Source organism: Macrobrachium nipponense, chromosome 13 (genome assembly GCF_015104395.2).
Source record: "Macrobrachium nipponense isolate FS-2020 chromosome 13, ASM1510439v2, whole genome shotgun sequence".
Taxonomy (NCBI): domain Eukaryota; kingdom Metazoa; phylum Arthropoda; class Malacostraca; order Decapoda; family Palaemonidae; genus Macrobrachium; species Macrobrachium nipponense.
This window is the reverse complement of record NC_087206.1, coordinates 42,974,160-43,043,149: the sequence shown is the minus strand read 5'-3', so window position 1 is coordinate 43,043,149 and position 68,990 is coordinate 42,974,160. Positions and strand designations below refer to the sequence as shown.

The 68,990-nt window shown below is 39.3% G+C and overlaps 1 protein-coding gene across 1 annotated transcript; it reads left to right on the top strand.

Annotated features, from left to right (window-relative positions):
* Positions 1–10,060: 10,060 nt before the first annotated feature.
* On the top strand, positions 10,061–46,395 carry LOC135225758 (uncharacterized). Its single transcript, XM_064265206.1, has 3 exons — positions 10,061–10,189; positions 24,536–24,661; positions 45,999–46,395. The coding sequence occupies exons 1-3, from the start codon at positions 10,091–10,093 to the stop codon at positions 46,143–46,145; spliced, it is 372 nt and encodes a 123-aa protein (XP_064121276.1). The 5' UTR covers positions 10,061–10,090; the 3' UTR covers positions 46,146–46,395.
* Positions 46,396–68,990: the final 22,595 nt, after the last annotated feature.

Here is a 68,990-nt window from a genome sequence, read left to right as displayed (position 1 = left end):
ATTCAGTCTCGCTCCGGCCTACGAACTAAAGTCGCGCTAGACCTATTTATTTGGAAAATGTTTTACCAAAGAAATACCGTTACTGGCCGCTTAACGACTGCACCAGGAGTGCAGACTCCATCTGTAAGTGTTTTTAATAGTAAATGTCACTGATTACCGGTAGAGGCCATTCGTAGTAGGATCATTTCGTATCACAGCTGATTGCGTCATTTTAAAAATAGGTTAGGAATGGCCTTATCATTCTGATCTAGTACCCCAAGTTACGACCAATATTGAGTATCTTTGTAAGGCTATAACTCCGAATGTGGACTTTTAATCGAAATAACGTTTACTACCTTTTTGGGATTTGTTAGTAGTAGCTTACAGTAGGCACGCCGTTAGGCCTAACATTGGTAGTAGCTTAGTTTAGGCTAGCTTGTTCAGATTAGGGCAGTGGCTTTGACATCCTATGTTTTATCGTAGCGTTATCCTTAACTCAAGGCAGATTAGTTAGGTATATACGATAGAGTATTCGCGGGAAATGAATTTTGGTGGAATAAAGAAACCCTACTTAACCTAGCGTATAGGCTAGGTACAAGATTAGCTATTTGGGCAGTGGTTTCATGAACTTTTATATTTTTTATGGTTATTCGACCATGAGTTTCATTATTACATGAGTTGCATCATTTGTAGACATGCAGGTGTTTTACAGTGAGTTCTTAAATAACAGTACACATAGCCTAACCCCATCCCATATGCTGTGTACTAGCCTAGGTAGGCTATAACATTCTGTGTATGACTAGCAACCACCCTAAACATTTCTTTTAGTGCTGTCATTTTTTGGGGTCATTTCTTCAGAAATGCTGTCAGAGATTTTTAAAGCTGAGAGGACCATTGCTTAGGCAGTTGTCTTTGTGACACAAGGGCACTTACTACTATATCTTAGGCCTAGTTGCTGAAAAAGGGTAGAAGAATATAATGGAGAACGCTAACCTCATGCATTACAAAACTGCGTCAAGCCTTTACCACATTAAAATAGCTTGCTTTTGCATGGATGCATAAGTCCGAAAATTAAATAACTATGCGTGGATTCTGGCAAGAAAGGCATAATAACAAAAGGATGTTTGCCGTGTCCCTATGGACCCTAGCTGTACGCACTTTTCAGCCTTTTGCTTCAACTCTTCTGTAATCATGCTGCCCATCCTTTGTAACTGTTACTTCTAAGTGCAGCTGTGGGTTTTCCCCCAGTTCCACTTTTAGATCTTTTAACTTCATCTCCTTATTTTCTGAATCTCTGTATCTTGCTGTCCAACCTCTCCTGTTCCATGAATGGCCAAAAGTGCCCCAGAGCTTGGCTTATCGGCCCAAATTTAATAAATCAATTTAATACTGATGTGAAGTAAATCAATAATGTATCCTTTGACAGTGTAAATTTTTTTTAGTTTATAGGAAAATTTAGCTAAACCCACAGTAACCAAGGGCATTTGTAGATTGAACCTCAGTGCAGCCTTGTACTAAATCATATAGTATTTTATTATCTGTGATCACTAATTAGAATATGCTTATTTAAAGAAAAAATTACATACTCATCCATGTGAAAAAGAAAATGTTTGTTGTATTATAGTTTTCATAATTAAATGCCAAAAATTGTCTATATGATTAATTTGATGACATTATCGTTTTGCATATAAAGGGGAAAATTTAGTTTGCAGTCATCAACCATAATTAATTTCGAATTCTCTTTATTTCATGGCATGACAGATATTGTTAAGGAAAATAACTTCATCTTCAGAAAATGTCACATGGATAAAGTGATAAATGTTTGAACATCGTAGTAATAAGAATGTACAGTATTTTGTTTCAAGAACTTATTTGTAAGGAGAAGTGACAGAAAATTATGATGCTTTAAAAAAAATGTCCCCCACTGATATAAAAAAAAAATATTTTTCCAGTGTGTTATGAAATGAATGATAAATACTGTTTAAAAGTACATATTGCTTTTTCTTATGGTTTCTTACTCAAAGTTTTGCACTCATTAAAGACTTAAATGTAATTAATTCAAAGCTTTCAGTACAAGGCAGACATGGAGGTTCATTCTATATGTGCTCATAATTATCATTTGCAGAATTGTCATATGTGAATATAAAAAAAATCATATTGAAAGGCAGCTTACATACTTGTACAACATACTTTTTCACACTCACAGGAATTAATGGTCATTTGGCCATAGAAATGTAAAACCATATCTTGGCAGAATTCTGCCGTCTATGGCTCTAGCCAAAGCATAATTTCACCATAAAGTAAATTGGGCATTGCTTTTGGTTGATAATAATGAAAATCAAGTAAATTTGGTAATATGTGTCAGAAATATAAAAACCTAACATTGTGGATGCCATATATAATAAAAGTTATGGTATGAAAAGTTCATTATTCCTATGGGATTACAAACCAAAACCTTGTTTGTATGAGTATTTTTCAGAGCTAGTTGGAATAATTGTCGAAACTTGGTAACACAGTACTGGTTAAATATCGGTAACACTTACTTTTGTAATGGTAATGGTCGAGTTAAGACTTCTTGTTGCTCTCTGACCAACCATTACAGTGGTCCCCCCGTATTCGCGGGGGATGCGTACCAGACCCCCCCCCGTGAATAGTTAGAACCCGCGAATGTTTGGAACCCCTATAAAAATGCTAAAAACAGCCTATTTTGTTAGTTAAAACTCAAGAAAAACCCACTAAAAATTTTCCTTCATGGTTTTTTTAATAGTTTTATCACAAAAAGTGCATTTTATGATGAAATTCATCAAAAAAAAACCAGGAATTTGTGGATATTTATCATAGAAAAATACCGCGAATGCGCGAATTTTCCGCGAATAATGCAGGGAAATGTTCCCGAGAGAAATCCGCGAATGTGTGAGTCCGCGAATCTGGAGAACGCGAATACGGGGGGTCCACTGTATATATATATATATATATATAAAATATATATTTTATATCTATTATAAGATATAATATCATATATATATATATATATAGAGATTCTATATATATATATATATATATATATATCTATATACTATATATACTACATATTTTTTTTTTTTTATGCATGGTGTTTGTCTATTTTGCTCAACATATATTTCAAGATGAAAAATGAATAACAAAAGGTTTGAAGGATGTAAGCAGGCATTTGGTTGATGTATGTCTACGGTTTTAGTATAACTACATGTTGTCTGGCACTGATAGTAACTAGAAGCATGTGTTGGCTGGTCTTTGCTATGAAGAGTTTTGGCAGCACGAGAGGAAGTCCAAAATATGTTTGCCAGTTCCTTTGATGAGGATTTCTCCGATTTTGAGACTCAGATTTCTATAAGTCCTTCCTCCTAAACTGCCCATTCTGTCTCCTTACCATCTGTTCATTCTCATCTGGCTTGCTGAGGAGGTTATGGGCTTGAGGGTAGGCAGAGCTCTTCCCAGCTGAGACAGCAGCACATGTTTGCAATTCACCACTGCCTATCAATACCTTGCTTGGAGTACTGAAAGACATTCTGTTCCTCAGCATTCTGAGAGAATTGCCACTGCTGTTTCAGCTAAGGAACTCAATGCTGTCGAGCCCCCATTAATGATTGTCTACCCTGTGGAGATACCCATAGAGTATTTAGCACAGGCTGTACCTGTCCAATGCTACAGTATACTTGCCTCAACATATCTTCTGTTGTATCCAAGGAAAGTAAGACTTGTGAATTGATGAAGGTAAAGAAACACAAGCACATATCTTCATCCTTCCCTTGCCATTGCCAAGCTGCTCCTCCTTTCCTTTTCTTCCTGAAGAATGCCCTCTCTGAAGAAGACTTGATTGAGTCTTTAAGTGTACTTGTGAACCTTCTTTTGAGAGACTGGTTCACATGTCTTTCCCAGTTTCCTTTCAAGATGCGAGGACTATCCCACTCTTCCCCTGTTCATACTCCTGCCAAGGTACTAGAAAAGCATTACCTTTACTGGTCTATTGCATGATTGTGCAGACCCCCAGGTGGTGCTTGGTCCATCCAGAACTATCGATGTGCAATGGATAATCATCAGATATTTCACATAAAGGCAGATTGTTCACGTTTAGCATCACCACATTATGATGTCACTGGATATCATGATGATCTGTATGTACCTGATTGTGCAGACTTCAGACAGGACCTGGTTTTTCCAGAATACCCATTGTGCTTGTACACAATCCATAGATCATGCTCTTGCAACAGAGGGTTCATACACACAAAAGGTTGTCACATTATGCTACTGTTGAGCCTCACAGGTTGCAGGAGATATTTCATACACTTGGGGTGTCCTTCATTTGTCAAAAATTCTTGATATGCATGTGAACATTCATCCATAGCAAAGAGTACTAATAGCAAGAGCGAAATATGCTTTAAAGGCAAGAGAAACAGATGGAAAAATGTACAGTTATGTCTAATAACTTAAAATCCCAAGGAAAAAATTAAAAAGGTTAATTATAGAGTTACATTTTAACCTAACACAATCTTACATAACCTAGAATGCATTGTTTTATTATGAAGGAGGACTTTGGAGGACCCATTTAACTTTGTGTACATTTAGCATGTTCCTTAATAAATTGTTTACCTGTTAACTAAAGGCTTCTTTTTCTGGTCTTGCCTTACTGAAGCCACTTTGCCGACCCAGGAATTTGTCAAATAAACTGAAATTATGTTCTGACGTGAACACAAACTACAGCCTTTTATATATGTGCATTCACAGCACAAGCTGTAAATGGTAACAAACCAGTTACCTGGTGGTAGATAGGTGAATTGCTGAGCATCACCCACTCGCTCTTTAGTAACCCAGGACTTTTTCTTCAGCCTTCGTCAAGTGAAGATGTCTTTTCATTTTGGTATGCTATTAATATGGATACTAGAATAATTACGTATATGAACCTTATATTAACCCTTCAGGGTTTCCATTTTAGGATAAACACAAGTACATATTTATATGTACATCATCAGTTTTTTGTTTTCACTTTAGAATATTGTGAATGTTAATAATAACACCCACCAAGTCGGTGGGCATTCAATTCTACGCATTTTACCTTTTGACCCATGTAAGAGAGTGAGGGGTGGGGCCTTTATGTAAAGACCACAGGTCTTTACGTCCATCTTTTTTCATGCCAACTACTCCATCTCCTGTATCAACATTTGTCATGGATATGCCTTCTAACCCCTCAAATGTGCCTTAGATGGTTTTATCCTCTTCAGCCAAGAAGACCTTTAAAGAGATTGATGCATGGGTTGCAGAAAAGAGAACAAGGGAGGACCTATTTTAGTTTCCTGCCTTCTCGAATGTCCAGGTGGAGATATTTGTTACACGTCACAAAAGAAGCTCCTTTCGGTATTTGCGCCTCTTCACAAGGAGATTCCTCAGGTTTGGTTGATGCAGTCAGGCGCTCGGGATTTTCTTCAGTGAAGATTTTGCTCTCTGCCTCAGTTGGCACATCTTTTGAAGAGCATTTTTAAAATCTTTGAGGTTTTTAATTTTCTTGACTGGTCCGTTGACACCTGGCCCACAAGATTAGGTCTTGCCCTTCAGTCCCGGAGAACTTCTTGTTGGATTGGATGGGAATTCTTTCATGTATTGATAAAGAGGTTAGAGATGCTTCCCATGAGTGGCCTCTCTCTACACGATGGAAACACTCAAAGAGGGAGCTTTGGTGCTCTTACATGTGTAAAGGAATTACTTCCTCTCAGAGGTCAGAACTGTTGCAGTCCCCTTTGGATAAAAGGCATTTATTTCCTCAAACTATGGTTTTAGCCATTGCCTTGGATCTGGAGAAGAAGAGTACACAAGATCTCACTGAGCCTCTAAAAGGCATAGAGATCCTCCAGTGGTAGTCTTGAGGCAACATCTGCCTTCAATAGCTCACACCTTTCAGGCCAGACAGAGATCCCTCTCCAGATTGAGAGGAAGTACAAGTCCATTAAGAAAACGTCTTTGAAAGGTTCCTCTCGCAAGTGAGGACACCATTCTCTGCATGCGTAGGTGCCAGACTTCTCATGTTTTGGAAGTTTGGCAAAAGAAAGGGGCAGAACCATGGCTTCTCAAGGTTCTGAAAGAGGGCTACACTAACCCCTTAGTCAGCACGCCAGTCATCTTGACGGCTTATTCAAGAGGATCAGAGAGGTTTTCTGCTCTGGCAGACAAAGTAATCTCTTGAAGGAAAGGGAGCAAAGAGCTTGTTCAAGACCTTCACTCTCCAGGGTTCTACTACAGTTGTCTCTTCATAGTCCCCAAGTCATCGGGGGGCTGGAGCCCGTCCTGGATGTCAGCGCCCTGAATGCCTTTGTCTTTAAGACAAGGTTCAGGAAGGCAACAAACCAGACAGTCCTGTCATCTATTCTCCCAGGAGATTGGATTACGTCCAGGTCAAGGAAATACATATCTAAGGTTTGTTTCCAAAGGGAGGGTATATAAATTTTGTTCCCTTTGCTTCGGACTGGCTTTGACACCTCAAGTATTTACCAGTGATGGTTCCCATAGCGAAGTGGCCTCAAGAAGACTCTTTTTAGATCAAGAGTTAGGAGTCCTTATAAGCTCCCAAAAATCTCAAATTGTTCCCACTCAGAAGATTCGGTATTTGGGAATGATTATAGTTTCTCAGAGTTATCGGGTTTTCCCGACCCAGAAAAGGATAGAATCGTGCCTGAAAAATATTCAAGAAGTGCTTGCCTTAAACGAGTGGTCAGCCAACAGATGGATGAGTCTGCTGGGGTTCCTTTCGTTGATGGAACAGTTTGTGTCTCTCGGCAGGCTTCATCTCAGACCCCTGCAGTTCTTTTTGAAAGCATGCTAGAACAGGAAGGTTTCCAGACTCACATGTATTTCCAATAACACAAGAAATGAAAATGAAAGAACCCCGTCCTGAACCTCTTTTCAGACGTGTCGGACCAAGGATGGGGAGCTCTTTAGGAGAAAAGCAAAATCTCAGGAGTGTGGTCACAAGAACAAAGGTCCTTGCATATAAATATGAGGGAACTAAAGGCAATTCATCTGGGCCTTCAGTCCTTCACATCAGAAGTGCAGAACAAGACAATAGCAGTCTACTCAGACAACACAACCACTCTATCATATGTCAAGAAGCAAGGAGGGACTCTGTCTTTCTCTCTTTACGAGGCCACAAAACTCTTTACGAGGCCACAAAACAATACCAGATTCATCCAAGGGAAACTAAACCTTTTAGCAGATGAGCTAAGTCATCACAAACAGGTCCTTCTAACAGAATGGACACTGGCCCCTCAGGTCTGCTTAGACCTTTGGAAACTGGGGGAAAACCAATGATAGACTTGCTCTCTACGTCTTGGAACCATCGTCTCCCTCGGTTTAGTTTGCCAATTCCAGACCCACAGGGGTGGGCGGTGGATGCATTTCTTCTGAACTGGTCGGACAAGGAGCTGTATGCCTTCCTCCCATTCATCCTAATAAGGCAGGTATTGAACAAATTCCTGATGCACAGCAATATCTCTTATCCTGGTAGCTCCCTTCTGGCTATCGAAGGAATGGTTTCCCAATTTAGTAGATATATTAGTGGACTTCCAAGGCTGCTTCCTCAAAAGAAGCAGCTACTCAGACAACCACACTTCCAGAGATTCCACAAAAACATCTTCTCTGGACCTGACAGGATTCAAACTGTCACGAAACTCCTTAGAAAGAAAGGGTTTTCTAAGGGAGCTTCGGATGTTATCCCCATGTGTAGGAGAAGATCCTCTAACAATGTTTATCAGAACAAGTGGAGAATCTTCAGGGAATAGTGTAAGAATACCAACATCTCTTCTTCTAAAGCCACTGTAATGCAAATAGCTGATTTTTTGCTTCATTTAAGGTCAGTGAAAAACTTTTCAACCTCTACCACTAAAGGGCTATAGGGCTATGTTTGCCTCAATTTTTTGTCATAGAGGCTTGGATTTGTCTTCCAACTCAGACATTTCAGATCTCATTAGATCGTTTAATACCTCAAAACTTGAAGATTCTCATATGGTACCGTGGAATCTTGATATTGTATGAAAGTGGTTGTCTGGGCCTCGTTTTGAGCCTATGCATGAGCTTAGTCTGAGGGACTTAACTAGGAAAACCCCCTTCCTAGTGTCCTTGGTGACCACTAAAAGGATTAGTGATTCATGTGCTAGATAAGAGAGTAGAGCTTTCAAAAGGGAATGGTATTTGTTCCTATTCCCTTGGTTTTTTAGCCAAGAAAGAGTCCCCATCTAATCCTTGGCCTCATTCTTTCTCGATCCCTAATTTGACAGATGTCCTGGGTAGGGACAATGCAGAGAGGACTTTGTGCCCTGTGAGTCCTAAAGTATCACCGTCACAGAATGAAAGACATTCGTTGAAACTTTGTTGGTCTGGTGTTCGGTTAAAAACCCCCTTCAGACCGCCGTCCAAGAATGCATTAGCTCTTTTCTTGAAGGATGTTATCCAAGAAGCGCACTCATCACTCCAGGACGCTTTCCCCAGTTTGCAAGGCTAAAGCTCATGAAATTAGAGCAATAGCCACAGCTCTTGCTTTAAGAGAAATTGATCCCTCGCAACTGTTATTAGTTTAACATTTTGTAAGTGTAAATCTATGTTTACATCGCATAATCTCCATGATGTGGAGACAATGTATGAAGATTGCAGTACTTTGGGTCTGTTTCTTGCAGCTGGTGTGGTGTTGAGAAAGGGAGTGTAGGAAGTAACCCTTCCTAAATTCTTATTCTCCTTGATATAAGGTGTAATATTTTTTATGAGAAGGCTGGAGGTACGGAGTACCTGGAATACCCTCCAGTTGTTTGGTAGGGTGGTGGCGATTATTTAGCAATTGTTTTTGGATATAGGTAACAATTGTTTTCTGGTGATTGGTTGGTAATGAGCCCTGGGCAGGCACAATTATTTTGATCCTTCGTTAGCTGGCTCGAGACAAGTGCCATAAAACCGGATCGCTGATAACCAGGGGCTGCCTGTAATAGGCACTACGTACAGGGCTTTGCTGCCATGCTGTTACATGATAAGATAAGTGGCAACCAGAGACAGTATTTTCCTACTACAACTCTCTTATCAGGTACAGAATCGGCAAACATTTTAATTAATGATGGCAAAGTTTATCTATTCTTGATCTTATGTTTTTCAAAAAATGTTGAGATAGAATTATCCATGCTTCCCTCCATCCCACAATGTGGAAATCAGATATATAATTACTGGGGAAGTTGTATAATTAAATATGACATGTGTATGATAAAATAAACTTTTAATTATACTTACCCAGTAGTTATATAATCGGAGCCTGCCCTCCATCCCCTAGCATGGATTTATTTTGAGGTATAAACAAACTGAGCTCTTTGCCAAGTTGTCCATGTCTCTTGCCCCAAAAGTGGGCGGGGCAGTGTTACCTATTCAAAAGAAATAGAAAAGTTCCAGTTGAGTGGAAGAGAGTCATGAACCACCATGTAGAGAATGGTCAGGCATGTATCCTCTACTAATCAGGACATCCATCAGTAGATAGTATTCCTCTTCTGTAATACCACACCTTCAGATTCTTTGGAATCATTTTATTTTTGGGCTTGAGGTCTTCTTCCTATCATGTAATAACTGCATTTACTTGTCCATTCCCATAACCTACTCATGCTCATCTACACAATTGTTGGTGCCCAACTGTTACAACCATGTACACATACATACATGGTTGCTTTTATATATGAAACTAACCAAGTAATTACATTGCTATTAGCTCCTACTTTCACGATAGCTTAAGTTTAAAAATTCGTGGTGCCCTCCGTTGTTTTGGTCATCGACTGAACATCGGTTATTGGGTAGCTTTTTAGTTTTGGCTTCATCGGTTGATTGGAGAGTTCTCTGACTATTGGTGAAGTACTCCTTGTGATTTGGTATCACCAATTTTATTTGCTTAGCTAGTATTTTTTCACTTTTCCCAATTGTGTCTTACTATGCCAGACTCTAGTTCACGAACATATGTATTGCAGCAAGGGCTGCAAGACCCGACTGACTTCAGTCGAGTATGATACTCATACAAGTTGTGATTTTTGCAGAGGACAGACTTGTTCTTCTGACATTAATTGAGATGAGTGTAGAGACTGGGCTGAGGGGAGGTGGAAAACTGAATTCTCATTTAGCAAAGCTGAAAAGAGATAGAGAGAGGAAGGTGGCTGCCAAACCTAAGGTAAGGATATCTCATTCTCCTGATGTACGAGTCCTTTCAATACCTGTGACTAGTTCCTCATTGGATGAGTGGGTTATGTGCTTGCCTATCAATTTAGTAGTCTAACTTCGCTTCCCACAATAAGCTGTAGGTCTCATTGCTAAGTAACCAGTTAGTTTCTAGCCCCACAAAAATATCTAATCCTTTGGGCCAGCCCTAGTAGATCTGTTAATCTGCTCAGTGGTCTGGTTAAACTAAGATATACTTGATGTTTAACACCTGTGACTACCTTTGCCCGTATCCAAAAGCCTCCTACTTTTCCATCAACTCCATTACCTCGCTCCCCAACTTCCAAGCCCAATGCCATTGCCAGTCTCAAAGCCTATGTGGATAAGAAGTTTGGCTTCCTAGTAGATACTGTAACCCAGCTTGGTGTGTCTGTTAAGATTATATTGGATTAGTTAAGTGCAAATGATATTGGTGCAAGTGTTGTGTCAGTGGAGGAGGTGGCTACTCGTCCCACCAATACTCCTAGAATTAGGTCCCTGCCAAACTCCCCTAACCCTGGGAGGAGGCAAACCAAAGGTTTTGTACATGAACTTCCCTGCCAGATATATACTTAGCTTAGGTCTCTGACGTCACGACAGAAAATTCAAAACTCACGGCACACGCTACAGGTAGGTCAGGTGATCTACCTTACCCGCCGCTGGGAGGCGGATGTAAGAACCAGTCCCCCTTTCTTGTCAGATTATTTTCTGTCGCCGGCTGGACAACACCTGTTGTTCAGTCCTTACGATAGTTAAATTCGTTCTCGTTGCCGACGATTTGGATTTTGGTGAAGTACCCTTTGTTTGTTGGCTTGGCATACGCTTTTTGGACTGTTTTTTGGATTTTTCTTTTGGATTTCTCTTACAATATCTATAATCATGGATGATTCTGAAGTTAAGAAACCTAGTTTATTTAGGGTTTGTTCAGTGAAGGAATGTAAAGTTAGGCTTCATAAAGCTGCATTAAATCCTCACTCTGTATGTACGTCTTGTAGAGGGAATGTATGCTCTTTTATTAACCCTTGCAAAGAGTGTGAGAATTTGGATGAGGATGGTTGGAAGGCTCTTTCTTCTTATGTGAGGAAGTTAGAGAAGGATAGGGTGCACAAGGCTTCTTCAAGGAGCTCTAGTAGATCGAGGGTGAGTGAAGTTGACGCTGAGAATCCTGTAGTAGAAGTAGTTCCTTCTCCAGTTTCAGCCCCTGCGCCCAGCTTTGAACCCGAAGATTCGTTTTCGGAAGTTGCTTCTGGGAGAGCCTCGTTCAGGAGTAAGGAGAGCCTCGCTCGCTCTCGACAAGGTAAGAGTGATGATAGTGCAAGTGATCAGTGCAGTGCCCCTAGTGCAGTGGAGGGTGCGTCTGACCGGCTCACTAACGCTTCCAGGCCTAGACCTCTTCCAGACTCCCAGACCCAGTGGAGGAGGAAAGTCGAAAGCCGCAGGAAGGTTACGGAGAACTCCCACCGGTCAGGCGTCCCCTCGGCAGTTCCTGTTGCTCGTTCCCAGGCTGCCTTGGATCGAACCAAGAAGGATTTATTGCGCCAGTGCTTCTCGTCATCTTCGTCGCCTTCTCCTCAGCGTAGATGGAGCGCCTCGGAGTCGTCTCGCCCTCTCAAGAGGCCCTGGAAGGCTCCTTGTGCCCTTCCTTCCAGCCCCGAATCCTTCGCGGAAGAACCAGAAGTGGAACGCAAGAGAACCAAGTTTTCGTCCGTTTACGCTTCTGTTCGCTCTCGGACTTCGTCCCCTGTAGAGGAGTTTAAGAGATCTCCTGCGCGTATCCTGGCGGGTCTGCAGGCGCAGATTGCGGCTTTAGCGGAGTCTATTGCCGGGACTTCTCATCGTCGGAAGGACGCCTCACTTCCGGTGAAGAAGTCTAAGAACGTTCCTTCGGCTAAATCTCCTCTGGCTAGAGAAGCTTTGAGCCTGTTAGTAGGAGGTCAGAAGTGCGGCTGAAGCTCGGGATCTTTCTCCGAGTAGGCTCTCCTCTCTTCCCAGCAAGAGTTGTGAGCATGTCAGGCGTAAGGAGCCGGACAGGCTCTCTCCTCAGGATTTCCGATCCTCTTCAGTTAGGCGTCAAGAGCTTGACAGACGTCAAGAGCCTCGTGTTCGTCAGGAGCGAAGGAAGAGTTCTTCGCCTGGTGGCCACTCTCCTTTTGACGGACACTCGGAGCCTAGTAGGCGTCAAGAGCCTAGTAGGCGCCAAGAGCCTAGTAGGAGCCAAGAGCCTTGTAGGCGGCAACGGAAGCTTTCTCCTCCGTTGGATCACTCCCGATTGGATAGGCGCTCAGAGCCTTGTAAGCGCCGCGCTTCTGACAGGGAATCCTCTGTGGATGTTTTCTCTCCCCATGGCAGGCATCAAGAGCCTGGCAGGGGTTTTGAGCCCGATAGGCACCAAGAGCCTGGCAGGCGTATTGAGGATGGCAGGCGCCAAGAGCCTAGCAGGCGCAGAGAGCCTGATAGGCGCTCTCCCTTATCCAGACGCTCTTCTGTGGAGTTAGAATTTGTTTCTGACAGACAAGCCTCCACTTGTAGGCGCTCTCCTAGTAGGTGCTCCCCAAGTAGGCGCTCTCCTAGCAGGCGCTCCCCAAGTAGGCTCTCTCCTGGGAGGCGCTCTCAAAGTAGGCGCTCTCCAACTAGGCGCTCCCCTAGTAGGCTCTCCCTCCTTGGGAGGTCGCTCTCTAAAGTTAGGCGCTCCGTCCTGGTAGGCCGCTCTGCCATTGGTAGGCGCTCCCCGTGTAAGCGCTCTCCCAGTGGTTTTTCTCCCAGTAGGCGCTCTCCGAACAGGCGCTCTCCAAGGATTAGCTCTCCTCCGGGCAGTAGAGCTTCTAGACGTCATTCTTCGGAAGAATTTATTGGGGATTCTGAGGAAGATTTGCCCAAGGATGCTTCGGTTTCTTCATATAAGAGACTAACAGACCTCCTCTTGCAAGATTTTGGGGAGTCTCTTTCGGCCGTTGCTCCTCCGTCCTTATTTTCAACGACCAATACGGCTAAGAAGTCTTCAGTCGTTAAGATGAAGCCTATAGTGTCTATGAAGAAGGCTCTGAAGAACTTTGACGACTGGTTGGTTTCAAAAGAAGAGAAAGGCAAGACAGTTTTTTCTTTTCCCCCGTCCAAGCTGACGGGTAAGATGGGGTTCTGGTACGAGTCAGGAGAGCCCTTGGGTCTGACTCTTCCCTCTTCTGCAGACTCGGACTTCTCTTCGTTGGTTGATTCCGCACGTCGCTCGGCGCTGAATTCTGCGAAGACGACGTGGGGTATGAGCGAGTTGGATCACCTTCTGAAGGGAATGTTCCGAGTCTTAGAAGTTTTTAACTTTCTTGACTGGACCCTTGGAGTGTTGGCTAAGAGGACTCAAGAGCAAGACACTCTTTCGCCTGAAGACCTCCACTCAGTTCTATCTTGTATGGACAAGGCAGTGAGAGACGGTTCCGGGGAAATTGCTTCACTTTTTGGTGCAGGAGTAGTAAAGAAGAGGGCCGTTTTCTGCTCTTTTCTTACCAAGGCGGTTTCTCACGCACAGAGAGCTTCCTTGCTGTATTCACAACTTTCCCCGCAACTCTCCCCCAAGAAGACTATTAATGATATCTCCAGCTCGTTATCAGCAAAAGCGACGCAGGATATGCTGGCTCGCTCTGCTAGAATCCCGAAACCTTCGTTTCAACAGAAGACGAAGAAGGAGGCTCAAAGTAGGCAAGAACCCTTTCGAGGAGGACCTTCGTCTCGCTCTTCTTCCTCCAGAGGTTCGAGACCACCTAGAAGAGGAAGGACCTTCTCTCGGTCTATTAGGGCCAAGAAGTAGTTCGTGTGTCCTCCAGACAACTGTGGGTGCCAGACTTCTGAACTTTGCAGATGTCTGGGCACGAAAGGGGGCGGACAACTGGTCCCTCGCGATCATCAAGAGGGGATACCTCATTCCCTTTATCTCGAGACCACCCTTGACCACCACTCCAAGGGCACTGGTGGCCAAATACAAAGACCCACTAATGAATCAAGCCCTCGCTCTAGCGGTAGAGCTGATGTTAGAGAAAGAGGCAATAGAGATGGTTCAGGACCCTCTTTCAGCGGGGTTCTACAACCATCTGTTCCTAGTTCCCAAGAACTCAGGAGGATGGAGAACCCGGAAACGAACAAACGGGTTCTGGACGAATGAGCGCCCTGAATGTCTTTGTGAAGAAGAGGAAGTTCGCTATGGAGACAACGTCATCAGTCTTAGCAGCTCTTCGTCCCGGGGACTGGATGGTGTCGCTGGACCTTCAGGACGCTTACTTCCATGTCCCGATCCATCCTTCTTCTCGCAAATTTCTCAGATTCATGTGGGGAGGGAACGTTTTTCAGTTCAGGGCCCTATGCTTCGGCCTTTCCACGGCCCCCCAAGTATTCACAGGACTGATGAAGAACGTTGCCCAGTGGCTTCATCTCGAGGGAGTGAGGATTTCCCTCTACTTGGACGATTGGCTTATCAGGGCCAAATCCAAGGAGAAATGTCTGGAGGACTTACGAGTGACGTTGGATCTAGCAGCTTCTCTGGGTTTGCTAGTGAATTTCGAGAAGTCACAGCTAATCCCCAGTCAAGAGCGTATCTATCTGGGGATTCTGATGGCTTCTCAGGTTTTTCGGGCGTATCCGTCCCCAGAGAGGATAACCCGAGGTTTGGAGAAGGTAGCAATCTTTCTAGAGAAAGATGTATGCACAGCGAGGGAGTGGATGAGTCTGTTGGGGACACTCCTCGCTGGAGCAATTCGTTTCTCTAGGAAGGTTGCACCTCAGACCCCTACAGTTCTTCCTGACGAGAACTGGGATCGAAAATCTCAAGGTCTGGACTTTGCGTTCAAGATTTCGCAAGAGATAAAGGAGGATCTACGTTGGTGGCTAGACCCTCTATTGTTCAAGGAAGGCCTTTCCTTGCAGGTTCGGAACCCCAACCTAGTGTTATATGCAGACGCTTTGGACATAGGTTGGGGAGCTACTCTCGGGTCGAGAGAAGTGTCAGGCACCTGGATGGGGGATCAGGTGTCCTGGCACATCAACAAGAAGGAGCTAACAGCGATTTGGTTAGCTCTCAAGACCTTCGAACCCCTCGTAAAAGGGAAATATGTTCAGATCAACTCGGACAACACCACAGCCCTGGCTTACATTCGGAAACAGGGGGGGACTCACTCTTTCTCCCTGTACGAGACAGCGAGAGCGCTCCTCCTGTGGTCAGAGGAAAGGAAGATAAGGCTTCTCACCAGGTTCGTACAGGGAGAAAGAAATGTCAGAGCGGATCTGCTAAGCAGAAGGAATCAAGTCCTTCCCTCAGAGTGGACTCTGCACACGGACGTATGCCAGGAGCTGTGGAGGACATGGGGCAGGCCCCATCTCGATCTATTTGCGACCTCCAGGAATGCGAGGATAGATCTATACTGCTCCCCTATTGCAGACCCAAGAGCAGTGGCAATAGATGCATTCCTGATGGATTGGAGGAATCTGGATCTTTACGCGTTCCCGCCTTTCAAGATTCTAGGGGAAACGTTAAGGAAGTTCGCAGCTTCAGAGGGAGCAAGGATGACTTTGATAGCTCCGTTCTGGCCCGCCCACGACTGGTTCACAGAGGTACTGGAATGGCTGGTGGATGTCCCAAGATCCCTACCACTAAGAGTCGATCTGCTCAAACAGCCCCACTTCGACAGGTTTCACAAAAACCTCCCCGCTCTCAGTCTGACTGGATTCAGACTATCAAGAGTCTCGTCAGAGCTAAGGGCTTTTCGGCAAAGTCTGCAAGGGCTATTGCCAATGCACGTAGACCTTCCACATCTAGAGTCTACCAGTCGAAGTGGGATGTTTTTCGACGTTGGTGCAGGACTCATAAAGTTTCCTCCTCCAGTACCTCTGTGACTCAGATAGCAGATTTCCTTATCTTCCTGAGGGGAAAATGCGGGTTAGTTGTCTCCACCATCAAGGGATACAGGAGCATGCTTTCCTCAGTTTTTCGTCATAGAGGATTAAACATATCTGAAGACAAGGACCTCCATGATTTAATCAGATCGTTTGAAAAGGTTAAAAGAACCTCCTCCTTAGTTCCTAGCTGGAATCTAGATGTCGTGCTGCTCTTCCTGAGGTCCTCAAGGTTCGAACCTCCCCATACAGCTTCGTTCAGAGACCTTTCGATGAAGACTCTTTTTCTCTGTGCGTTAGCGTCAGCGAAGAGGGTCAGCGAGCTGCAGGCTCTAGAAGGTGAGGTAGGTTTCCAAGGAGGCTCCGCGGTTTGCTCTTTTCTTCCGGCTTTCCTAGCCAAGAATGAAAACCCTTCTTCACCGTGGCCCAGGAGCTTCAAAATCAAAAGCTTATCCTCCTTAGTTGGGACAGAAGAGGAGAGATCTCTTTGCCCGGTGAGAAGCCTGAAATTTTATCTTCAGAGGAAGAAAAGACTTGCTGCTAATGAAAGCAATCTCTGGTGCTCTGTAAGGGACCCCAGTAGGCCCTTATCTAAAAATGCACTCTCATTCTTTATCAGGAATGTTATTAGAGAAGCACACACTTCTTGCAATCAGCAACAGTTTAGCCTTCTGAAAGTCAAGGCGCACGAAGTACGGGCCATCGCGACGTCTTTGGCTTTCAAGAAGAATTGTCATTACAAAACCTTATGAAGGCCACTTTTTGGAGGTGTGAATCAGTCTTCTCCAATCACTACCTAAAGGACGTATCGATTACGTACGAAAAGTGTTTTGGGCTAGGCCCTTACGTATCGGCGGATTCAGTGCTGGGGCAGGGAGCTGAAACACATCCTTTTTAATCCTTTTCCCTGTTAGTTTTAAGTTTGAGTTTTTTGGTTGTACGAAGGAGGTTGCAGGAGGCAACTCCTTCTTTCGTATACTAATGTTAGTATTTGGTTAGGTGATCGGTTGTGCTTGAGGCTCCTTGCAATTGGTAGTGATAGGCTCTGGCATGTAAGCGGGTTCATCCCCATTGACCAGATCCTGCTTGGATTCTGCCAAGTAAGTGGACTCAGTTCCCATTGGTAGACCCAAAGAGTTCTTCAGCCATAGGTCACGCCCTCGCTGAGACTCTTTAGGAAAAACAACGCAGACTAATCAACAGTAACTATCAAGTCTTCTGCCTAAATCAGGTAAGAACCAGAGGTTTATATTTTTTATTCCTTTAACATGTGTTGTCCCCACTTTCTAAGTAAGTATGTGTCTCTTTCCCTCCACCAAGGGTGTCAATCAGCTAAGTATATATCTGGCAGGGAAGTTCATGTACAAAAATGATATTGTTAGTATACAATAAAGTTTTGTACATACTTACCTGGCAGATATATACGATTGATGGCCCGCCCAGCCTCCCCTCAGGAGACAGGTGGAAGAAAATAACCTGACAAGAAAGGGGGACTGGTTCTTACATCCGCCTCCCAGCGGCGGGTAAGGTAGATCACCTGACCTACCTGTAGCGTGTGCCGCGAGTTTTGAATTTTCTGTCGTGACGTCAGAGACCTAAGCTAAGTATATATCTGCCAGGTAAGTATGTACAAAACTTTATTGTATACTAACAATATCATTTTAAGGGAGGTCGGTGGGGTTTACCCACAGGTTGTTGCCCCTTCAACTGACCCTTTGCATTCCCAGGACTTGATGGACAGCCACTGAGAAGGTGTCCAAGTGGATGTACATGTCTTGTCATCCAGTGGCTCAGATTCCAACTCAAGCAGAAGGCAACGTTGGCGTTTTCCCCAGTTTTCAAGGCTGTTGAAAAGACCTGCAGCCCCTGAGCATGCTCCCCCGCTTCCTTGTAAGCATGCCAGCAATCTGGACTGCAGTCCACAACCTTCATGTAGTTTCTGGCACTAGAAATATGCCCTGACATCTCCCGAATATTTTGTGCACAAGTGCTAAGCTGAGATGGGTTCTCTTCTCTGGGGAGAGAAGAGAGTACAGTGCACTATATTGCTAAGTGCCCAGCTGGTGCCAAACGCTCAGTAGGAGAGCCTACAGTGCATTTTAAGCATCCAGTATGCTCCAGGTATCCAGCGGAAGCTGAGCGCTCATTAGTAGGCGACTAGCGTTCAGTGGTAGTTCAGCATCCAGTCAGCTCCATGTGTAATGGATCGCAAGTGCCTCAGGGGAGCCGAGCACTCTGAGATTATGTTGGCACTAAGGCGTTCTATTTCTGAATATTCGGCTAGTGCTAAGCACTCCTCTTCTAAGAAGCGATCAGTGTTAGATCAGCCATTACCTGAGTGTTCTCCAGTGTTGAATGTTCCTCATTCTCAATTACTTCACCTGTGACTTCTCACCCTCCTGCAATGGCTTATTCTCCTCTTTAGCACCACTGTCTGTCAATCCTTTGGTGCCATGTACTGCTCGCAATGAGCATTCCTTGCAATTGGATTTGTCGAGTTTGAATGTTCCTGCAGTGCAGAACTCTGTCTTGGACCCGATCCAGCATCACTTGAACAGTATTTTAGACTTTTTGAAGAAGCAACTGGACTTAGCTCCTTCTGTTTCATCCTTAGAGGAAGACAGAGCAAGATCAACCAATGTTGGTTATGCTTCATTATTGAAGTATTTCTTATTCTGCCATCCAACGATCTCTCTCTTGGCTCCACCATCTCCAGGCCCTGCTTTTATGATGAGGCAACCTACAGGCATCTCCAAGCACCTTGATGGCATGATTGGTATGGTCTTGACCTGACACCTCGGTGGCCGCAAGTTCAATTCTCGGGCATTCCATTGAGGTGTTAGAGATGAGTATTTCTGGTGATAGAAGTTCACTCTCGACGTGGTTCGGAAGTCAATTCACGCAAAGCCATTGGCACCTCAGTGACGTGATTGGTATGGTCTTGGCCTGCCACCACTTGCTATTCTTGAAGTCTTCCCGAGGACTAGCGACTTCAACAATCAAGGTTTATGGAGTCATGCTGAATTCAGCGTTTAGGCATAAAGGCCTGGACCCTGCAGCAAGTCAGGATATTAGCGACTTGAGTAAATCCTTTGAAACTTCAAAACAGGGTAAACCTGCTTCTGTATCTTGGAACTTAGATGTTGTACTTTGATGGCTTTCAGGTTCTCCTTTTGAACCCCTACATGCCTCATCTCTTTGAGACTTGACAAGGAAAACCTTGTTTTTAGTTGCTTCGGCCACAGCCAAAAGAATTAGCAAATTGCTGGCCTTGGACAAACAAGGCTGCTTTTCACTAGGGGATGCGATTGCATGTTTACTCTTGGGTTCTTAGCTAAAAATGTAACCTCATCCAGTACCTGGCCTCGCTCTTTCTCTATCAAAAATCTGACTAGTATCCTCAGACCAACAGACCAGGAGAGAGTTCTTTGTCCAGTTAGAGCCCTTAAGTATTATCTTGAGAGAACTAAGGGAATCAGGGGTCCCAGTTGTAATCTTTGCTGTTCAGTGAAGAACCTTTCGTATTCTATGTCCAAGAACGCATTGTCCTTCTTTCTAAGAGATGTACTAATTTCTGAGTCTCATAGTGATATTCAAGACGAGGCAATATCCTTTTGTATTGAAAGATAAAGCCCATGAAATTGGGGCAGTAGCCACTTCATTAACATTTAATTGCAATTTGTCACTCTCCTAAATTCTTCAATCTTATGTATTGGAAATGCAGATCCGTTTTTGCTTCTCATTACTTACGAGATGTGCAGGTTGTATATGAAAACTGCAGTACATAAGGTCTAATTTCCATGGTTGGCATGGTATTGGGATAGGAAGGATAGGAGTTTTATCTTCAATTTCTCTATCTCCTCAACTTGGTTTTAGGTGATTGAGTTATGGGAAGCCTGGAGTACCCACCAGTCATTGGCTTCTAATGTATGGGTAGTGGTTATTTAATGGTATGTAGGTAACAAAGTGATCTAGTTGATTTTCTTGTACTGTGCACAGGGCAAGGGCATTTCTTTGTTTAGTATGCTTTGGCAACCTACGGAGTACTTCTTGGTTACAAAGCACCTACTGAGTAGAGGTGACCCTCAGCTTTACTGCTAAGCCACGACAGATTGAAGATGAGCACTGACTAGATATAGTATCCATGTGCTGTAGCTCTCTCACCAGGTAGGGTTACAACAAGCATTGTACCAATGCCGGCTAATTTTGCTATGTCAGATTCATCTCCATTAATGAGTATGGTTTGAGTAGTTTTTAGCCATGAATCCCACCTTCTGCATTGTGGGATTCAGCAATGTAATTACTTGGTAAGTTACGTACTTATATAAAAATGACATTTATAATAAAATAAGGTTTTATATATATTTACCAAGTAATTACATGATCAGCACCCTCCCAGCTCCATTCTCATGGACATAGAGCATGAACAAATAGATCCCCTTTGCCGTGTTATACCTATTCCTCCCCAAAAGTGGGTAGGGTCAGTTACCTACACCAAAACAATGGAACACTACTGCGAATTTTTAAACTTAAGCTGCCTCGAAAGTAGGAACTATAGTAGCAGTACAATTATTTGGTAAGTATATACTGTATAAAACATCCTATGATGCTCCCTCTTCTTGTAGAAGTTCTTCCACTTCATAACAGGCTTGGAACGACACTCTGGGCATGGATTGGTTACATTATAAAAATTAGCATTACAACTACTGCAAGTTGGATGGGGGTCAGTCAAGGTGGAGGCTAAGAAGTGTGAGCATGGGAATCCTGGAAGGCTGGGACACATGTGCTGATGCACCTGCAACTTCTTAAAATTGATGGAGGCATCCATTAAATCACACAAAGCACACATAGAACCCAAAAACACAAAAAAGCAGGAAGGAATCATGGGCTATCCCCCCAAATAAAATAAATGCTTGGGAGGAGGAAAGCGAAAGCAAGCATCCATCTCCAAGGCAGTTGAAGAAAGACTAAATGGGTCACAGGGTTCATGTATGGTCAGTGGCCTCTCTCCAGGTCTTCTACACACTAATGCCAGCTGGTGCCACAAGATTTATCCTATTATTAAGACCTCAGGTTTGTTTGTTAGCTATGAAAAATACAAATTGATTAAAAAAAAATTCATTTTTCAGAACAATAGCTCATATCATTTGAGATCTGCTTCATCATACCTAGATCTAAGTGGTAGTGTCCACAATCCTAGGAGCAATGCAGGGCAGGCTGGTTAGTTGGTATCTTCTTCTCAGGGAGAGGACCCTTCTAGATATGCAGCAAGGGATCAGATATAATCTTAGGATTCTTCATCATCAAAAGAATGCGTAGGATTCTTCATCGTCAAAAGAATGCAGGCAGAGATAGAAGGTTGATTGCTGGTTCGCATCATTCTTTCGATGGTTCTATATGCTCAGTATAAATCAGTATGATTGTTTGTTAGCACACAGGCAGCAGTCTTGCATGTACCTCCACAATATTCTAATTTCCAGGTGCCCATTGTCCACAAATAGTCATAGACCATGGGGATCTTGGATTAAAGACTTGAATGGTTATGTTGGCTATACTACAAAACAAATATCTTTTCAGTGATACAATATAAACCAGTCATGTCCACATTAAAGGTAACCATGATTTGTTAATTGCATGCACAACCCTATTCATGTGTGTCAGTTCCCAGCTCCATTTAGATGAGAGAGATGCCTTGGAGGTAAGTCTCCTCTGCCTTTGAGCTTATTCCAGCTCTGAACAGTCCAATTCATGAGCTCATGCTGGTCTGGGAAATGAAGGAGAGTTACACAACTAACCACCAACCAAAAGACCTAAGTCAATATGTTCTCTTGTCACCTTATTAACATGATGGGCCCAGGTGAAGAGTACTATCATTCATCCTTGGATGTTGATATTGCTACTTATTCACTTTTTCCCCCCATTCCTTAAGCCAGAAAAAAAGGCTACAGGACTCAGCTCAACCTGCTCATGTATACGAGGGAATCTGACAATTCCATGTGGGTTTGACTGTCCCTTCAGTTTTTTAAATACGTGCAGACTTAAGATGCATGAGAAAGGTTTGTAAATTCATGTTTCTCAAGTTTGTGAAACAGTGCCAGTCAAGGAGCACATTGCATATTGCATGTTACTTATCAAATCCCCAATCTCTTTACACTCCACCAACAAGAAATATTGGTTCTATTTAATAGTCTTGATGTCTTCATCCAAGGTCATGTACAGTACCTTATTCAATTTTATTCACTCAGTTATAAAAAAATTTAAGACAGTCATATAGTCATCATTTGAATTTAAGCTACAGTACTACTGACTATATAGAAATGAGTATCAAATGCCATTTCATCTACGTATTAACTCGGATTTACCCTTTGTCATTATCTACTGACAAAGTGACTGTTTGCTAAACCACGATGCAATGCATTACTGGTTATATCAGTGATAATTATTGGTGTTTTTGGTGTTTTGCCTTGGTAATCCTTACTGATTGGTTACATTGTCAGCAGTTTTTTAGAGGCATTTTGTATAGACTTACAACTGTCACTAGATCTGGTACTGAAACTGCAATGCAGTGTTTATTTAACTGGAACCAAGAAGGCTGCTTGAAACTGAATGTTGGGTAGTGAAAAATGGGCATTCTGAAAACATCTGGAATTTTAACCATGAGGAATTAAGATTTTATTGATAAAAACATTGCAAAAGTATTATGCATGAGATGAGATTCTCCCGTGGTTAGAGAGAGAAATAGTCACATGCACTAAGTTCTCCCAAGATTTTTAAAAGGACCTGGGAGAGGAATGTTAACAAGATCCAAGATGATTTTGTAAATTTATGAAGTTTTCATACACTGACTTGCACCTCACACTATATGGAAATTATCACAATCACCATTCACGCATTGGCAAAATTTAATTCAGTCTTTGTGAGATATTAAGTCTGATATGCTTTAGTTTACGCTACATATTGGCTGAGCCTAGGATTACCCATGTGACAGAATGGTATAGGCTAGTTTGGTTTAATTTCTGTACTTAATTTAACATAGCCTAGTCTATCATGTTGTGCTATGTGAGACCTGCAAGTCTCAGAATAATTTGGTGTAGTGTATCGTATTGCTTGATTGATCACAAGGGACTGCAACTACATATGCTACCTAGCCTTTCGGTTGGAAGAAAACTACTAGGACATGAATAAGCCTGGTAATTGCAGTTCAGAAGCATCAGTAAAGGAGCCAGACAAACAATATCAAGTTGTGTGCCGGTGAAAGTGCAACAGTCAGACGATTTGAGACAATGTAGGACTTTCCTAAAAATGCATAATTGCCAGGCAAATGCAAGAGATCATTCTTTCAAAAATGCAGAACACCCCGATATGCTTAGCTTAATTCAGAAATTCTAGATCCTTCGCAGTATTTGCTTAGGAAAATTGTTAAGAATTACTTACCTAAGTGAATGGGCTAATACTAATTTTACCTTTTTGATGGATTTTGGTAGATTCTTTTAATGATTTTGACTATGTACTGTTATTGGTAATGAAAATCTTTTGTAAATGAATAGGTAAATTTTCAGCTAAAATTATATGAGATATTGATTGCCATTTCACGTGTCAGTAATGGCAAATGCATAGTTGCCCCTAAGGTTATGACAGTCTGTGACAGGTAGGATACACTACCCTATGATGGATTAGGATTAAAAGATGAATCTACAGTTCAAGAACCATGCATAGAACTCTCATCAAATTATATACTATTTGGATGTAACAAGAGATGACTACAGGATGTTACTTTTTGATATGGTGAAGGGTTATCGAAGGTCTAGAATTTCCGTGACTTTTTTAAAGGAAATTTATTGGAGGGTCTTATTGAAAAGTAAATAATTTCTTTATTAACATTGATCTAGATCTAACTGCCCTCTCTCATGATATATCACCACAAAATTACCAAACAAAAAGAGAGTGAGAGAGAGAGAGATATGACTTGTTTGCATACAGATAACACCTATGAGCTAAGGGTCAAAGTAGCATAAAATAGCCAAGTTTTATATAAATTAAGAATACATATGATTAATCATACTAATATATTTTCATACGCTTATGTTGAAGAGCTTTCAGTAGTAATTTAATTGGAGAAAATTATAAATTTTTTGCATAAATTTTTCACATTTTTGCTTCTGGAACTATCGGATGAACTTCAACCTTACTTGACATAAAGTGTCCCTGACTAATGGGGATTCACATTTGATCCAGTGGCAATCCATGCCCCATTCCAGGGGGAGATAATTAAGAAACTTGGAACAAAAATTTTATAAAATTTTAGTATTTTTCTTTTTCCATACCTACTGATCAACAATCTATTGGTTATGGTTACTTTATTTTAGACTTGATACTGTTTTAATAGCTGTTATTGTTTTTTTTAGTATTGGTAGTGACTAATTAGAATACATTTTCATTTATCTAGACCCTTGGAGCAGTTGCAGAAGGCCCTACCATCACATACCCAGCTGGGACATCATTTCCCAAAGATCTTCCTCCCCGAAAAGGTGGTGTTCCTTTATTTTTAGCAGAGAAAATGAGGCTGTTTCAGGTAAGGAAAGTTAGTTAGGACTCCCTTATTTATAAATATAATTAGTAGCAGTTCAGCTTTATATTGATTTTTCTACTTCCTCTCTTTGTAGCACCTCAGACTCACAGTCATTTGTTGGGGGGTGGTGGGGAATTTTATGGCAACCTGTTGGGTCCAAAACTTTTGCTTTATTGCTTGCTGTAAGTTTACTTTTTATGATACAATGGCTTTTATGTTACTTTTTAAGCAGAAAGATCGTACTTTATTTTTGCATTTACATGTAGCGTGGGAAAATGAAAAACAACAAAAATATAAGCTCAGACATATGCATTAAAGTTAGCTAAGAACAGAGCCTAGTTTACTTTTGTAAATAAATGTACTTAAAAAAAGATAACTTACAATTGATTTCATTTCCACTAATATAGAGGCAGTCCCCGGTTATCGGCAGGGGTTCCCTTCTTGAGGGTGTGCTGATGAGCGAAAACCGCCATTAACCGAAACTCTGCGATTTATAGCGCCAAAATAGTGCTTATTGCGTCGATAACCAGTTATCGGGGCCATAAGCACCCTTATGGCACACCATAAGCACCCTACTGGCATGCCATGAGGATCCTTATGGCGCCATAAATTGCTGATTTCATGGCACTTGGAAGCGCCATAAAACCGGATCCCAGATAACTGAGTCTGCCAATAACCGGGGACTGCCTGTTATATGAAAATATTAGAAATTTTCTTGGTTGAGAGATTTTTGACCAAGTCTTTGAACTGCCCCAAAATTTAAGGGAGAAGGAGTTAAACCATCCTTCACCACCCTCCAGTTGTTGTCACATTGTGATCCAGTGTCAAGATATCCATTTTTGTTTTACTTTTCTGCTGTGATGTCATAAAAGTTGTATGACATTTTTAGATAATCAGAGTTGCAAAGAGTTAAGATGGTTGCTCCAGCTGAATTAATGAGGCTTTTATGTTTGGTATCTTTATTTTCTACTTTTATTTAATGTTTGGATTGTTCACAATGAGATAAAGTGTAGAGGGAGTTAAAAGCCAAACCCTGCCCTCAATGTTGGCCCAGGTCATCCCTGACTAGTAATGTTCCAAGTTAGTCTCCTACCTCATTAACATAAAATGGCTTAACCTTCATTAAACTTGCCCTAAGAATATTGTATGTATTCCGTGATATATTTTAATATTTCCTAAAGAAAAAAAAACTGAACATTGAACCTACCAAAATATAGAAATGGCCAAGTATAGTCCACTAAGTAAGGTAAGTCTTATTTTGGGTTAGGTTGAGATTGATTAGATAATTTTTAAGAGTGTTACTAAAAATGTGATGACAATGTTTTATCAGAAGTATAGGCTGTCCATTTCTCTCAAGCCCACTGCAGTTGTTGTTTAGCGTGTTTAAAGGTTCTTTATGTTTATTTTTTTAAACATGCTTTTAGCCCCGCGTAGAAAACTATTTCCTTAATTTCTTCAGTGTTAAACTTTAAATGCAATGCACCAGATCTTTTACCAGAAGGAGTAAATCCATGAATTTTCCTGTTTTGCCATGAATAGAAAATAGACTTGAGTGAAACCTTTAATTATTTTGATAGATATAATTTTGTAGAATTAAGAATGCAGGAAATCCCCAGTCAAAGACGTTTTCAGTGTTACGGCACTTGGCTAACAACGACGAACCAGATTTTTTGCCCCAGTAAGCAGTTTGTAGGCACTGTTAACCAGTTAACAGCACCATTAAGAGGATCATAGGCACTTTTGCAGTCATAAATGCCATTTATTCGGTTAACAGCAATTTTCGACTAACCGAACACACACACAGCCCAACTGAGGACTTCCTGTACAGCCTAATACTATTTCCATCTCTGCTTGCTGTAAATGACATAATGCGAAAACAGAAGACAAGCACAATATACCATACAGGTGAAAATTAGTCAGATATATTTAGAATTATTGCAAGCAGTACTGGTTATCGGCGATCCGGTTATAGTGCTTAACACCAAAATGCACTGATTTCCGATTATCGGCACTGATAAGCGCAGAAAAATTACAAATTTTTAATCAATGTGTAATTTTCATAGCTAAAAACCTGAGATCTTAACAATAGGATAATCTCCAGACGCCAGCTGGTAACCGGTTAAAACAATCAAAGATTGTAAAGCAAGGAATCTGTGAGATCTGGCAACTCCTGCACATATGATGTAAGAGCTGGTCAGATACCTCACATCGCACTCTATGACAAGTTTAGACTTTTCTTCAACCTCCTTGGAGAGTAGACACTATCACTTTTGCTCTCCTTCCAAGCCAGTTGTTTTGTGCCCGTGTTTCCTTTCTTTTTTAGGTTATCGGCGATTTTTGCTTATCATCATGCCATTTTGTTAATGTATTTTAATGTCCGTATGTATATCTCATTCAGGTAACTAAGTTACTTGATGTAGATATGAATTCATGACTTACAAATTGTAAGTTGAATACACATTTTATTGTACTATTTTAAAGGCCAAAAATTAGTATGTATTAGGTGAAAGAACATATATCAATCTCTTCATGTGACACTTCTATTATGAATTTAAGAAAGGGGGAGTTTAAAATTACATGGAAAAAATGCATAATATATGAGATTTTGTTACATTATTTTATTATGCTACAAGTGTGTTTGCGGTGCTCTCCTTTCAGCTAGCTTCTCAACAGGCTTCAGTCCCTATCCAGAAGTCATTTCTTCTGGAAGCTGGACTGGTGGGTAGGCCCCCAGCCAGTCTAGGATGTCTTGTACCTCCCTCCAAGTATGAGTCTATCCTAATATTAAGACCGAAGGTTTGTTCGCCTATGAACAAATGATAAATTTTTTAAGACAATTTGTATTTTTCATAGCTACAAACCTGAGGTCTTAACATTTTACTGCCCGCCTCTAGCCTCCCCTCTGTATGTTAAGACATCCTGAGTTGGGAAAGACTGATGTGTGATCGTAGGTGAAATGTCTTCGACCATCCTTCACCCGATCTATGCATGCCTTGTCGGATATCACAAGATTCCTTGCTTTCATCTGTTTTTTAACCGGATCCAGCTAGGCACTAGAAATTATCCTATTGTTAAGACCTCAGGTTTGTAGCTATGAAAAATACAAATTGTCTCAGAAAATTTGTCATTTTTCAATCTTACGAATACTGATAGTAGTTGTGAACCATTTCAAACTATTAATAGGTTGCAAACATTGGTTGTAGATAGATACTTAGTGACTGGAGAAATTTTATTTTCTGTGTTCCCAAAGGTAGTGTTCTTGTCCAACTATTTTTTGTATATATATGATATATGGTTTTGCCTTGGAAACAAACAATACATACTTATGTAGATGATACTTTCTTTGCGTTTATCCAGATTGTAGACAAATGGTGGGCAAATCTCTCAACAATGCATTATGCAAACTATGGAGATGATGTTAAATCCTACCAAAATTCAAAGTATCATTGTTAGGTCTTGGACACTGGAGCATCCCCAGCCAAATCTTGACAATAGCAGTGTTTCTTGAACTACACACAACTTATTTAATGGTAAGATTCATACGACAAAATTACCATTTATACTCGTGTAACACGCGATCTCGTATATCATGCGACCCCCAAATTTTCACCCTAAAACAATTATTTGATCATGTATACCATGTAACATGCGAGTTCAGTTTTTGAGACCAAACTACAGTAGGCAAATCTCTTTTTCCTCCTGTATATCTATCCCATTTTCTAGTTAGGCTAACCCCTCTCCACACACGCAGCTCACTTTTCGAGCTACAAATGACTATTATCGTGCATCGGCAACAAGGATATAACTTCAGTAAACTTATGCCATCAAGCACAACCGTAGATAAAATTGAGAGAAAATCTTTTTAAACAAAACTTCAGGTCTAGAAGAACACATTTTACTGTTGTTTTCATGCTGATAAAAGAAAAGTCATGTAACAGTAAAGTTCATACTACAATAAAATGAAGTGAAAATAGCGAACGGAATCACGTAACATTTTTGCACAATAAACATGCCCACAATGCAATCTATTTGAATACAGTAAGATTCACGGAAAAGATGCATGTTCATTGTGTTTTTATTTTATAAATATACATAGCCGACAGCAGCCTGACATTGCTCAATTAGGTATGTCGATGTCAATCCAAATCTGATTCTCGTTTCATGTCCAATTTTTTTTTCTACTAATATATCATAGTCAGAATGCATTGAACCTCCAAAATTGGCTCATATTAAAGAATTACTAAATTATATCGTATGTGTATTATACAGTATACATACTGTAGGCTAGGCTACTGTATTCATATATAGGCAGTCCTTGGCGTACGACGTTCTGAGGTTACCATGCTTTTCAGTTATATTATCAGAAGTTATTTCCAGGTTTACGACACGTTTCAGGGTTACGACATTTACAACGCTGATCTGGCAAAAGAAATATGACTCCAAAAATGCAAAATAATAAGTTTTTGAAGGTTTTGTTGATGAAAAATGCAATAAGAATGCAGTTTGCATAGTTTATAATACACCCAAAGCATTAAAAGTAAGGTTTTTATAGGATTTTTGACGATGTTCCGGCTTAAACGTATCTCAAGAACGGAACCCCTGTTGTAACCCGGGGACTGCCTGTAGTATATACAATATATGTTCCATGATAACATCATTATCATATAGGCAAGTCTAACTTGTTAAATTTTATTCAGTTTCTCTTTATAGTACTGAATTATCATAAGCCAATTTGCATTGAACCTAGAAAATTAGCTGAAATTAATGATATCTATGCCATGTATGTGTAAAGTACCCTATGGAAAGATGGTACTGATTACCCTAGTGTAGGCTAGGCTAGTATAATATTCTTATGGTAAATTAACATGGGCCGACTTACGTCCAAATCGATTTGCGACCAGTTGGTCGTAACCAATTGTGTCGTAAGTCAACAGCTAACAAACGACGTCAAGTAGAATAGGACTGATATATTTCTACATTACCATATCCTCATTCGCTATGGAGAAAAGATCAGCAAGAGCGTATACTGCTGAATTTAAGCTGCTGGTTGTAGCTGAAGCTGAGGAAAGAATGTCCATCTGCTAACAACTATTATCGTGCATTGGCAACATGGAAACTTCGGTATAGCACCATCAAACTCAACCGTAAACAAAATTCGACATAAATGTATTTTAATCAAAACTATTTGGCATGAAAGAACACATTTTACTGTGTTCACTCCGATAAACAATAAATATGTGAAGCTCGTAGTATTCTGATGAAATCAAGTGAAAATATTGAAGGCAATCTGTTGATGTTTTTACACAGTAAACATCCCCTCAGCGCCATTTACTAACGAAAAAATAACTAAATTTTGTTCACAACGATATGAACTTAAGTAATATTTTGACTTGAAAACACTTTGTATAACCTAAAATAACCTTGACCCATATCAATAGAGTGTCTTGAGATTCATTTACGTTGACTAGAAGCAAGAAAGCTGCTTTGGTTTGACTTTTAATACAGTAAAATAAACTTACCTCACAATTGTCCTCGGCTGATTTCCAAACCAAAACATTGATTGCTATTTTTGTATTTTATAATACAACAGTAGTAATATGAAAATATATACAAGATTATTGGATGCAATGAAGAAAGCATAACTTATTAAAAGATCCATGGAAAAGATGCATATTCACTATGTTTGTATTTTATCAAATGATGCTAGTATGTGAATATTATACACACTAATTTTATATCTCATGTATGATGCGACCCCCTTAAAATTATCTCCAAAATTAGGTCGTCAAAAATTGCATGATATGCGAGTATATACGGCACATATGAAAAAATATTCAATTCTTCATTTGCACAGAAATTGGGTTTACTGAGAGTTTTTCAAGATTTTTGGAGACCTATCTATCCTGGATGTTTTCCTGTATTCTACTATGTTCTGAATATTATTTCCGTTATTTGAGCATCAGAAGCTGACTTGCATCTTAAACAAAAACCTGAGTTCTGTATTTTATTATCCCTGATCTTCATTGTTCAGCTAACTCATTATCAATACTGTACAAGATAGTATTTCATAATTCTGATCATCCTTGGCATTCAGATCTTTCCAGGCTATACCATCCATCATGTAGAAATGGAGTTAATTCTAACAGTCTTGACTTGCCTCCTTGAGGTTCATTACCATGCAATTTTCAAGAAAATTTCCTGTTCTCACTAGATTGTGGAATGATCTTCCTAATCCAGCCTATGGAACTTACAGCTGTTTATTTATTTATGTAGTTTTCGAGCTGGCTGACGTGTCAAAGCATATTTTGTTAGTTGTCTAATTTATTGTCCATCATTATTTGTCTAAGTTTGTTGTTATATTTCTTTTATGTTTTTGTCGTTACATAGTTTATTCTTGACTTCTCAATTTCATTATCTGTATTTGGCTACTTGTAATACTTTACTTAGTTGAAATAAAAGAAGTGGACAGCAGTATACTGCTAACTTTAACCAACAAAATTTCCTGTATTTATAAGTATATTCCAGAAAACAGATCTGGAATTAATGTTTAAAACAGTCAATGATAGACCCTACTCAGGGTAACTTTTCCCACATGAAGGCATGGAAAAGTAGCAACCCTAACATTGAAAACTAAAAAGCAAATATGAAAATTACCAGAACTAGGACTTCTTACTGTATTTTCAAAAGTTATATTGTAGAATGAAAAGGCAGAATATAAAACCAAAACAGCAAATACAGTTAATAAAATAAACATAATGAATATTAAGTACAAGTTGGCAGACTCAAATCTGTCTATCTTTGAAAATGAATTAACTGATGTACAATGTCCCCCCCTTTGCAGGGATGGGTACCAGACCCCCTGAAAATAGTTGAAACTCCTTTAGAAACACTTAAAACTGCTGATTTTGATAGTTAAAACTCAAGAAAAACTTGCTAAGAATGTTTATACCTGGTTTTTTAATAGTTTTATTACAAAAAGTGCTTATCATGATGAAATTGATAAAAAAAAAAAAAAAAAACTGAAATTTGTGGATATTTCTCATAGAAAAATACTGTGAATAGCCAAATTTCCCACGAATAATGGGGGTATAGGCAGTCCCCGGTTATCAGCAGACTCGGTTAATGGCAATCCAGTTTTATGGGGCTTGTCTAGCCCCATAAAATCAGCGATGTATGGCTCCATAACGTGCCGAGTTCCAGTTATCAGTGCCATAAGGTGCCAATAATAGAGTTATGGTGCCATAACATATCTAAAGGAGACGCCATTAAGCGGCTATCAGCACCATTAAGCGGGTATCGGCGCCATGAGCACCATAAATCACCAAGTTCCAGTTAATGGCGGTTTTCACTTATGAGTACCCTGCCGAGAACAGAACCCCCGCCAATAACTAGTGACATCCTGTTTTTGTTCCAGAGAGAAATCCGCAAATATGTGAGTGCAAATAAGGGGGGTTGACTGTACCACTCTTTCATGGTAGCATTTACTTATACTAAGTAAATAAATACTAAACCTAGACAAACCTTATGTTACCTGAACAAAAGAAATATTATTATTGTAGTCAATTTAAGGAGCATGCTGGTAACCACAGAAAAACAATCATTTCTCCAAACATTGTTCTGCACAAATTAGAAATCTCCTTCTAATTATGAAGCGTCATTTTGTTTCATAGAAAACAATAGATATTGAGATGTAACAGGTAACACCCATTTGCAGATAATGTTTACAAGTAGAGACAGCCTGTTGTCACTCACAACTACAATTAAAGGAGTATTGTTGATAACACTCATTAATCACCATTAAATGGGATTGTAAAAATCCACTAGCCAGCAATGAAAATCTTATTGGGAACTAACAGATTTTTCACTAATATGCAAAAGATGATAAAATGGGCATGACAATTAATTATTTAAAGACTAATCAATGAAAAGGGCATGATACTTAATTATTTAAAGACTCCAATCATGTAAAAGCAGCCAGCAACAGTCTTAAAAATCACAGAAAAGAAGTAAAGAAGATTAAAAGTTGGGCTCCAAAACAATGTGTATATGAGTCTGTGGGGTGCATGCTCAAGGCTTCCATCTATCTGACAAGATATTATTTTGGAAAATAAATAAAATGCCTAAGGTTATGTTGACTGCAAACTTTTGGACAAAGTGCAAGTAAAAGATTATTTGTGAAAAAATGTTGATCCGGATAAAAAACAAAACTTATTAAGCTTAACATTAAAATATAAGTACTCCGGATAAAAAACAAAACTTATTAAGCTTAACATTAAAATATAAGTACTACAATATGTGCATTGATTCCTTATGAAATACACCTATAAGGGGTTGTCACCTAGTGTAAATTAATTTAACTTATAAGTACCAAGGTTCTTTACAGTGTTCCTTTGGACAACAGCTGCAGTACTTTGTCCTATTTTTACCTTTCACCTATTACAATAAGATTTTTCCTTCATGATGGTTCAACTTTGAATAATAATATGAAACCAGGTTATAAAATAACTGGAAATCCTCGGGTATACAAAAAGATATGTTGTAAAATCTTTACCATTTTTAAGTGCAACAGTGCAGATCTTGGAAAAAAGGCAACTCACATGAAAGAATTTAGCACATGGCACCATGTTGTTGCTGGAACATTAACAAGTTTGTTGTTTTAGATTAAGCTTGCTCCTCAAGCTCCATAAATTAACAAGCTTAAGGCCATATTTATGCGCACTTTCAAAAATTTAATTAACTTCTTAAGTCCCATCATAAGGACAAATTGAAATGGTTACAACATATCAGTAACAGTTCATTATTATGTATTATTATTATTATGAAGAAACAACTCCACAGTTATGTAATTGTACATAGTACATTTATATTTAGAACTGTAAGGATAGTTTTCAGGAATCTGTTCGGTTCTCTTTTTCAATCTGACACATTGATGTAGCACTCCAACCAAGTAAACATAAAAGGAATCAAAATAAGCGTCTTTTTCATGAACGGTGGAAATGGTCATCAAACATAGATCAGGCAATGCCGTCATTGTCTAATGAAAGCCCCATCAGTTGTCTGGAACATCTAATTGGTCTTTGCCCAGTGTGGTTGTTTTGATAGTCTTCAGCAGCATAGGTGCCGACAGCATCTGTACTGAAAGTAACCAAGTTACTTGAATGGGAGAAAGAGAGGCAACCGCAGCATCAGATGTGGCTAAAGAGACAGCACTATCATCATGGTCTTTATTCTTAGAACCTTTAATATATATTTCCTGGAAATAAGATTATTGGTGAATTTATCTTCCTGTGTACAAGATTTATTGCCTTCTATAGATAAACCACTCTATTGCTGTACCGTCCACTAGTGTTCTTATGCCAACATCTTTACTTCTGAAAATTAATGTAGATTCTGCCCAATTTATGCAGTGATCAATCTTTAGACTGTGACTAAATAACACATTGCTTTCTGCATGCAATTGGTAGGCTCTTTTATGTTCCCTGATTCTCGAGGGTAATCCTCTACCACTCTCCCCAAAATGTTATTTTCATGATAAAATAAATTTTTGAACATACTCACCTGGTAGTTATATATATATAGCTTACGTCCCTGACGTCACAGCAGAATTTCAAAACTCGCGGCAATCGCTGATTGGGTAGTCAGGTGCACCACCTGTGCGCCCTCTACCCAGGTACGTAGAACCGTTCCAACTATTCCTCAGATCTTCCATGCCCATAGTTTCTAGAGGGGAGGAGGGTGGGAATTTAATTATATATAACTACCAGGTGAGTATGTTCAAAAATTTATTTTATCATGAAAATAACATTTTCAAACATCTAACTCACCTGGTAGTTATATATATAGCTGATTAACACCTTTGGTGGAGAGTCAGAGACAGCTATCATCGTTGGAATTGACATAAGTGTTAATAAAAACAAACTTATGGGTTCGTACCTGTTAAGGAAGCTGACTTTAATGATATCCTGTCTCATTGTGTCTGCTTTCCTTATGAGGTCCAGCGATCCACCCAGGGGGCTGAAGACCTCTTGGAGACTGTCAACCGGTCAAACCTCTATGTGACTAGACTCCCTACAATACTCTTGTTCCGGGCGCTACTAAGGAACAAGTTGATCACCTGACTAAAGATCAATGATTGTGGAAGACTGCATCCAGTCTCCACAAACAACCATAACTTTTCAATAGTTCCAAGATAAGAAAATGAGTATTGGATTATGGGTTTTAAGGGGTAGACCCTTTTCCCACTACTGAAAGAGCTGCTACAAACGGACCCAGTGTGTAGCAGTCCTCATACAAAGTTTGCACTTGCGTAAGATAGTGCGACGCAAAAACTGACTTGCTCCTCCAGAATGTTGCATCCAGGATATTCTGAAGGGATCTATTTTGTTTAAATGCTACCGAGGTTGCTACGGCTCTAACCTCGTGAGTCTTAACTTTAAGTAGCTTCATATCCGATTCAGTACATGCTGAATGCGCTTCCCTAATTAATTGCCTTATAAAAAAGGATAGCGCATTCTTCGACATTTGCAGAGAGGGCTTCTTGACCGAACACCAAAGCCCTTCTGAAGTGCCACGTAATTGTCTCGTTCTCTCCAAGTAATGCCTCAGAGACCTTACCGGACAAAGAACTCTCTCTGCTTCCTCACCCGTGAGATCCGAGAGGTTCGGATTTCGAATGACTTGGCCAGGTTGTGAGGGGGCGTTCGTTTTTTGGCTAGGAATCCCAACTGTAGCGAGCAGGATGGCTTTGCCCTGTCTGAAACCTACAGTTTTGCTGAAGGCATGGATTTCGCTGACCCTCTTTGCTGTTGCTAGGCTAATCAGGAAGAGAGTTTTCATGGTGAGGTCCTTAAAGGATGTTTCCTGTAAGGGTTCGAACCTGTCACTCATGAGAAACTTGAGGACTACATCCAAATTCCAAGATGTTGAGGATTGTATTCTTTCCTTAGTTGTCTCGAAGGATCTAAGAAGATCTTGTAGATCCTTATTATCAGATAGATGAAGGTTTCTATGCCTGAAGACAGCTGCTAAGCATGCTCCTATAACCCTTGATAGTAGAAGCAGAAAAGTTACGTCTCTTCTTGAGGTATAGCAGAAAATCTGCTATCTGAGTCGCAGAGGTACTGGAAGAGGAAATAGAGTTGTCCCTGCACCATCCTCTAAAAGTCTCCCACTTCGATTGGTATACCTTAATGGTTGAAGACCTCCTTGCTCTTGCAATTGCACTAGCTGCCTCCCTCAAAAATCCTCTAGCTCTTGTGAGTTTTTCGATAGTCTGAAGGCAGTTAGCTGAAGAGCTTGGAGGTTTTGGTGATACCTTTCCAAGTGGGGCTGTTTGAGTAGATCTACTCTTAACGGAAGGCCTCTTGGGGTGTCCACCATCCATTCCAGTACCTCTGTGAACCATTCTCTTTTCGGCCAGAAGGGTGCCACTAGAGTCATCCTGGTTCCTTCGTGAGCCACAAACTTTTGCAACACTCTGTGTACTACTTTGAATGGGGGAAAGGCGTACACCCGTCTAGATGTCCAATTCAGAAGGAACGCATCTATGTGGATTGCTTCGGAGTCTGGGACTGGAGAACAGTAAGTCTCCATCCGTCTTGTCTGCGCTGTTGCAAAGAGATCTATGCAAGGGCGCCCCCAGATTCACCATAGACTCTTGCAAACTTCCTGATGGAGAGTCCATTCTGTTGTCAAGACTTGATGTTTTCTGCTCAGGATGTCTGCTCTCACATTCTTTTCTCCCTGAATGAAGCGTGTTACCAGAATCACGTTTTTTCCTTTCGTCCAGAGGAACAGTTCTCTTGCTGCTCTGTACAGAGAGACTGAGTGTGTCCCGCCTTGTTTGCTGATGTAGGCCAACGCCGTTGTGTTGTCGGAGTTGACCTGTACCACTTTGTTCCGAACTACGCTCTCTAATTCCTTGAGAGCTAGGAAAACTGCAGTCAATTCTTTCAGATTGATGTGGAACTTTTCTTGCTCCTTGTTCCAGAAGCCCGAGACTTCTAACTTCCCCAGTGTTGCTCCCCAGCCCGAGTCCGAGGCGTCGGAAAACAACACTAGGTCTGGGTTCCTCTGCTCTAGGGAGAGGCCTTCCTGGAGCTTGACGGGATCGTTCCACCACTGTAGATAGTGTTTCATGTCGTTTGAAACGGGAATACACATTGACTCTAGTGTCGTCTTCTTGTCCCAATGCTGATTTAGATGAAACTGCAGAGGGCGTAGGTTCAGTCTTCCCAAGGAGACAAACTGTTCTAGCGGGGAAAGGGTCCCCAGCAGACTCATCCATTCCCTCGCAGAGCACTTCTGTTTCTTTAGGAAGTTTCTTATTTTCTCTAAAGCTTGTTCCGTTCTCAATGTGGACGGAATAGCCCGAAAAACCTGACTCTGAATCCTCATCCCCAAGTACAAGATTTCCTGGGATGGGATCAGTTGGGATTTCTGGTGGTTTATCAGAAGGCCTAGGTCTTCTGATAATCAAATTGTTTTCTGAAGATTCTCCAGACAGTCGGCATAGGAATGGGCTCTGAGGAGCCAATCGTCCAGATACAATGAGGCTCTGATGCGTTTCTTGTGTAGCATTGCTGCTACGTTGCTCATAAGTTTTGTGAAAATTTGAGGTGCGGTATTTAGACCGAAACAAAGAGCTCGGGATTGATATGTTTCTCTCTTGTAAACAAATCTTAGATACTTTCTGGAGTTCGGGTGGATCGGGACGTGAAAATAAGCATCCTGGAGATCCAACGAAACCATCCAGTCGTCTCGTCTGACTGCAGCAAGAACTGATTTCGTTGTCTCCATAGTGAATTTTGTTTTCTTCACGAAAATATTCAGGGAACTCACGTCCAAAATCGGTCTCCATCCGCCCGAGTTCTTGGGGACCAGGAATAATTGATTGTAAAACCCCGGAGATTCCAGGTTCCGAACTCTTTCTATTGCCTCCTTCTGAATTAGCATAGAAACCTCTTGTTGTATCGCTAGTCTTGGACTCCTCTCTGTACTTGGTTGACAGATCGATCGGTCTTTCTGCTAAGGGGGGTTTTTTCCAGAAAGGGATCTTGTATCCTTCTTTGAGAAGCTGAATAGACCAAGGATCTGCTCCCTTTTTCTCCCATGTTTGCCAGAAATTTTTGAGTCTGGCTCCTACCACTGTCTGAAGAAGATCTTTGTCAGACTATTACTTCCTCCTCTGAAGCCTCTTTTCTTGGAGTTTTTTGTAATAGGTCTTGCATTCCCTCTCCTGAGGGATCTACCTCGAAAGGGCCGAGAACTACGTGGTAGAGGAGTGGTTTCTTTGAGTTTCTGTCCTGCAAAACTTGACGGGACAACTCTCCTTGCTGCTTTAGTCATCAGATCTTGTGTCGCTTTTTGGGTCAGAGCTGAGGATACTTCTTTTACCAAACTATGCGGAAAAAGATGAGTCGAAATTGGAGCGAAAAGCAGTTCCGCTCTCTGAGTGAGCGTTACTCCACTCGAAAGAAACGAACAAAATTGGGCCCTTTTCTTCAAGATTCCAGCTGAGAAAAGGGCTGCTAGCTCATTCGACCCGTCTCGAAGCGCTTTGTCAATGCATGACATAAGGTGAACGAGTTCTTCCATTTTGGTAGACTTCAAGTTTTCAATTTTCTTCCCCAACGAACCCAGAGTCCAGTCTAGGAAGTTAAAGACTTCGAAGGCTCTAAAAATCCCTTTGAGGAGGTGGTCCATTTCATAGGAAGACCAAAACACTTTCGTCTTCCCCATGGCCGTCCGACGAGAAGAGTCCACAAGGCTAGAGAAGTCCCCATGGGAAGAAGCTGGAACTCCCAAACCTAGGACTTCTCCAGTGTCGTACCAGATGCTGGATCTGGAAGCTAATCTGGCCGGAGGAAATGAGAAAGCTGTTTTTCCCTGGTCTTTCTTAGAGTCCATCCATTCCTTCATTAATTTCAAGGCTCTTTTCGAAGAGTGCGATAATACCATCTTCGTAAAGTCGGATTCTGTAGAAGCCTTCCCTAGAGTGAACTCTGAAGGTGGGGAACGAGGGGCAGCTGGCACAAAACTTTCTGGAAAAAGTTCTGCAAAAACTTTCATAAGCCTTTTAAGATCTGCTGAAGGTTGTAGATCTGTTTGATTGTCTTCCTCGGAAACGACTTGCATCTGATCAAAAGGAGAATGGGGGATGTCTTCATTCCTTTCTTCTGATTGAGACATAACTGATGTAGCGATGTCATGTTTCGTTTGTGCATCCTGCTTTCCAGTTTCTTGATGCCTGGAGTCTTGTCGTCCAGTACCTTGATGACTGGCCTCCTGGCGTCCTGTCTCATGACGCTTTTCGTCCTGGCGTCTTGCTTCAAGACGTTTTTCGTCCTTGCGTCTTGCTTCAAGACGTTTTTCGTCCTGGCGTCTTGCTTCTAGACGTTTTTCGTCCAGGTGTCTTCCTTCAAGACTTTTTTCGTCCTGGCGTCTTGCTTCAAGACGCTTTTCGTCCTGTCGTCTTGCTTCAAGACGTTTTTCGTCCTGGCATCTTGCTTCAAGACGTTTTTCGTCCTGGCATCTTGCTTCAAGACGTTTTTCGTCCTGGCGTTTAACAGTAAGAGTAGCAGGTTGATATGACTGCATAAGAGAGGAGAGTTTCTGCTTAAAATCTTGCAGTACGGAAAACTGCGGAGCTTCTTGCTGCTGGGGACAGACTAGAGAAGTTGCAAAGTCAATCTCTCTCTCTTCATTCTGTTCGTCTTGAGATGAAAGGCCTGAAGAATGACAATCCGAAGGAGGAAGCAGGAGCATGCACTGAAGGCATCCAATCGTCTGATGCTTCCTTTACTCCTACCAAAGACGACGGCCGCCTGTGCGGCATCTTGCGTCTTATATTGGTAGGAGAGCAAACATCGGAGACGAAAGGAGAGCGATCAGGAGTTGCAGCTCGCACCGAAAGTCTCCCTTCGTCCGATCCTTCCTTACTTCCTGCCAAAGACGACGGCCGCCTGTGCGACATCTTGCGTCTTGATTTGGCAGGAGAGCAAGCATCGGAATCGAAAGAGAAACGATCCGGAGTTGCAGTTTGCACCGAAGGTTTCCCCTTTTCCAGTATTTCCTTGCCTCCTACCAAAGACGATGGCCGCCTGTGCGACGTCTTACGTCTTACGTCTTAATTTGGTAGGAGAGCAAATATCGGAACTTGAAGGGAAGCGCTCCGGGCTGCTCCAATGACTACATCCTGGACGCTCTTGACGTTTTTCGTCCTGGCGTCCAGTATCAAGACGCTCGGCGTCCTGGTAATTTCTTTTAATGGGTCTGGATTTCGAAGTCTGACGCCAGCCCCGTCTGGGTACTGCGTCGTCAGACGACGAAGAAAACACTTTAACCTCGCCTTTCCTATAGCGAGGGTGAGCGTCCTGGGGATCGTCTACAGGTACGCTCGAGGGGATGACCGCTCGGGAGCTAAAACCTCTCGCCTCCCTTCGTCGGTCGACTTTCCTTCTTACAGGGGTTGGTGAGCTTGGAAGAGGTCTAGGACTAGGAGCACGACAAGTCCGAGCGGCCGCACCCTCCACTGCACTTGCACTAATTTCATTATTCACTTTAATATCTCTCATATTAGACCATAATTTATCCCTGTCTTGTGCCAGGGATTCTACCCGTTGACCAAGGGCTTGAATGGCCGTCATCATGTCCTGTAATGATGGACTTTTACCTGTTTCTGAAACTGGATTTGGTAATGATACAACAGGAGGAGGATCAATAGGATTATCGAGGGATAGAGAACTATCTATTCCTTGACTGTCTATGGAGGAGCGAGACAAGGTCTTCTTCGCTCTCCTTATCCTATCCTTCTCTAATTTGCGCACATAGCGGTAATATTCAATCCATTCAGTCTCAAGCAAGCCCACACATTCATTACATCTATCACCACCTATCTCACAAACTTTTCCTCTGCATTTACTACAAATAGAATGAGGATCTAAAGAGGATTTAGCAAGTCTAGTCTTGCAACCTTTCACACACATTCTCAAACTTGAAGCAGAATCAGTCATGTTGAGAAATCAAAAAGAGAGATAAAAAACAAGCAAAGGTCAAACCAACAATATCGAAACGAAAGTCAAGAAAAATCCAAAATCAAAATCCAATTCAAGCGAAAGCCAAAGCCAAAGTGTATTTCACCAAATAATACTGCAAAAGACACGGGCTAGCGAGCAAAGTTCCAACAATGTCACCGTAGCGGCGGCAGGGAAGATCTGAGGAATAATTGGAACAGTTCTACGTACCTGGGTAGAGGGCGCACAGGTGGTGCACCTGACTACCCAATCGGCGATTGCCGCGAGTTTTGAAATTCTGCCGTGACGTCAGGGACGTAAGCTATATATATAACTACCAGGTGAGTTAGATGTTTGAAAATATTTAGTCACATTCTGAACAGGGATTTTCATAAACACCAACATGTTTACTATTGTGATTCTGTGTACTATTGTTGCATATAAGAAGTCTCTTGATGGTGTTATTTATTTTGATTATGGACTGCATTGATTTTATCAATATGATTTTTTTTACAGTTTTCCTTATTCTCTTTAAGTGTGGATTAAAAGGGAGTGCAAGACATTTCATAAATACGTATCTTTTTGGCATGTTATTTTGAGGAATACGTATGTGTATAATATTCTTTGGGCTTTTTTAAAAACATTATTAATAAAATGTTCAGGGTAACAAAGTTTTTTCAAACCTCTTCGATGTGTTTTAAGTTCTCTGTCAATGAAGTAGGGGTTGCAGATTTTCAAAACTCAAAAAAAATTGACCTAGATGTTGGTTTTAATTTAATTATTGTGGCAAGAGAAAAAATGGATATATGTTTCTGCATTGGTTCTTTACGATACACTGTAAATTTAAAGAAGTTGATATACCATGACCCAGTAATTTTCACCTTTAAATTTACAGTGTATCGTCAAGAAACCAATGCAGAAACATAAATTTTTTCTCCTGGCACAATAATGAAGTTAAAACCAACATCTTGGTCAACTTTGTTTTGAGAGCTTTGAAAATCTGCGACCCCAACTTCATTGACAGAAAACTTAAACACATTAAAGATTTAATAAAAAAAAAACTTTGTTACCCTGAACATTTTAATAATAATGCTTTTGAAAAAGTCAGAAGAATACTTTTCTCAAAGGAACACAACAAAAAGACATTTACAAATTGTTTTGCACTCCCTTTTAATCCACACTTGAAAAGAATATGCAACAATATTACACAGAATCACAATAAATATGTTGGTGTTTATAAAATTCCCTGTTCAGAATGTGACTAAATATTTTGGGGTTAAGTTAGTCACAGTCTTAAGCTTGATTACCGCATAAATTGGGCAGAATCTAAATTAATTTTTAAAAGAAAAGATGGCATAAGAAGATTAGTGGAGAGTGCAGTGATAGATAGTGGTTTATCAATGGAAGGCAATAAATCTTTTACACAGGAAGATAGATTCTCCAATAATCTTATTTCCAGGAAATATATAAAGACTTTCAGCATGAAGACCATTATGATAGTATTGTCTCTTAAGCCGCATTTAATGCTGCGGTTGCCTCTCTTTCTCTCGGTCAGGTAACTGGTTCCTCCTAGTTACCAACGGTGTCAGCATCTTTGTTGTTGAAGACCATAAAAAATGAAAACGACTGCATGGGGCAAGGACCAATTAGACATTCCAGATGATTGGCTGGCCTTCAATCAGAAAACAATGGCATTGCGTGATCTATGTTTGACGACAAGTTCCACAGTTCACAAACAGGTTGCTTATTTTGATTCCTTTTATATTTACTGGGTTAGAGTGCTACATCGGGTCAGATTGAAAATGGGAAGCAAACAGATTCCCAAAAGCTATCCTTGCAGTTTTAAATTTAAATATATGTACAATTACATAACTGGATGTTTCTCCATTTTGAGACTCATGCTACATTGAGTATTTTTTCATTATTATTATTGGGTAGGAGACCCTCTTTCAAGCATGTTTTGTTAAAGGTTATTGCTGCTTCAGTGGCATTTATCTTGTAGATGGTCTTCTCTATTCTTCTGATAGCAGCTTTCTCATTGTTACTAAGACTGGTGAGTAACGCACCTGTGCTGGGCATCGTAAAAGCAGGGATATAGTCAGTAGTACAAATTTTATTTCACAGATGTAAGTGAAATGTGGGGTGTGAACCCTGTAGAGTTAGTCAATTAGAATATTTGTCAAAAACTGACCCCACTGCAAGGCAACACCAGCAAAGACAATACTGAAGTAGAAACCTGGAGAAATAACCGTGCCATCACACAGTCAGCCGATCAAAATTTGGCCACGGTGACGCCTCACAACCCCGAAGATTGATGAGGTTACAACAGTGCATATATCAAGTCTAGAGACCCCAACAGCCAATAGGAAACCAGCTCTATACACTCAGTCAACCAAAATTCAGTGCCAGGAAGACACAACACCCCACCCCCCACTGTAATCCCTAATATAAAAGAAAAGAAGGATTCCACACCATCTACAGTCTGTCCCCCCTCCCTTCCCCTCCCCCCCCCCCCATCCCTTCTGCCTGAGAGGATTCTTGGAAGAGCCAGGCAAAATGTCACAGCAGAATATTTAAGATATTCAAAATATCAATTTTTGTCATACGTATATCCTAATGGACTAATCTAATTATTTCACACCTCAGGTTTCATTTACTTCAGTAAAATAGAATTTATAGTGAATTCATCCCTGCTTTTTTGATGCCCAGCATAGGTGCATTACTCACCAGTCTTAGCAATAACAAGAAAGCTGCTATCAGAAGAATAGAGAAGAACCTCTACAAGATCAATGCTACTGAAGCAGCAGTAATCCTTAACAAGACATTATTTTTTTTTTTTTTTTCTATCACAGTCCTCCAATCCGGCTGGGTGGTATTTGTAGTGTGGAGTTCCGGGTTGCATTCTGCTTCCTTAGGAGTCCATCACTTTTCTTACTATGTGCGCCGTTTCTAGGATCACACTCTTCTGCATGAGTCCTGGGGCTACTTCAGCCTCTAGTTTTTCCAGATTCCTTTTCAGGGATCTTGGGATCATGCCTAGTGTTCCTATGATTATGGGTACAATTTCCACTGGCATATCCCATATCCTTCTTATTTCTATTTTCAGGTCTTGATACTTATCCATTTTTTCCCATTCTTTTTCTTCAACTCGGGTGTCCCATGGTATTATTAATAGGCAAAATTCACTAAAAAATAACAAATACACAAATTCCAACAAATCAGAGGAATTCTTGGTTCATAAAAATTTATTCTTCTTTCTTGATAATTTAAATTAACAGATGGCACTAGTGTGCTTGTTTCTAGTGGGCAACAGCTATCTGCAAGTCTGGAAATATTTTTGAAGCAAAACTAGTAAAAAAAAAGTATAAATACTGTAATCAATTTAAATTTATCTTGTGTGAAATACTAGTGGCACCTCACTAGAACTTGGATGCTAATGCATTTTGGTGAGGAGTGTCTGAAGAAGAGCATCCAGAGGAGTCTATTTACCTTTAAAGTCTCCATAAAATCATTCTTTGCCATTAAGGTTAATTGATAGTTCCAATCATTAGCTGTTTTCCATTAGATCCTAAGATGGAGGATTTTAACTTGGTCCATTGAAGATGTGACTGGTTTATATCTTGTAGGATAGGGAATAAATGACTTTGGTGTTGGTCATTATGACTTTATAGCGTTTCCAAAGACAGTTGCTGGTATTCTGTGCAACAAATAATACTTAGTAATTCTAGTTAAGTTAAGTATATCTTAGTTTTACCAGATCACTGTGCTGATTAACAGCTCTCCTAGGGCTGGCCCGAAGGATTAGATTTTTTTATTTTTGTGGCTGAGAACCAATTGGTCACTTAGTAATGGGACCTACAGCTTATTGTGGGATCCAAACCACATTGTGTCGAGAAATGAATTTCTATCACCAGAAATAAATTCCTCTGATTCTGCGTTGGCAGAGCCGAGAATCAAACTTTGGACCACCATATTGGTAGCCGAGCCCGAAAACCTCTCATCCAGCAAGGAATTAGTAATTCCAGTGACAGCACTGAAAGACAGGGAGGAAGATTTCCCCTGTAAGTTACCCAAATAGGATACTGTATTTCCTAATAGCTGTAGTCATTGTTACTATACTCATATTGAAAAGAAAACTGGTTGACCAGTTTTCTTTGTGAAAGTTAAAATCCTTTGACAGGAAACTTACTGTAGACATAGGTAGCTTGCAAACAGCAAGTTTTTTAGTGACGTCAGAGGATAGACTTTGTAAGTGCTATGAATATGAAAACTTCTTGTTGACAGTAGCACCAAGTAGGTAATGTCAAATATTCAAAGTCACAAGAACAGTTTTAACAGATGGGGGACAGTGCAAAATCAATTAGTCAGTAAGGCTTACTTTTGCTAGAGCTTTGCCTTACTGTACTAACTGATATACTCTAAATTTGTATTAATAATAGAAAGCATTTCATTTCACATTTGGAGGAGAGCAGATGCATGCAACACAAGTTGCACCATCTGCATAGTCAATTTTCTTAATTTTTATGCTATCAAGGATATCACTATTAAAGACCAAAAACATCTAAGGTCCTGTAATTTTACTCAGTAGATCATTAGGCAGAACTCTCTCATGCAAATTTCATAAAATGCCTACTGATAAAGAGTATCTAAACTGTTGAATCTCAACTTATAAACATCTGAAAGTTTACCAAGTCAGTGGTTTTACTTGAAATCATTATGGACTTGTGTCCATTTTCTAGAATTTAGATATACGTATGTAATTGTAAACATTGAATGGAATAACACAGTTACTGTATCTCATTATTTTGTATTCGTACATGTTATTGGGAATAATGGCAAAATGTGCAGTTTGAGAGGAAAAGTCACCATCATCTTCCTGTCACTGACAAACTTTGGAATTTTTTCTCGCTGATTTTATTTTCCAAGATAACCGTGATGTTATGTTTCAATAAGTAGTTCAGTCACTTCTGGAGCTGAACCCTAAATTTATCTTAGTTTCCATCTGAACTGGACAAGGTATTGGCTTTAAACTGGCATTCCCGTCAACCTGTGTATTAAAAGGAAGATAAACTTGAGAATTTTAAGTATGATAGCCTCATTTTCTGCCTTTTATGTTAGAGGTCACAGGTAATGGCTTTTACAAGTTTTGAGAGTCAAGAAAAACTTAGTTAAGAAATTAGTATAAAAAAAATAGAAAATTACCATAAAAATTTGGATATGTCAGGCTGTTGTTTCAACATATCTATGGGCATTATGTACATATTTATATTTTGTTTTTATGTTACTATAAAGCTATATTTTACCACCCAGTAAATTTTGTATTACAGAGTGCCTCTCCCATCCCTATCCACTTGAAAGGAGGTCCAACTGATAAGGTTCTCTTTGCATCAACTGTGGTTCTTTGTGCAATTGGTTTAACAGGATGTTTAAGCTTTTTCTACGATATGTCTTTCACAAAGAAAGCCGATGATTAAGCTACCATGCGACTTTTCAAGAATAGTACACAACTTTAGTCTCTCTCTCTCTCTCTCTCTCTCTCTCTCTCTCTCTCTCTCTCTCTCTCTCTCTCTCTCTCTCTCTCTCTCTCTCCAAAAAAATTAGTTTTTTTTTCAGTGGCAACATGTTAGCCAGATTGAGACAGGAAAACAATCTCTTGGTTGTGTAAATGACTTATGTGTAAATATATGATAAATGTACCCTTTTTAAATAAATGTGTTAAGAATTTCCTCTGCTATTATTTATGTCCTTGATCTGCATTTTTAAAATTTGATTATTTGATATTGTCAAATTATTATATATAATATATACATAAATAAAGGTTTTTTTTGGCATACATTCAAAAATCACAATTTTGCAGCTGATTTGATAATCAACTGAAACCTCAGGAAGTATTCAAGAAGAAAAGACTTGAGTGTCAAGCGCTTGCATTTGTATGACACAATGTATGATAATTGAGGAAACAATGTATGATAATGACAAAATAGCTAGAGACAGCGTTTCACAAAACACCGTATTGTTACTAAGAGCTAGGAGATGTTCCTCAAAGAACTAATTCTACCTTAGTTTGGATGATGCAATAATTAGGCCAGGTTACTTATGTCCCACCTCCTTGACTTAATGGTGGGAACAGTGCCATTATGGTAAGGAAAATATATTTTGGGGAGACTAATTGTAGAGAATGTCATCATAACATGTGCAGACAATGTAATGGCAGGCAACACAGGAAACGAATTTGCAGACAGTTTATCAAGAAAAATCATACACACTGCAATAGAAAAGAAACGCAAAAATGCAAGAAGTCACTTCAAACCATTTGGTTTATGAACACCTGGATGGATCAATAGGTAGAGAAAGGTCAAGGTCACGAAGGTGGGGCCATACAGGAGGAGGGTAATAACAGGAATAAGAACTATAATCCTCTTCCCCACACAGATATAACTGGACTATGTCTCCGGTTTTATGGGCTGCTTTAGGAACAAGAGCCCATGCTGGCACAAAGCCAGCTAAATCATAACCAACCAACATGTCCGGTCATTCTATGGATACTTTACAATGAGGACTAATGGACCAGGAAAGCTTCTAACTTTTTTTTTTTTTTTTTAATATCTCTGCTTGATACCATCCAGTTTCAATGAGGTCCTGTTAGTAATTATAAATTTATATATATATATATATATATATATATATATATATATATATATATATATATATATATATATATATATATATATATATATATATAAGTCATATCACATTTCCGTGATTCATATACATATATCGAGCTACAATGTCCTTTAATATCTAATTCGCTCTACCTCGGAATTAATATATTTTCATATATGCTTAACCGAAGGGGAATTTTTTCTCGATAATAGACTTGCCTGGACCAGGGCGCGAACCTATGATCCTTACAAATCCAGGAACGTCAGTGAAGCTTTATCCTACTACACCACCGCGAGAGGTGTAGTAGGATAAAGCTTCACTGACGTTCCTGGATTTGTAAGGATCATAGGTTCGCGCCCTGGTCCAGGCAAGTCTATTATCGAGAAAAAATTCCCCTTCGGTTAAGCATATATGAAAATATATTAATTCCGAGGTAGAGCGAATTAGATATTAAAGGACATTGTAGCTCGATATATATATATATATATATGTATATATAAAAAAATTATTTATAGATTTTCTATATAATATTAATAATTTATATATATATATATATATATCTATATATTATATTTATCATATATATATATAATTAATATATATATATATATATACACTGTTGCAGATGCTAAGTAAGTTTTCTTATGGACTGGTTGATTAACATCATCATTAACGTTCATTTGTCCAATTTTGAGGTTGGATGTAAAAAATTAGATTTCTCCACTCTTCCCTGCCCTGTACTCTCTCTGCCTGAGCTCATTTCAAGTCTAGGTCTTCATAAATGCCTTTTCTCCATGATTATGTGGATCTTCCTACAGCTCTCTGTCCTGTTACTTCCATATCTACATTTTTTTTTTTTTTTTTACCAACCATCCATATCCCTTATCACAATGTCCAAACCATCTTAGTAAAATCTTGGTATATGTTACGAGCCTCTTGATACTGCCCTCTCCTCAGATGGGTAATATGAACTTCCCATCATACTCTAGCCATGTGTCTTGACATTCTACAGTCAAACCTTTCCAGAATATCCGTTTTCCTTGTCAATGCTCATATTTCAGTTGCACAGAGCAGTACAAGCTTGCACTCATTGAAAGGCTTTGATATCACTAGGGCATATTCATTTACCCGTATTCTAACTCTAATAGTTTCCTCTACTTCCATCTGCTCATCCATCTCAACATGGTTCTCACTTCCATTCTATTCACAGTTTGCTTGAAATTTCTGAATAAGTGTCCAATTATTATCAAAACAAAGTTTGTGAAATTTTTAATTATGCCAGTTTGGCTAGAATTTTGAGACTTTGTAAATATAGGAATTTAATGCAATTTAATGACAAGTTTTTGTTTTTATTCGTCCATTGCTCTTTATTTATACACAAAATTAATGTAATTTTTGTATACTGAATTTTTTTTCCTCTGTCTATGGTGACAACCAGTAGGAAGTCTTGTCACATTTCACATGACTTAAAATGAGCATCATGACATTTCTTGTATAATAAAGCGTCATTCTAAGTTGAAAATTAAAAGTATTTCAAAAGATATGGATTCACCGCATTTTAAATCAAAATGGTTTTTAAAATATTCTACTTGACAGTAAGACTGTATTTGACATAACTGACTAAAAGTATCATTCCATTTCAACCTGAACAGAGGTTCTAGGTTTGCTCTAGGAGTGGCAGTGTTGGTAGCACGAGTGGATTATGACTTGAGTTATGCAGCTGCAACAAAGCTATATCATATTCATATTTGTTTCAGTGACTGATGCAAGATGAAAGAGACGTGCGATAACGATCACAACAAAGTTCCCCCAATTAACACTGATGAATCTTTTCTCGTTTCCCCTGTCCCCTCACCCAGCTCCCCTCCATAACCCATCATCTCCCTTTCCCTTTTATCAGCTTTCCCTTCTTCCTTTTTTTATCAATTGCTCTCTCTCCCTCTTGTGCTAATCCTCCCCATTTATTCTTCTATTTCCACACCCTCTTCTTCCTTACGCTATCTTGTTTCCCTGTCTCACCCTCTCCCATTCCTTCCTTATTGGGTCTCTCTGGACAATCCCTCTTTTCCTTTCTTCTTGTTACCCAATCGGACTTTTGTCCTTCCCATCTGTATTCTGTTAAAGATTCTTTTGAAGATTGTAAATGATTAAAGAACATTCTTGTATTATAAGTTAATGCACCATCATCATGACTTTCGTTAGCATTCTTCTCCATATTTTCATAAGTACCCAGTAATTAATACTTTAGACAGTACTTATGACAATAACATTGCCTGTAATAATAAGAGTATCGTTACAACCGCTATCGTTGTTCTTATTCTGGATTTCTCTGTGTAATATGGGACCGTAAGAGTGCCTTGAATTATGGTTTCATTGTACAGCTAACCCCATAAGGATATATTTTTCCAGACGCTTCATCTCCGATGAAGACAGGTTTATAAAAATGTCACTATCACTTGCTCATTAGCCGTTTCATTATTCTTTCTTGTTACTTTTCAATAATCTTCTAGTGTTAGAATTATGCCATGTTGAATTTCGTCACTGTATTTTGCTTTGTTAGTACATGTATTCCCTTTTCTGTAGTTAAAAAGGGAACGCATAATTTTACAAAGCTAAAATCTTTTTCTCAGTTTTTTATGATTATGAAAACTTGCTTGGAAAATCATTTGACCTAAATATAAAATGTTCACATTTTGATCTACGATACTTTACTATATTAAACTGTACTATAGGGAAAAATAGTATATTCTTAGGAGGACTTTGCCTTAAAACAATGATTTTGTTGAGCTGAGAATAATCAATGAAACCTAGACGTGTAAACAGGTTACAATCCCATATATGTTTGGAAGACTAAAAAATGTTAGCTATGGCTTCGCATAGGGAACTCTTCAGACAGCCTCGAGATGGGTAACTACCAACTACGTAGTATACCCCTTAGGTTCCACCAGTCCGGAATCTTTACTATAAAAACAAAGCACGTATAACCAAATATTAGTTTTTCATGTAAAGCTGTCAGTCATAAATCATAAATATCGTTCATCGGTGGCGTGGAGCCAGGATTATGAACCAACTACGTTCCTCACAGATTATGTACAAGAAGTCAGTTTGCTTCATCACAGCCTCATCAATCAAATATTGCTTTGAATCACAATTTAGATGGGAACCTAAGATGCTGTTAGTGCCCCAGGCTAATAACCATGAGAGACTACACCTTTTTATGTTATGAATGACTAAGTAAAGATAAATCAAGAAAAGAAGATGAAGATTTTCTAACATCTTTCCACCCGCACCCACGCCCCCACCACCCGTATGAAACTTGACCATCAGTGCTTGTTGGTCCCATTGAGAACAAACCCAATTGTCTGTGCAACGGCTCACTCTAAAAGTTCTCGCCTCGTCCTCAGATACATCCCTGTTGGCATTATAGGGTACCGTGTCTCAATATATACAAAATGCTGTTCTTTGATACTTGCTTTTTATCATCATTATTGATCATAACCAAGGATGTGGAAGAAATGGCGAAAGGTGCAGATCAGATAAGAAAATGACAAATCGACTGATGGTGCAACATATGGTAGTACCTCTAGACTGCTGGAGCCAGTTGCTCTAAGCAGAAAATTAACAGTCTGTTATGTAGGTTCACGTCAAAGAGATCTACCTAAAGCGTCCTCCAAGGACAGTGAGCTTTGCAAATCTCCCATCTGCAACCATGTGTAATCACACTGTCAAATTCCATAAAGACTTGGACTTTGTGTTGTTATGGAATATAAAATTTAGGCCAAAGACCGAGTGCTGGGACCTATGAGGTCATTCAGCTCTGTGTTGCTATGATTTCTTAAGTAGGCTACCAGTGATGAGTTTTCTGACATTATTCCCACCGACTTTTTCCTTTAAGGATAAAAATATACGTTTTCAGGTCTGGAATATGCACCCTTAGCTAAATGAAGTTGTACAAAAATATTTATGCAATATCACACTTGTTTTATAAACTTGAATCTCAAACGATCATTTCAATCAAATATTCGTATTTATTTATGTAAACCCTTGCATTTGTTTGTATGTGGACGTCTATGTCTCCGCGATCCTTGGACACGTCATCAGTTGACAAATGTCATACCTGACAGGTAAATGAAAAAATCTCCGGAAAGCGGAAACACAATATCAGTGCTACCAGTGCCACAGTCCACCGCTATGATTCAGCTACCACCAAAGTCGCTCGAGACAATACGACGGGCACTGTTACGAGAAACTTTAAAATAGATTATATTTGGCTGGTCGGGTGATTGATATCTTATTCTGCACACATTATGTTGATGGATTGTTTTCCGGAGGTCCTGGTGTATAATACGGCTGAAGGGACGTCTTTTCAAGTCTCGGTTGTTTGTAAGGTGTACGAAATGGAACAAGAGTAAATAAACACATCGGGTGGAGGTCCGTGGTGAAGGAGCATTCATGCTACAGGAGGGCTGCGAAAGTTCCAAGATTTTCGCTGCTGGCGGCCCAGCTTAAGGTAAGGTCATGGAATGCTGATCCAAGGGTGTTATGTGTGCAAAGTTGGCAAAACTTAATTATACACTTAATGACTGATAAGACAAGGCCCTTGTAAATTGACTTTTAATCTTTAGTGTAGTAATTAAGTTATTGAAGGCGCGAATATCATTTGAGATGTAAGTTTTTTGGCTCAAATAAAGTATAAAATCTTTTGCGATTTTGAGTAACCGATTTTAAATACATCGCTCTCGGCTATTTAACTATATTTTTTTCTTCGTAAGTTGAAGTTTAGCTGAAAGAGGTGGACCCTTGGAGTGAAAAGAGGCCGAGAGCTATCGTCTTGGAACTACTGTGATATTTTCAATAATTTAGACTGGGTTTTGCTTATTTAATTTAAGGAGCTATAGCCGTAGATAAGTACAGTATGAAAAATAACTTTTTATAATTTATTTTTATTCGATTTTCTTTTAACCTCGTAATTTGGTTTAATGTGGCTGCTGATTTGATCCATTATTTTTGCCGATTTAAACTTTTGGCATGAATTATTGCTGTTTCCCGGACTGTGTACTGGTGACGATAGCTTATTTGCATTGTGATTTTGGTCCATTTGAAATTTTATTGCAGAAAGCCTCTTTAGATGTCTGCCAATGAGTTAAAAGAAGCTTGATTCTACAGAGAATCGTCGCTGCTCACGTCTCTAAGAGAGTCTGATGATTACTTTGCAAGCGTTTGTTAGTATTCGAAGTGTTAAGAGAGTCTGTAACGAAGACTGTTAAAGCTTATAGAGCAGGGTGCACTGGATAGTGTAAAATGTGAATTTTATCTTGACAAGTTAGGAGATCTCTTAACTGAATTAGAGAGTTAAAATATCTTGATGAGCAGATATTCATATGCTTCATTCTAGACTTGATGTTCAGTATCACCAACAGGCGAAAATTGACGATAAGTACTCTTGATAGTTTAAGGTTGGCAATGAAACAAATGTCTACGGCAATGATCGCGTCTCGAAGTTTGCTGTAGCATCGACACCCCTTACACATTCCAGACCGAAGGAAGTTCATCATTCTTATCATGAAATAATTTTGCCTAGCTTAGAATTCCCTTATTTTGATAGTAATCCCGCTGTTTATCATAAATTTATTGCTTCTAATAAAAATTCATTCTAAATGCGACCTTTCCTCATTTGAGAACGCCTCAGTGGCGTGGTCGGAATGGTGTTGGCGTGCTACCTCGGCGGCCGCGAGTTCGGTTCCCGGGCATTCCATTGAGGTGTGAGAGATCTGTATATCTGGTGATAGAATTTCACTCTCGACTTGGTTCGGAAGTCACGTAAAGCCGTTGGTCCCGTGACTGAATAACCACTGGTTCCATGCAACGTATAAACACCATACAAACAAAACTGCTAACAGGGCCCACTTGTAATTTATTCATTCTCTTTGAAGAATTTGAATTATGAATCGGCTCTGAAACTACTCATTGAAGCTCTTAGTGATAACCTTAGTCAACAATACTCAGTAATTAAGGGTTTGTGTAACTTTACTTGATCCTAATGCTATGGATGTCTATCAGTGGATAAGTGAAGCCCGTGTCTTGGAGGAACAGGTTCGATCACTAGAAATGAATGGAGATTTGTTCCGGTTTCTTTGGGAAAGCTTCTTTGATGGATTTAAAAGTCTGCTTCTCTCTATTACAAACAAGTCGGAACTATCTTTGAAAGAGATTTTGGTCAACCTATTTGAAGCAATTAATAGTTATGGACTTCGGGAGTGCACCGACCGCCGAATTTCGAGGAATTGTCGAATTGTAGTTATTATCAGTTTTCAACTATTTGTCGCTTCAGGAGAAGTTTTAGACAATGCTCGAAAAAATTTTAGATTGATTTATTGACAATTTTGTTACTTGCTTGTATGAAACTGAGCCACAAATTGTCAAAGATACTTTTAAAAAGTCTGTATGAATAACTCAGGATAAGATAGAGTATGAATTACATTGTTTTGGACTGTTTTATGTATAAATAAACATCTATAGAAAAGTTATTGCTAACAACAAATTTAGACTGGTTCAAGGACAATTTTGTTCGTCGCTTGTATGGCACTGAACAACAAATATGAAAAAACAAGTCTATGAATGATCCTTGATAGTATCAAGTTTGTTATTCACTGTTTTGGATTGTTTTAAGCTTAAATAAACATATCTTGAAAAGTTGTTGTATAATGTTTAGATTGGTTCATCGCTTTTACAACACTTTTACAACACTGAACGACAAATTGTATACATGTAAAACGAGTGGTTATTACTCACTCAAATATTGCATTCTCTCTGCCAGATGTTAAGGCCAAAAATATTTTTCATTTTACTTATTAATTTTAAAAGCGACATTATGATTTCTTTAATTGCAAAAGAAAGCTTCGAGGTCGAATTTCTTGATTTCCCCACGGGAGAATTTTCATTATTACTTGTAGAATAAGTGGTAAAAATTTGAAGCAAATCCATGCAATCATAAAGTAGAAATCGTCATTTACTTTATAATGGGGGTCTTATGGCGTCGACGCTCCCTTCAGTCCAGCCTGTCTGAGAAAGTTAAATGGAATTTAGAGAAACAATTGTTTAAGGCTGTATCAGTCTTGGTTACTTCTAGGGAATTCATCAAAGTCATTGAGGGCTGGTTCACAATTGAATGACCATGAACTGAGAGTGTAGGAAATAAGCCTATCATAGTAGTAAATGTGAGACACTTAAATCTATTGGCGTTAAACTTTGCATAATGCCAAAGATTGTCATTTTAAACTTAGTCGGCCAAATATGAAGTGTCATCTAATATTGGTGCTAATTGGAAAAGTAATACTGTTCAAGATTAATTTTTCACCAGTTCATATAAGACTGTTCCAGATCGTTCTGATACCAAAGAAGTTAAAACTACAACTAATGGAATGCTAAGGTATGTCTACGGCTTATAGGCATTTGATGGTGTAATTTTCCCAACTGGTGATTTATATGTTGAAAAATCATGTTGTAAAATACCATGGAGAGTGTTTAAAGATCTTGGTTACCAAACTACCTTAATAAAATGGTCTCTGAAAGACATCCCTAATTGTTCAGTCATTGATAAAGTAAATCTCAAGATAAAAGGGATTAATTCGGTCATGAATCACGATACCTACTTTGTCGAGTTTCCCGTTCATGTTCTTGGCCAGGGAAAACAATTATTGAGGGCACTTTGTGTCAACAGTTAATTCAAAAGTTTTCACCTGGTTTAAAGAAATAGCAGATGCCTTAATTGATAAGGGTCACACCCTGGCAGATAAGCATATAGATTCTGATACCATAGATTTCATCTTGCGTGGTAGTGATAAAAGCCATATTTTCCCACTAACATAGAAAGACTTCAGTTACAATGGTAAATGTCCCTCTTCTTTTTTACGAAACGTCGTCGGGTAAAATACTTTCTGGAAGTGTTTCGTCGTTTTTAGAGAACATTAATTTGCTATATACTATTTCTTTTGATGGTAATTCTTAGGGTACATCTCGATGACTGACAGTGTATTAACGTAGTTCTTTGCTAGAAGAGAAGGATTTTTTTGATGACCAGAAAATAACAGACTGCGACTGACGAAATTCGCGAATTACTGTTTACTTCATTTTAACTGACGAAAATAATAAATAGATAACATTCTTAGTAATATCCGAAGATATCCTATGACAGGTAGGCTCTTCTGTTAGGACAAATTTAAATGTGAACTCTGAACCACTTAACCGTTAAACAGGTTTTCGTTCTTCAGTAAAGTGGACTTCAGCGTTCTTCAAATCAGGACTACTCGTTGGGGTGTTCCAGGTGATATACTTGGCAAAAATCAAGAGATAGTTTTATCAAGTTTCGTTTCGGCAACTTAGGAAATTGAAAGCTAATTTAGAACAAAAATTATCAGGGTGAAGCTGCTGCGTTGTTTAGTCAAGCAGCGAGTAGGCAGTGGCGTAGCTGGCATTCCATCAGTGGTTCCCAAGATATTTTTTGGGCAGCCAAAGAAAATTACATAAAACCAATGTACCAATTCTGTAATGAGTAAAATATACTATTCTCGAATATATATTATATATAATATATATATATATATATATATATATATATTATATATATATATATATAATATATATATTTATATAATATATATATATATATATATATATATATATGTATATGCATATGCATATGCATATGCACATGTATATGCTTTATATTATAATATATCATATATATATATATATATATATATATATATATATATATATATATATATATGATATATATATATATATTATTTTATATATATATGATTTATATGTATATATATATATATATATATATATATATATATCATATATAGAATATATATTATATATATTATCTAATATTATATATATATATATATATTATATTATATACACACACATATATATATATATATATATATATATATATATATATCCATGTGAATGACGGAAAATAATAGTACGTATCAGTAAACCTATATTTAAAATTATAGGGCTCGAATTTTCAATTAATTCAACTCATACTACATATTTGCAAATGTATCAAATACTGAAATGTAAATTTCCCTAAAACCTTATATTCAACACTAGCCTACTTTCTATTATAAAGGTTTCATTTTAGACTAAATTATAACGTAATTAATACCCTTGTCACGTAACTCATTTATCTAAATTTTGCATATCAATAATAACACAAAAGACTTATGACCCTCCAAAATCTCTTCAAAATTTCAACCTCTCCCATTCCCTTTTCTTCATCTCCTCTCCCTGGAAATGAACTCCGAGCAGCATTGTCGAATTGCATTGCACTTATTCAAAACTGTAACTATAGTTTCAAACGCTTCATACATAAGTTGATAACATTAAGTTGGATCGAAATTTCAAGAACTAACTTTTCATTCGTGTTATAAACCTATAACCATATCCATTCATTTCTCAGTTCTATTAAAGTTTTAAAGGTAACAAGAACCAAAATGTCATTTGATTATATGCACAGCTATAATTTCGTAGGGCATGATCTCTAGGGCTAGAACATCTGCCTTTGACCTCCAGATGAATAAGTTCAGCAACAAAGGGAATTTCAACGGCTGGGGGGCGGGGGGGGGGGGGGGGGGGGCGCATCCAACGCCCCCACCCGTCCACACTCCGCTCAACAACCCCCATAGCGACGCCACTGCGGATAGGAAAAACAGTAAATTAAGAATTCTCATATTGATTTAGACGGTGATTTGAGAGGATACATTTTTTGCTTACCCGGTAGGTATCATTGGAGTACACATTAAAAAGAACGACCTGGATGAAGCAACCGGCGCTAAGGTGCGTAAAACCAAAGGCGAAATTGTAAGAAGACGCGCAGACATTCTGATATTCTTAACAGATACTTCCTTTAACGTTAATGATAACTCCGTTATATTGTGACTGTCGTGTATGCATCACAAAATTCAGCGCTCGTAATAGTGAATGTGCTTGGGAAATAATACCTTTTACGAGGTGGAAGAAAATGTAGCATTGGTCATTTAAATGAAATGGATGGTAAATGTATTTGAATGTAAATGATTTCCTAGTCGCAGAAGAGTATGCCCACTTTAGAGTTTACTGTAACTTTAGAAAACTGTACGTATGTAACAAAAGGAAGTTATTATTAAGAATATACCAGTCCATTACATATACTGTGTATCGGAAATGAATTTCCAACTTACAGACGAGTCAGTGCCATGAGTAAGGGTGACATATTTGTGTGTAAGAGTACGAAACGTGGTTTTATATATGTCGTCATTGAATGTTAGAAGTTGTCGACTCAAAGCGACAGTTATGTATGTTGTTTTCTCTAGTTGCTAAAGGTTAAGCAGTCACAGGTAACATGGTACTCACATGGTTACCATGCCATGGTGTAAGAGCCGATGTTTGATTTTTAGAGATAACGAAGCCCTAACACTGATTTGGAAACTTGCTTATGAATTCGGTATTCAGAATGCGTTGGTGAATCGCAAGTCTACTTTTATTTATAAAAATGTCGCTCTATAGTAGGGATTCCCAACCTGGGTTACATGTACCCCAAGAGAGCCATTTATACATCTCGCTCAGGGGTCTGAGAATATAACCAATACACACACACACATTTTGTAAAGGATAGTGAATATATGTTGATCTTCATTCTCCATAACATAATATAATGGAATATGGATAATTTTTGGAAGTAGATAGCGAAGCTTGAGGGGGATGGGGTTGCTGTAGGACAGGTTTTTTCTTTTGGGGTTCCAAAGGGAAATCAGCCTGCGGAGAGGGAGGAGTTATATGATAAGATGTCTATAAAAGAATAATGAATCAATGAAAAACCAAGACTGATATAACAGAAATTCAAGAGACGTCAGCAGAGAGCAGGAATGAATTTGCTCCTCGCTTACATAATTGGAGAACAGAATATTCTACCCATCAGACTGAGTAGTATGAAAGTTGATGATAGAAAACGACGGCTGCCTAGTGTTGCAAGCATAAACAACTAGGTCAGGTAAGGCAGAGGATGTTTGATGTGATCGTACATTTTATGCAAAAAAAATTACCAGCTTTACATATATGCCACAAATCAACAATAAAGAGTTCGCTAAATAAACTTGAATGATCACATAGCTATCCAAGAGTTTGAGATAAGAGTCGGCACTGGAAGATCACACTGGATAACAAGGCAGACGAAGAGAGTTAAAACGCTAGTATATAATAGCGTCGTCCCGAAACTTTCAAAAACATTTCCACAAGAGACTGACTTTTTGAGCAACAGCAACAGAGGAAGCAATATTACTTATATGCATCTCGGAAGTTATTTTCTTATTAAATGTTACGCCTAAAATCTTGAAAGTGTCAATGACATTTAAAGCCATTGTGAGGTCGGAATGAGACAGAACGGAGGACTAACTGATTTATTACTTGTTGTTGTTGTTTTAGATTTAGCTGGCCTTATGCCAGCACGGGCTCTTGCTCCTAGAGCAGCCCGTAAACGATTTATTACCTGGGCACGCGGTATACATAGTGTGCACACGGAAATGGAGTGCCCGACCCCGTCCCTCGCTACCCGCAAACAGAGGAGAATTTGTGCTTCTTGGCAGTTAATAAAATAACCAATAGTAAAAGACATAATGGACATACCTTGATGAGGTATATATCGGCGAAAAGGCCAGGAAATTCTACATAAAAATATATACATGTGGTTCTTGCTGCTTTGTTAGATGAGATACATGATCGTGATTAATGGGTAAAGGTCTTTACAAGTCTTCCCCCCCCCCAAGACAATTATTAATAATTAATAATGAATAAGTGGAAGATTTGTATAATGTTAATCACAATATCTTGTTAGTATCAGGAGCCATCCCCGAGTTCTTGATATGTGGTTGTGTGGCAGTCTCGATTGCTGAGTCATCCAGCGGACTTGCCTGGGCGTCATCCTTCATCCGGCCCCTGGGATGACCTCGACCTCATCTCGGGATGTTGATTTCTTCGCTTGAGGTCTTGTTTTATGGAGGAATTCTTGGACGTCTACCAGTCTCCTCCCAGGTTTAGTTATCCATCAGGAAAGCTGGCTTTAACCTGTCGACAGATACCCAGTTTCCCACCTGTGGATGTCGACAAGGTAGGCCTTGGAATTTCTTGTGATGTCACGGTATGGGCCTCTGTATGGTCTGGACAAGGGTGGGCGGCAGGCGTCGTTCCTCAGGAAGACGTGTGTGCAGGTTCTCAGGCCGTCTTGGCTGTAGTTATGTGTCCTGTCTGTGAAAGTCTTCCGGCAGGACGCGAACTCATTGCTATTTACCTTAGTCTTCTAAGGGGTGTATCTCGGTCATCTGGTTCCATAGGGAAGAATTTCCCCGGTGCTACCACGCTTCCCCGTAGACTTTTTCTGCAGGAGATTCTTCGCCATTCGCTTTTGGTGCTGTTCGGAGGCCTAGCAGGATCCAGGGCAGCTGTGCCTTCCAATTTTCGTCGGTACACCGTGCCATCAGTGCTGCTTTTAATGAACAGTGGGCCCTTTCCACCATTCTGTTGGCTGCGGGGTTGTATGCCGTCGTTCTGTGGAGTGTTGTCCCCATCGGGCATGCCAGAGAGACCCAGAGTTCTGTCAAGACTGCCGAGCCCCTGTCTGTAGTTATGTCATCTGGCACACCGAAACGGCTTACCCAATTTAATAATAGTGCTTCAGCGCAGGTGCTTGTCAATGCTTCTGCCATTGGGGTTGCTTCCAACCGTCTTGTAGAATGGTCTATGACTGTTAAGACGTATATGGCAACCCCCAATTGTGGCAGAGGTCCTACGACATCCACATGAATGTGCCTGAGCTATCTTCATGGTTAAGGGAAGTCTCCCATGCCCGATTCCGTGTGCCAGTTGATCTTGCTTGTTTGGCACGGTATGCAGTTCTTTGCTCATCTCTACACACGCCCTTCTTTATCCCGTGCCACACGAACTTCTCGGTCATCAGGCATGTTGTTGTACGTCCTGATGGCTGGGAGAGGCCGTGGATGATGTCTAATACCTGCTTCTTCGTGATGTGGGTATCAGGGGGTGGGGTCAGCCTGCGCTGGTGTCACAGAGAAGTGTCGATTCCTGCTCTCCTATTGGCACATCTTCCCACTTAAGTGCGGTGAGTGCCATGCAGTAAGCTGGCGTTTCAGGGTCTGAGGCTTGTTCCTTCACCAGGTCCTCGTAGTCAATGCCCAGGTGGACTGAATTTATTTCAATCCTTGACAGGGCATCAGCTACCAAGTTCTTCTCTCCTGGGACGTAGCTGATAGTGCATCCGAATTCGGATACAGCGGCCAAGTGCCGCTGCTGTCTTCCAACCACGCATCTCCAACCTTCGTGAAAGTATGTACCATAGGCTTGTGGTCCATCAGGACTGTAAATGTGCTGCCATCTAGGGGGTATTTGAAGTGTTGCACGGATTGGTAGATTGCCAGCAGTTCCCTGTTGAATGCACTGTAACGGGTCTCCAGCAGCTTCAATTTGCAGCTAAAGAATGCAAGTGGGTGGGGGGGGACCCGTCTACTATCTGCTCCAGTATGGCTCCACAGGCGACATTGCTGGCATCGGTGGTAAGTCTCGGGGGCAGTGGGGCCCTGATACGCTAAAGTGGTCGCAATGGCGAGTGTTGCATTTGTCTGCTCAAACGTCCTCTGCTGCAGCGTTTCCCACGTCAGTGTTTTTGGCTTTCCCTTCAGCACCTTGGCCAGGGGATACATGATATGGGCGATGTCCAGCACCAATCGTCAGTAGTAGTTGACCATGCTCAGGAACTCATGCAGGGATTTGATCGTTTTTGGTGTAGGAAAGTTCTTTACTGCATCTACCTTGGAAGCCATGGGCGGGACACCCGTCGGGGAGACCTCGTGTCCCAGGAGGTCCATGTCCTCTACACCAAAGGAACACTTGTCGAATCTGACGCTCAGTTCGTTCTCCTGAAGGCGTTTGAGCACGGCCCAGGTGCTCTTGCGAGGCCAAAGGTGGAGTGGAAGGTGTGTGTTCTGAATGGCATGATGATGGCCGTCTTCAGGTAGTCGGGATGTACTGGCACTTGAAAACAAGTTTAAGTAGATCCTTTAGTAAATATTTTAGCACCATGTAGGGCTCCTGTCAGGTCCTGCATGTTTGACAGGGGGTAGTGGTCATGTGTTATTACCAGGTTGAACTGACCGTAGTCCCCAAAGGGCCTCCAGGAACCATCTGACTTCTTCACCATGTGGAGGGGGGACGCCCATGGGCTTGATGCCTTTTTGCTAATACCCATCCTCTCCATTTCAGTGAATGCTTATTTAGCATCCTGGAGCTTCTTGAGTGGCAAGCGGCAAAATTTGGCATGTGTCAGCTGGCCCATGGTGGTGGATGCCGTGCTTGACCTGTATTCCCAGCACCTGGCATAGTTCTGGCTTCAGAATGTCTGGGAATTGTGTCGGAGGCACTGTATTTGGACGATGCAGCAGCACATACAGTGGGCATTCCTGGGCTGGTGGCGAGAAAATTGGTGCATATTAGGGGGACGCTGACATCTGCGATGATGAAGGGCAACTCGTACTTATAACCCAGGATGGATATTCTGCGGGTCTGGGTTCTGTAGCAGCGGATGGGGCTTCTGTTTGTACTAGTGTGGCCGCGACATTGGGCGTGTGATCGCAGTCCTCTGTCGACACCGGAAAGACAGACTGCATGTCTCCCATGTCTACCAGCATTCAGCGCCCCGAGATCGCATCATGGGTGAAGAATCCCACTGCTTGGGATTCCCTGTTGTTAGCGGCCACTGCTGTAATGGGTGGCTGCTTTCTAAGTTTTTTGGGAACACACAAGGAGCTCTGCAGTTTCTAGCATTCTTTCAGAATCTTCAATGGAAATAACACCAGGCTAAATTCGTCAACATCCTCTGCTGCTGCAGCAGCACCTTTTTCCTGTATATTGCGTGTGTCCCCCTCTTCGACCTTCTCTTCTGTCAGGAGCGGGTGCTGCAGCGTGTTTGGGGGCCTTAGAGACCTCGTGGAGTTTATGTGCAATGCTCACCAATTTGTCCATTGGAAGTGTCTCCTTCCATAATTTGTGCCCTCGCCTCCTATGGAAGGCACCGCAGGAATATTTCTTGCAATAGGCTGATCTCCCATGTTTTTCCATTCTCATCGCAGTCCATCAGCATCAGGAGACCTTAGTTCGTCCCAGGTGTCCTTGGGTGACACATCTGCCAGGGGTAGTTCATCAGGTCCAGGGCACGTTGGGCTTTCCTTGGGATGGGCATGGAGTATATCTTGATGAGCTTTTTGCGGAGGTCTTCATATTTGATTTTTTCCGTCTGAGCGTCTAGCCAAGGGGTAATTTTATTGAACACTTCCTCTGGCAGTGTCATCATGGTGATATCTGCTTTGGTTTCTTCATTCGTGACCTTGGTTACACAGAAGTGTACATCGGCCCGCAGGAACCACGACGCAGTATTTTGCCGTGAAAATGGCAGCAGTTTTATTGCCTGAGATATTCCGATTTTTGAAGGCGAGAGGGGGATGCAGAGGATTGACTTTCAAGTTCAGTGACTGGCATTTTGACTCTCGCACCAAAACATGAATTAGGCACCGTATTTAGTCTGTTAAAGATGTTTGGGGTTCGTCAGAAGTCAAATGGTTCCTTTAATGACTTTCTGAATACGATCAATGTGAATCATAGATGACTGGGCCAAACCATTCGAACATGCCTGAGGAGGTACGCTGTGATTAGTCCGTTAGTGGCGTGGGTGGTTTTCCGAGGAAGGATTTTTCAGAAGCCTACTTTGTCATCCGTATGGTTCTGTTAAAGGCTTCTGAAGGTAAGCGCAGCTGTAGTGAGTCCATTAATGGCAAAGCCAAAACCCCTGTTTACCGTCACTCCTCGGGTCACCAGTTGTGAGGTCAGAATGAGACAGAACTGAGTACTAACTGATTTATTACCTGGCCACGTGGTATACATAGCAGTGTGCGGACGGAAACGGAGTGCCCAACCCCAACCCTCGCTACCCACACACAGACAGAGGAGAATTTGTTTTTCTTGGCAGTTTATAAAATAACAATAGCAAAAGACATAATGGACATACCTTGATGAATTATATATTGGAAAAAAGGCCAGGAAATTCTACATACAAATATATACATGTAGTTCTTGCTACTTTGTTAGAGGAGATACATGATCGTGATTAATAAGTAAAGGTCGTTACACCATACCATTTAAATATAAATCGGGATGCTTTAAATAGAAATCGGGATACAAATGCAGAAGTGTTCTGGATCGACTAACTATCATACTCTGAGTTTTGAAAGGGTTATGCTTCATGCCCCAGAGCCTATTCCACTCATGAGTATGTACCAGATCTCTATTCAAGAATTCTGCAAACACAGACCTAATGCACAGAGAAGGGACAACAGCTTGAAGAATAACATCAGCAATATGTGCAATCAGTATATTCCCAAACCTTCCCACATGTCACTAGTATATAGATAATAAAATAGCAAAGGTCGAACATAACCTTGAACACCTGAAATGACAATAAGGTACTATACTGGCCATCAACACAGACCTTTTGGGTTCTGCCTATTAAAATTCATTTAAAATATTAATAAAAGAACCACCAATCCCCAGTAATCTTACTAGTTGATAATTGATAATTCATTTAAAATATTAATAAGAGATCCACCAATTCCCAATAATCTAGCTTGGTGATAATTGCTTTATGATTCACACGGTTAAAGACGACATTAAACTCTTGACTGACCACACATGCTTCTCCACCCTCAACAAGAAGACACATGCCTCTGCACCCTCAACAATAGCACTCTGCAAGCCGGTAGATACCCCAAACTGTAATGCTGGTATCAGGTTATTATTTTCAACAATTTACCAGCTACTAGCATTAAGCTTGAGGTTTCGTACAGGATTTGGTACTTCTAAAGTGCTCTAGTCCCTACATAAAAGGACACATTTATTCAGCGATTGGTTGGAGGTTATTACGACTTGTCCTGGAGTTTCACCCTGATCTGTGTAAAATACTGTTGTCAATAATAATCAAAAACTATTTTCTCAAATAGTGTATATGTATATAGTATATATATATATATATATATAATATATATATTATATATATATATATATATATAATGTAATTATATTATAAATGTATGTATAATGTATATATACATATAGTATATGATATATCATATATATATAAATATATATATATATAAATATATATATATAACTATATATATATAGAATATATATATATATATATATATATTTATATATATATATATATATATATAAATTACATATATATATATATATATAAATATATATATATATATATATATAAATATATATATATATATATTTAAATATATATAAATATATATATAAATATATATATAATATATATACAGATATACATATATATAGATACATATATATACATATATATATATATATATATATATATATATATATATATACACATATATATATATATGTATATAATATATATATATATATATATATATATATATATATATATATATATATATATATATATGATATATATACAGTATATATATATGTATCTACATATATATATATATATATATATATATATATATATATATATATATATCACATGTATATATACGTATATATATGTATATATATGTATATGTATATATATATATGTATATATATATATATATATATATATATATATGTATATGTATATATGTATATATGTATAATATATGTATATATATATATATATAGATATATATATATATATCTATATATATGTGTGTGTGTGTGTATATATATATATATATATATATATATTTCTATATATATATGTATATATATGTATATATATATATATATATATATATATTATATATATATATATATATATAAATTATATATATATATATATATATTATATATATATATGTATATACTCGTATGTATATATATAATATATATATATATATATATATATAGATAATGTGTATATATATATTAATGTAACTTTTGAGTTTAAAATTGTCAGTTTCGATGTTATTTACTAAAGTTCCAGAGAATGATTTGTTAAATTTCTTATCGGGTGAATTGCCTAAATATAACTTGCCGTTGCCTTCGAATGTAATAGTTGACTTGATTACGCTTTGCATTAATTACTGTAAGTTTACGTTTAATGGAAAATATTTTCTACAAAAATTTGGTATGTCAATGGGAAATCTACTTTCTCCGGTGCTTGGTAATCTTTACATGGAGTTTTTTTAAGTTAGACTGTTACCCAGTATTTTACCGATTGGTACTGTATGTTATCGTTATGTGGATTATATTTTTTGTGTATGGCCTGTAAATGCAAACTTTGGAGAATTTCTAGATAAAATGAATGATCTGGTTCCCTTAATTAAATTTACAGTTGAGGAGGAAAGAGAGTCATTGTTACCATTTTTAGAAGTACAAGTCTATAGACAAATCCGCAGTTTTAAATTCCACGTATATCGCAAGCCCACAAATATATGTTTCTATGTTCATTATTACTCTGAGCACCATAGTAAAGTAAAATTATCCATTTTTTCTTCGATGTTTTTGAGGGCCTTAAGAATATGCAGTCCTGAGCTTTTAGATGAAGTGAAGAAATAGGCAAAGTATGTGACAGGTGTAAAGCGTCAATTGAAATCCGATGATTTTTATGGACAAGGCATTAAAAATGGCCAAGGGTACTTTTATTTAAATTGGGTTAGAGACCCCTTTTCATGCCATTATATGATGGTTTTACCATACCACAGGAATTTGTATGATTTACTTAAGGTACTTAGATATTTTAATGTAAAATTAGCTTTTAAAAGCTCAAATACGGTATGTAATATGCTTATAAAGAACTCCCCATTTGCATCTACCTGCTGCCTTTATACAATTCCTTGCAAAAGTTGTGAAAAGAAATATATTGGCCAAACTGGGAAAGAGTTTTCTCCTAGATTAAACCAACATAGATATTCTTTTAGAACAGGACAGACGTCTAGTGCCCTTTTTATTCATCTATTAATCGTCACCATGCAATTGATTGGACAGAAGCAAAAGAAATTTTATCTTGTAACGATTATATTAGTAGGAATATAACTGAATCTACCTTTATAAAGACGTGTTCACGAAAACTTTTAAATTTGAGCCCTGGTATATACAAATTAGATAATCTTATCATAGATGAAATAGTGAAGAGTTTTAACATAATCCTTTAATTTTGTGTATTTCTTATTGATATTACTGTTCATTCACTTATTTTAATATCATTTGTCGTTTTCGTTTATTGGTGATGTTTTTTAGGTATGTTGTTAGTGACGTTATTATTGTTACTGTTCAAATTGTGAATTCAGTTGTTTTATAAACTGGTTGACAAGTAGTCAATTTTCTCTTTTCTGTAAGTAATGGGGTCATTGGGAAATTGCTCTCTTTCTTTTGACTTGTTGGGGTGTTGAGTGGTTGGGTGATCTAGACGAATATTGTTTGTTTGTATTGGCCTTATTATAATATTTTTAATTTTTTTTCCTTCACTTTGCTTTTGTGAGAGCTTTCTTGCTCACTATAGTTTTTGTGTTCTGTATTACTTTGTGGCCCGAAGATGTGTTAAATACACGAAAGTACTTGGCACTCTGTCTTTTCTTTTTTAAACGATGTGCATATTTCTTTTTTAGAAAGGCTTTTGTTTATTCAGGCTCTTAATTCTTATCGTAGCAAAAACGTTCTAGGTACGACTCGGCAGTATCTGTTGTTATTCTTGTGTTATGAGATTGTTTCTTATAACAACGGACAAAAGAATCTTATGTAGTTGTTATTTATATTTTTGAATGAGACACGAGCCGTAGTTAGGATATCCTGATTTTTTCCCATATTTGTCTTAGTAAAGTTTAATTTTTCACTCTGAGGAAAAACTTTAATTCTGAACTAATGCTTAGGGGTGATTATAATGCACGAAGATTCCGTGCGGAAGAGCTATCTTTTTACAGCTGCCAGCACCTTCCCATAACTGGCACTGAAGGTAATTGAATAAAGCAGTGTTAGTTTTTTTTCACCTAATTTTTCATTTTCTTCCAACCAACGATATTGTTATATATTTTCCGAGAGCTTTAATTCAGAAGGGCTGGTTGAATATTTGAACTCGGTCTTTTTAAATATATTCCAGCTTTGGGATATAGTTTGCGAAATGATCTTTTTGCCTTATTTTGTTCTGGGATACGATCAGTTTCTGATCGGCTTCTTCTTTGTATTTGATGATACAAATTTTTGAGTTGTGCCTCACGAGTTTTACTTTAACAGGGACTTTTTCTTTACCGAAGTCTACTCCGCTGAGTTTCTGATAATGAAAGTAGCTTCAACTCCTTTTTACTTAATTTCATTTTCCATTTTAAACGAAAATTCCCCTGTAATTATGGCACAATTCGGAGATTCGAATTTTGGCATAATCTTAAGTATCTTGTATCTCTTCCGTACGTAGTATAATACATATTCTACTGTATATTAGATCTGGCCCTCAGTTGCAGTCTTCAGTGAAGCCTAAGTGGTTGTTTTCGAACTTATGAAATTTTAGTTAGTGATTTGCACCAGAAGCCTTCATACCAGATATTGCCGAAGGCCTTTAGCGCTACCCTGGCATAGCATATTACATTGATCGTAATTTCTACAGTGTAATTTCTACAGCTGTAAGTGACAGTGAGACTTGTGGCCGTGATTTTCTATTTTTCTTTTTCTGTAATCACACTGCTAGTTGAAAAGCTTTCCCTGAAGGTGTTTGCTGGATCTTTCATTTAGTTTCTTGCCAAATGTCTTCCCTGGAAGTTCTGTTGAGTGTAGTTTTTATATTTTACGCCGTTTTATAGACAACGCTGTTTTGTGGACAGCATGAAACCGCATCCTTAGAGGGTTTGAGGCAGTACTACAGAAATTGAGACATTTAAAATTTCTGTCATAATTTAGGCAGTGTGATAGCGTATTGTTTAAAATAGTATTAGATTTGTTACTTAACTTTTTCAGCAGTAAAATGGTTTTACAGCATCCATGATATGTCCTTGAGTTTGATATTTTTTCGAATTTGGGTAAAGCTGTTGCTGATATGGTGTTAGTTGCTTTTCCTGGGTTAATATTTTGAAGTCTGTTCATATATGAAAATTTAAAAATCAGAAATTTTATAACCAAAGTTTTCTTGTGCAGTCAGAATTGTTCCCGTATATCTGAGATTTTCTCGACTGGAATCCTGTCCAGGGTTTCCGATATTGGCAAGCCCTCCAGAACTGCTCTTTCTCGTTTTATGTTATTGACTTTTCTGATATTGTGTATATCCTCTTCCCAATCTATTTGATTAATGACTAAAATAATTTTTATACTGTACATCATGTCAGTCTATTTCAGAGATTCATGTTATGCTGTATGTGTTAGTATTGTTGTTAAGAGCTTCGTGTAGTCACTATGAGGAATATAGTTGTAATACTATTTTTCTTCTTAACTGGTGACAATTGATTACATGCTTTACAGCTCGGAGATAGTATCTATGATGATATATTTATGACTGCAGTGGAGTCTATGCCCAAATGAATAAT

Excerpts from the sequence above, each read along its gene's own strand:
- LOC135225758 (XM_064265206.1), top strand. The coding sequence starts at position 10,091 with ATGAGTGTAGAGACTGGGCTGAGGGGAGGTGGAAAACTGAATTCTCAT. Across the intron at positions 10,190-24,535 it reads AGGTGGCTGCCAAACCTAAG|ACCCTTGGAGCAGTTGCAGA; the intron begins GTAAGGATATCT and ends TCATTTATCTAG. Across the intron at positions 24,662-45,998 it reads AGAAAATGAGGCTGTTTCAG|AGTGCCTCTCCCATCCCTAT; the intron begins GTAAGGAAAGTT and ends TTTGTATTACAG.